Raw genomic sequence first — 72,089 nt, forward strand, 5'->3', positions numbered from 1 at the left:
TCAATTTGATGCTGCAGAGGTTCATCTTTTTCTTTATATTTGAAGAGGCATTTATATAGTGTATTTATTAATCAATTTTTGTTATATTCACTTTAGGACATACTTGACAAACTGAAATTTTCAGTGTTTATAAAATATCTATCCTTCATCTTATCTTGATTATATTTGAGACATCCAGAGCAAATCCTCATCTACTAAAACATCATCAGCGTAATCAGCTATATTTTCTTGCATTAATTTTTCTTAATCCATTTTTGGCATATAGACACACAGTTTACAAGCACTTTCTGAAAATAATTTTTTTAATAATTCAACATGGCTTTATAAAAGAAACATTTGAAGTAAATTTTAGTGTATTTAAATTCATACTGCCTCTAAAATTTTAAATGTCAAAATTTGAAAGCAATCTCTAATGTAATTCCAAAATGTTGGATATATCTAAATACATAGCAAAAGAACAATATATTATTCATGCTCTTCGTAATGTAAATGTATTTTATGTATAAATTTCAACAAGTAACAGTACTTTAAGTCTGTTATATGTCAAAATATAAAATACAAAAGGAAAAGAACATACAAACAATGCAAAGCAAAAATAATTAAATATCTAGTTTATACAATACCAAATATTTACATATATTCTATCAATGTGGTAACATTTTCCGCATGATACATTTTCATAAAGGCAAAACAAAAGCAATAAAGCCTCTGATATAATCTATTATTTGCCCTTTGTTTGCTTTATTTCATTTCATTCATTAATCACACATTTATTAGTATATTAATCATTTGCTTATTTGTAAACTACTGGGGTAACTGAATCTACAAAGAATATACAAGTCTATCCATCAACCAGTTCACAACATATTATTATACTTTGAGTTAAACTCTTTATCATGCATTTATCCCTCTTTGTGATTTTTTTTTTCCACTCCAAGAAACCAAGTTGCCTTATACTCCCTCCTTCAACTCAGAGGAACTTTGCTATGCAAAACTAAAATCAGACTCTGATTGCAGACAATCAATCTTGATTTTTCAAATTAATATTGAGCCATTTGACTAGATTATGGTGCAGGGAGGGAAGGGAGGCTCATTTCTTTAAAGCTGGCAGTGAAGAAATTTTCCAGTGTCTAGAAAGGAAATAGAGGGTGCATGGAGAGAGCTTGAATTCTGAGTCGGACTGCTTCCAGCCCTGGCAAAGTATTCTCTAGAACAGAGGCAACAGAATCCCCCACTGTAAAGTGACTTACAGCTTTGGACAAAGGATATTTCAGGAAACCCAGTGTACTCAGATGATTAGATACCATGGTGTTATACAAGGTCTTTATGACCATTGCATGACTTTTCCAGGTGTGGGGTAGGGAGTCTAAATAATGATTGTGATTGAATTTCCTGCTGACTCTCTAAGATAGGATCATGGATTCACATTCACATTCACAATCAATTTTTTGATTTCAAAAAAACAATAGCCTGGTATTTTTATGTAACCAAGTTAGTGAAAGAATAATCTCAATCACCAAGGTAGGTTCTGAATATCAATGACAGGTGAGTTTAGAACCAGGACATAGTTCTAAATAGACTGTGAATGGCATGGGCATTCACAAAAAGGGAAATCATGCTAGACTATTTTCATGTCCTAGAGAATCTGAAATATGCATATATTTATAAAGTGAAAGTGAAGTTGCTCAGTCCTGTCCAATTCTTTGTGTCCCCATGGACTGTAGCCTACCAGACTCCTCCGTCCATGGAATTTTCCAGGCAAGAGTACTGGAGTGGGTTGCCATTTCCTTCTCCAGGGGATCTTCCTGATCCAGGGATCAAACCCAGGTCTTCCACATTGCAGCCAGATGCTTTACCATCTGAACCACCAGGGAAGCTCCCATATGTTTATAAATTCTCTCATAAGAGTCTTGAAAACCAGATAGAAAAACATGCTAGAATCTAGCAGCTCAATTATACCTAATAACTGATTAAATCACCAGACCAAAAGATAATGGTTAGGGTTAGAATTCATCTGTCATAACATCCATAAAGATTCTCTGTGGTTTCAATGACATTGATGAACATGCCAGTTATACTTTATTCATTCACTTAGTCATTCATTCAATAATATTGCTTTAGTTCTTTCAATATGTCAAGCATTCTATGTAGGTCAGGTCAAATCTCTGTTCTTATTATCATCAAGGCCTCAAAATACTAATGGAAATAGATAACCATATAAGTAACACTGAACAGTGAGGTCAGTAATCTATGCTAAAGTGAGGTATGTCAGTTGGAATCATAGTAGGAAACAAATAGCATACTCAAAAAAGTTAATTACAATGATTTAATAAAGGTGCCACTTAAGGTGACGTGAGCATATTTAACAGACCATTAAGGGATGGTGACATTCACAGGAATTAGTGACAGCAGACAACTCTTAGGGACACTCAGCTTGAAATATCATGAAGAGCTCCCTGTGAACTTGAGCTATCAGAGAAGAACCACTCAACTAAAACTATAATCAGAAAGGAAAGAAGACATAATTCAAAACAGTGTGAGTCAAACTGCAATCTAAAGAGCAGTATAGTTAATCAAGTTAAATCAGATCAGCCTCATAGCACAAGCATCATGACAACAAATAAGAAAAAAAAAGGGGGAGGGGGGTCAGGAGACAAAGAAAAAACAATCAAAACAGCTTGTCGATTGTGTCAGTACTTGTGCTATTTGATTTCATCTGTTCTTTTTTTTTTTTTTTTTTTTTTTTTTTTTTTACTTTACAATACTGTATTGGTTTTGCCATACATTGACTTGAATCCACCACGGGTTTGTCCTTAATTGATTTCAGCTAAAAGAAGTTGTGTACTGAATATAGAAGAGAAAAAAAAATTTTCATCATATAATGAGAAAGTGATATCAATTTAGTCTTTCTCACACTATCAAACTTTTTCTTATTAAAAAAAAAGTAAGTCAGAGAGAGATTAAGAGTGGGTCTGAACTGTGAAAGGAGAGTAATCAGCACAAATTATAGAAATACCAAGGAAGACACTATCAGGTTAGATGTCCAGAGGGCTGGAGAGGTGATGGGGATGGAGTTCAGAAAGTGTTCACAGAACAGAAGATCCTTGACCAAAACCAGGACAATGAGTTGCAGTTCACAAAGCAAATGAAGACAGATGATGCAGAATCAATAAGGTTTGAAATGGCTTGGTGTTTAGGACTGTCATAGCATAGGAGGGATTGGGAATATGTTATAAAAGAGCAAAAGTTAGCTCAGATGAAGGAAGTAAAGATCTGCTTACTCTATCACCAGATAGGAATACTTAACAAAGATAAAGCCAGTAGCAAAGCTGACAGGAAACATATTGTTTCTAAATACATACTACATGTATTAATATAAAGTACCATGATAATCTCTTTGTTGACTAATCATTGCTTTCTCATCATATAACTTAGTTCTCTGAAGTCATGGTCCATCAGAAACGTTGGCATGGCTAGAAGATCTAAGTCTATTTGACACATAAAAGTGATTTTATCTTCAACCCAGATGCTTCAGATAATGAGGCCTCTGCACACACACTTCCATACCTATTTTAACTTTGTAGTTTCCAGGGAAACAGGAAACTAACTTCACTTTGCAGTCCAGATCTGGGGCTGATGTCCTTACAAAGCCTTAACTTTATTCTGAGTCTATCAAACAAATGTTTTATTTTTTAGAAAAATCTGATTTATTTAAACAACCTAAAATCCTAGAAAACTTCTATCTTGATTTTTTGCTTAGTGAGATGCCCCTTGTTTCCTCTGGAGTGCTTGCAAAGGATCAGTTAACCAGATTTTGCTGGCCTATGATTCTCCCCATTGGTGGTCATGGGCTTATTGGAAGCTGGAAGAAGACCAAAGACAAACCAAATTTTATACTTCAGCTAAATATTATATATTTCTAAGCTATTGTGTGTATAGTCTCTTTGAACTTGAAATCTTTTCAAAATTCCTCCTCATTGTCTTCATACTGCGGACTGCTCTTTCCATGTGTCCTCAATGGAATCTGCTTGGAAATTTACTAGAGTATTTATCACATGGGTTCTCCTTTTTGCATATTTGTATACCACATGAAATTGTATTCCTTGATTTTAATGTAAATCTTTGTCAATCTGGAATTTTTTCTCATATAATTTGCCTATTTCAATGATAAGAATAAAGTGCTGTTCCTAAATATTCATTGAATGAGTAAATTCTGGCAAGAAAGATGTGGTTAAATCAATAAGATACATTTATATATTTTAGTAGATCCATAACTCCACTAATACAAATATACAGTTATACAAATAACAGCAAATGATTCCATTTTCTTTGTCTGAAAAGGCAAAAATGAGTAAATTACTGTGATATAGCCACTATGAAAATAGAAGTGAACTGTAACAATAATTTCAAAAGAGAGCAAATATATTTTTAAATATCTGTCTTAGATTGTCTTAACTGAGATATAAATTCCAGGTTAAATGATATAATAAACACAGTTTTCTTTTTTCTGATAAAATGTTTTCAGTAAGACATGCTTTGAGAGGCATATGAAAAACTGAAGTTCATCTCATGTGATCAAGTATATGCAGATCTTAAGGTTATAACATGCAGAGTGAAAAAGATACTCATGTGTATTTAAAGAAGCAAAAATCAAGAGGGAAAAATTTCTAATGATACATATAAAAGCCATTATATAAAATAAACACTGCGTTTGTTTTGTGTTCTTTGGATTTTAAAACTTGTTTCAATATGTAGAAGCTAAAGAGAGAAAAACTGAACTCAACACAACGAATATCTAGGCAATGATTAGAGCCACCTGCAAAGGGACCTTCATGGTTGAAAAGATTTCATGAGAAGGCAGATTGAAAGCATTCAGAGAGGAAGGTCAAACACCAGAATGAAAAAAGAGCTGGATGACCACCTCAATTCTTTGCAGCATTTAAGGGTGTTCAGGAAGGATTTTTGTTGGCTTTCAAATTGTTATTGTTAATTCTCCAGACATCTTTATTTGGATCAGGGGACAACCCCAAAGGATGTGAAATAGTCCACATCTTTGCTTTTGAGAAAAATGTTGAAATATAGGTACTCACACAATTATTAGGGTAAGTTTGAGAATATTTCTGCAGTAAATATTGACCAATACAGGGCACTTCCCTGCTGGGCCAGTGGTTAAGACTTTGCCTTCCAGTGCAGCGGGCGCAGGTTCAATCCCTGGTTAGGGAGCTAAGATCTCACATAACTTAGGGCCAAAAACAAAAACAAAGCAAAAGCAATAACGTAACAAAATTCAATACAGGCTTTAAAAAATGGTCCACATTAAAAAAAAGAAAAACTTAAGAAAACTGAGCTATATAATCAACTCACTTCTCAAAGAAAAATGCCCAGTCCTCCAAAGTATTACAATACTAATATAAAAATAATCTTAATACTACTCTGAGGGCCAAATAATCAAATCCTTACACAAGTGAAACACTGTATTAAATTAGATGAATGCCACTGATTAGTAAAACCTACCAGGTAGGAATTTTATTAAATTGAATATATTTTCATAGATCCTTCAAGTTCATAAAGCTTTAACACTTAGATTCTATCTGTAAGTACAGTCGCTCCAATTCACTATTCAGAAAATCAGCTTGGAAGTTTGTTAAAATTCCCATCCAAGTTTTAGCCCCAGGAATTCTAATATTGTAGGATAGGATGCCTGAGATAGGGTCCAGGAATCTGTACAGTCAACAAGCATCTCAGATCATGGTCTGTGGCGTTCCTTAAGAAAGTGAAGTCGCTCAGTCGTGTCCGACTCTCTGCGACCCGTGGACTGTAGCCCACCAAGCTCCTCCGTCCATGGGATTCTCCAGGCAAGAATACTGGAGTGGGTTGCCATTTCCTTCCCATCCACAAATGCAACAGCAAAGAACATGGAGAAGGAAACAAAGCCAGAAAACTTAAGCTAGGTATAAGCTGCAAGTTGAAATATTTGCTAAAGGTAAATTTCTGAGTTTCCCCAATGTATTAATGAAAGAACATCATATTGCTACTAAGACAACACTGATTATTTATCTATTTCATATAAGAAATCTAGACTCGAAAGCATATAGTGATAAAAAGAGCTATTTATAAGTAGAATATCATTAGTTAAAAAAGCACATTCTTATTCATGTCTCTTTCTCTTAAAAGTATTAGTTGTTAAAACCAACTCTCTACAGAATCTATTTCAAATATCTTTTAGTGTTAAGAAAAAAAAATAGATTCTTTCCCAGCTTATATTCCAAAAAGAGTTGTCATTTTAGTTCAAATCTGAACAAAAAATTTAACTTCCTGAAAATATCATCTCTCTGATGTCTTATTTCACTTGAAAATGTTTGTCTTCATTTAAGTAATTCCTGGTGTTGCTAAAAAGAAAATTGGATTTGTGCATTAAAAGAAAACTATGATGGGATGTATTACAAAAGGAATTAACTGAAAGATATAACAGCCGTGTATTGGGAGCTGGCATTATCAACTAGAATTGAAAACCAATCTTTTGCACATTGCTAAAAAGTCACTTCTTGATAATACTTCAAACTTACTTCTTAAGAGTCAGAAAGAAACAAAGTAATGAGGATGTAATAAAAAGAAGGTCATGGGCTTTTCAGCATCTATTCATTTGCTTTACAAATTTAGAACAAAATAGTCCATTTTTAATTAAAGGATTATCTTGATTCTGGAATCAACACTTCTCTTATTGTTCCAGATGATGTCTTAAATGTCAGAGTTTGTGTGCGTGCACATAAGTATAACATATCTATTGCCTTTCTCTCCATGAAACTTAATTTAAATTTGCTAATTGAATTAATTAAATTATATATTTACATTCATTTATTAGCCGTCAACTTCAGCCAAGTGAAAAGGTAAAGTTAAGTCAAGAAAGATGTTTTGAGATCATCCTTACATTAATATCAGACTTTTCTGAAAAATTATATTTTTGAATCAATCTGGTTTTTCCTTGATGAATGAGCTGGATGCACTCATATGTAATTCTCCTTCCAGGTAAAAGGAGGACTTCTTGTTTGAGGGTGGAAGATTGGCATATATACCCAAATATCCATTATGTAGGACATCTCCTTTATTGTTTTCAGAACACTTTGTCCTTTTCTGTAGATTGTGTCATCACTTTCTGGAATCCTGTCTCCTACCCACTTCTCAGGGTTTCAGTAGAAGTAATCATACCATATATCATGAACCTACTAACTGGACACAAGTGATGGATCCCAGGATAGGCCCCTGAATCACAGACTCTCCAACTTTGAGATGAGACTGTAATAAACTAGACTTGGTTTTTCTGCTCCCTTCAACAGAGCTGTTAACATCAGAGCTGTGCGATAAAGCCACTTTCTACCACATGGACTGAGAAAGACAGAAATAAAGTTTGTGCTTCCTAGCTTTAAGTAGCTTTACTACTTAAACACTTTTAATTTTATCTTTTAGTTGTCTTCTAGCCAAGTAATGTCCATTTAGAAATGTACAATGTATAAATATTAGTATAAGCATCATTCTTTACTGAGCAAGCAGTTGAGCATTGCCCTATTGGATATTGTAGAATAAACTAAAGTTATAGTCTAATATTGACCACTTGGCATAGCTCAGACATTGATAGGTCCCAAAGGACACTGACTTTAAAGATCCAGTGCCCTCACACTTATCCATGCTAGTTCAACATCAGCCCCCATGAGCTGTATATTTTTCTTCCCTTATTGAAAAGGGAACAAAAGAATGAGCAGCATTAGTCCGGCTCAGTGATAAGCTGTGCTTAGAAGATTTGCAAGTTATTCAGTGTGAGGTGGTGGGTTTTGTTTCTTCATTTTTAGTTTCACTCCTGCTTTTAAAAGGTTGGTTATGTGTGGAATTCAGTGTGTAAAAGAGTGATCAAGCTACTGAAGAAATAAGAAAAATATGAGACAGAAATTTTATTATCCTCAAGGAATTTACACCTTAATGAGGGAAATCAACAAGTAATTCAACCATAAATCAGAGCAGAATAAAGGCTAAGGCTGTACAAGGAAACTTCACATATTTGGTACTGGTGATTTGATTCTAGTAAATAATTTAAATTAATTATGCCATGTTCTATTGCACCAATGAAATTAACCAGCCTTGTTTGATTTGTTGAACTGTGTAAGAGATAAAATGTAGAATAAATATTTGATAAGGAAGACTATATAGCTTTCTGATTTCTGCCTTTGTGAGTCATGCATACTTTATGAAGGTAAACCTTCTGGGTAGTCAAAATACAGTGTTGAAAGATTTCAATAAGACAGAGTATACTAGACTACTCAAAATTTAGTCTGTTTTGTTAGAAAACTCTGCAAAGAATCAGCCACCTAAGAAGCCTCCTGCAATGAAATTTAGGTCTGTGCAGGAAGCCTAATTAGAGTTAATGAGGCTTGATTTCATTATGTGCTGACATTCTTCAAGAATCTACAATTTTAAACTTTCTAGTTCTGCAAGCTTGGCATATTTTGTCCCTGCTTTGCTTTGTTTTTTAACACATAATCCATTTTACAATTTGAGAGTAATAGGGCCATTTTTTAATAGTTAATGTCATTGTCCCAAAGTTATGTAGAAAACTGAATTTGTCTACAAATTCACACTTGTTCTTATAATTGATGTATTATTTTTTAATTGGTGGAAGATGTGCTATTCAGTTTTTCCCCAAATAGTAGCAGTTGCTATTCACTTACAAGGACATAAGAGTGAATTTATCCTATTTCCTATTCACAGGGAATCTGGAGAATGATAAATTCTGGGAAAATGTTCGAGAATAACGAAAACTCTACAAAATTCTGAAATGTAAGTTTCTGAACAGAGGTACCACTTTTCATTCCTCTTTTGAAGGCCAGTCCTGGTTTTGTTTTTCTGGCCTGGTACGTTAGAAATAGTTTTGGCTAGAAATGACTGACATTTTCAAATCGTGTGTCTCATGTAAGATATAAACATAGTTATCGCTCTTACAAAAGTCTGGTTGGACAAAACAGAGCTGGTTTAGCTATTGGTGATTTCAAAGGCATAGGGTATTTTTGTTTTGCTTTTAGTTATCATAAGTTTAATTATGGTGTGCCTTAGTAGGATTTCTTTGAGTTAATCTTTTCTGATTGAAGATAACTTAACTTTTTGGATGTGTAGGTTTGTATCTTTCATAAAGATGAACATCTTTCAGTTATTAATTCCTCAAATATTTTTATTTTATTTTCTTTCTTCTCTCCTTCTGGAATGCTAGTGTTAACAATATTGGATATTTTATTACTGTTCAAGAGATGCCTGAAGCTCTATTTATTTTTTCAGGGTTTCTTTTTTCCTATTTTTGATTTTTTGAACTTTTGCACACCTTATTTTTAACTTGTTCTGATAATTTGAGGGATTTGAAGAACCTGACATTTAAATTCCTAGTAATCTCTGAAAAATGCTGTCAGTAAATTAGGTTTTCTTCCTAGTAATTGTTAATAGTCCTATGAAATAATATTATAACTCAATAGCCACAAATTTTAAAATTCTAAATCACAGTTAAGAGGTAATTCATTAACCAAAGCAATGATTCCAAGGTCACTGTCTTTTTCTAATGTTATTATGTTTGGACAGAGCATGAAATATAGCTTCTAATATTTAAAACACCACATATCTTGTTTAACTTATACTTTTGAAGATTAAATCAGATTTCACACATTTCAATTTGCGAGAAATGCTCATTCTCAAAGCAGTAGTGTCATTTCCTCTGAGGTTTGTTTCAGAACTGCAATGTCTTCCGTAAAATCATTTGAAATCAGTCTTGTTTATTGGGAAATAATTAAATTAACTACCAAGAGATGGGTGATTTTGTACCTTATCATAAGAAAATATGTTATATCAATAATTCAACAACTACTGGCAGCTATTTTTTCCTGAATCACTTAATATATGTATATATTTTGATCCACTTAATTTGTAACAAACATTTTATTTTGAAATAATTTTAGCTTTACAGAAAAGTACCAGAGATAGTACAGCTAGATCTCACTCAGTTCTGATCATCCAGGTAGTTTCCCTTAATGTTTATACCTTATATGTCCTTGTTACATTTGTCAAACTAAGAACTTGATATTGGTACTTTAGCTAAACTACAGACTTTATTTGGATTTCATTAATTTTTATAATGCCTTTTTTTCTATTCTAGACCCAAGAAGGATACCATATTGCTTTTAATTGCTACGGCTTCTGTGGTCCATGACAGTTTCTCAGTCTTTCCTCATTTTTCATGACCTTAAAAGTACCAGTCAGGTGTTTTGCAGAAATTCATTTAATCTGACTTTTTCTAATACTTTCTCATGATTAGATTGAGTTTTGAGAAAAATTAAGAGAGAGGCTAGATATCTCATTATCATATCACATCCAGGGTGTGTAATGTCATCATGACATCTTTCTAATGTTGATTTTGATACTTCATTAAGGCAGTGCTTGTCAAATTTCTCCACATTAAAATTGCTGTTTCCTTCCCTTTCTATATTCTATTGTTTAGAAGTAAGCCACTAAATACAGCATACACTTGAAGGGTGCAAGAGAGTGGATTAAGCTCTCCATCTCAGACAAGGGTATCTGTATATATTAACTGGAATTCTAATTTAAGGAAAATTTGTTTGTTTTCTCTCTTTCATTTATTTCTTTAATTATTTGTTTCAGTATGGACTTATGTATATTTTATGGTTTGAGTTATAACATTTTGTTACCCAAATTGCCTAGGTTTGATTATTGGAACCTCTTTTAATTTGTCTGTGGCCTTTCCAAGATTCCTTTTGTTGCACAATGGTATTTAAAATCAAGACCTAGATGCCACTTGTGCTTATTATTGAGGTGTAATTTCTTCTAAACACTCTCAGTGTAAATTTCTGACATTATTTCTCTAAATATTTCCTCTGTCCTACTCTCATTTTTCTCATTCTGAGAGTCCAATTATATTCCTGTTAGAATGTTTAATATCACTCACAGGTCTTGAATGCTCTAGACTCTTTCCTTACGCTTCCCCCCCCACCCACTATTTCTCTCTTTGTAATTTCTTTCAGCTTATATTCAAATTAATTCATTCTTTCCTTGGCAATGTCTACTGATGTGCTTGTCAAAAACATTCTTCATTTCTGAAGAATGTTGTTCAGTTGCTCAGTTGAGTCCAACTCTCTGCAACTCCATGGACTGCAACATGCCAGGCTTCCTTGTTCTTCACTATCTCCCGGAGCTTGCTCAAACTCATATCCATTGAATCAGTGATGCCATCCCACCATCTTGTGCTCTGTCGTCCACTTCTCCCCCGCCTTCAATCTTTCCCAGCATCAGGGTCTTTTCTAATGAGTCAGCTCTTCACATCTGGTGGCCAGAGTACTGAAGCTTCAGCTTCAGTATCAGTCCTTCTGATGAATATTCAGGGTTGATTTTCATTAGGCTTGACTGGGTTGATCTCCTTGCTGTCCAAGGGACTATCAAGAGTCTTCTCCAACACTGCAGTGTGAAGCATCAATTCCTCAGCATTCAGCCTTCTTTGTGGCCCAATTCTCACAACTGTACAAACTATTGGAAAAACCACAGCTTTGACTATATGGACTTTTGATGACAAAGTAATCTCTCTGCTTTTTAATATGCTGTCTAGATTGGTCATAGCTTTTCTTGCAAGAAGCAAGTGTCTTTGAATTTCATGGCTGCAGTCACCATCTGCAGTGATTTTGGAGGCCCCCCAAAATAAAGTCTCTCACTGTTTCAATTGTTTCCCTATCTGTTTGCCATGAAGTGATGGGACCGGATGCCATGATCTTAGTTTTTTGAATGTTGAGTTTTATGCCAGCTTTTTAACTCTCCTCTTTCACCTTCATCAAGAGGCTCTTTAGTTCCTCTTCATTTTCTGTCATAAGGGTGGTGTCATCTGCATATCTGAGGTTGTTGATATTTCTCCCAGCAACCTTGATTCCAGCTTGTGCTTCATCCAGCCCAGAATTTCACCCAATGTACTCTGCATATAAGTTAAATAACCAGTTACTGTGTTTTAGTTTCAGTATTTCTGTTTGACTCTTTGTTATAATTTCTAACTTTCAATCAAATTTATCTATCTAATATTGCATGCTATCTACCTATGCCACTAAAGCCTTTAGCATATTCATCATAATTATAAATTGCATATTTAGAATAGTCAAGTCATTATTGTGTTGTATTTGAGAGTAGCTCCAGTGATTGTTTATTTCTTTTAGCTACATTGTATGTTGTTTTTTGTTATGCTATACTTGGATTTTTCTTGTTGAAACTTTTATATAATATTTATGACCATGAATACTAAGGAAAGTGTATTTTAGATTTGGAGATGAGTACACTTCCTTCTACTAGGGCTTTTGTATGCTATGTTAATCTGGCCAGGATTTTGGATGTATTTGACTTCTGTTGTGCTGTGGTTACCAGAGATAGCGCTTGTTGCTAAGAGCACCAGAGACTTCAGATCCTTACAGCGATACTTCATGTTTGTTTCCTTGCTTGATTTGGGTCTTTCCTTTGTTTTAATCCTCAGAGTCTTTTTTTGCCTCTCTTCATCTGTATTCCTTTGCCATTTGAGGGGAGGCTTGTTAGCATGATGTTGAAGGCGAGAGAGGATAAGTATTCCCTGATATTCTGATTAACTTCAGTCATAGACACACACTGTGGACATGTGTCTCAGGGTGTGACCTTCAAAGTTGTCCCTGTCCATCCCCCAGGGCTGGAGCTTCTATATTTTTCCCCTTGTTCCTCTCCCTTGACTGCAGTAGGTAGCCACCATTATCCTTAGGCTACAGCTTTGATGTCCTTCTTCCTGCAGATTAAGCTGCTTTTTATTTGTGTGTTTGTTTTTAGGAAAAGAGGAGATAAGTCTAGATGAAATTTTGGTTATGACCTCTGCTCCCCTCCCCTACATGCAATGGAATTATACCAGTGTCAACCCCTGAAGGTTAAGTCTACTTTCTCTAGTGGAGATGAATGAAGGGTGAGGGCAGGAGAGGACAGTTTGACTATATTATGACAGTGGCTGCTCTTTTCCTGCACTATGTGATAAACTTCCTCCAGATACTCTCCAAACATCCCCTTGAAAATCTAGTGGGTTTCCTGGAGGAAAGCACTGCACAGGGATGGGACAACATCTATGTCTGCATTTCCCAAGGGCTTCATACTCTCACAAAAACCCCTATTCTACCTGTAGCAGTTTAGTCTTTCCAGTTTAATCTTTCAACTGACTTATAGCATTTAAGGCACCTCTCCTGCCTGTTTCTCCTCGCTGATGCCTACTCTCTTAAGATGTCTAACTAATGGTCTGCCTTGTAACCTCAGATCTTCTATGGGTTTACTAAAAGTCCTTCACTCAAAGTTTGTGCACATTTACTCCTAAGATAGTTGGACCAAAGCTCTTTCCAGCTCTCTACATCTCAGTGCTGACACTAGGTGTCTTAAAAACTTCACAGTTTAGTAAAACTGGTAAACGAGTAACTAGCAAAAATATTAATATACATATATATATATCATTAAAATACTAATATTATTATTAATGATAAAGTTTCACGTAAATGTTCTGAGAGTTCTGAATGAACCAGGACTGCTTGTAAATGGGCCCAATTAGGTCACAGCTTCATATGAAATTTACATACTTAATAAAGGCTGGAGATAAAAAGTTTTGTGGAAATAAGTATTTATGATAATTTTGCTTATTTTCTCTCAGCACATTGCAGCTCTTTATGCTCTTTTCTTCTAGTTACACTTATCTTAATGTCTATTTTTGCATTGTCCTAAAAGCATTACTTAATAAGCCAATATAAAAAATGATGGGAGGAATGAAATAGACTGTGTGTTATCTAATCATAATTCAATTAATAAAGGCTCATTTTTAAACTGACGTATAGTTGATTCTGGGGTTCCCAGGTAGCACTAGTGGTAAAGAATCCACCTGCCTGTGCAGGAGACATAAGCAACACAGGTTCAGTCCTTGGGTCAGGAAGGTTTCGTGGAAGAGAGCATGGTAATCCACTTCAGTATTCTTGCTTGGAGAATCCCCATAGACAGAGGAGCCTGGTAAGCTACATTCCATAGGGTCACAGAATGAGGCACATCTGAAGCAATTTGACATTCACACACACATAGTTGATTTGCAATGTTGTGTCAATTTCTGCTGTAAATCAGTGATTTAGTCACCCATGTACACATTAATGTATTCTTTTTCATGTCCTTTTCCATCACAGTTTATCACAGGACATTGGGCATAGCTCCCTGTGTTATACAGTAGGACCTGATTGTTTATCCTTTCTATATAATAGTTTGCATCTGCTAATCCCAAACTCCCAATCCATTCCTCCCTTTAGCAACCACACGTGTGTTTTTTGTGTTTGTGAGTCTGTTTCTGTTTCATAGATAAGTTCATTTGTGTTATATTTTAGATTTCACATATAAATGATATCATAGGGTATTTGCCTTTCTTTTTTTTTTACCTTACTTCACTTAGTATGGGCTTCCCTGGTGACTCAGAAGGTAAACAGACTGCCTGCAGTGCAGGAGATTCAGGTTCAGTCCTTGGGTTGGGAAGATCCCCTGGAGAAGGCAATGGCAACCCACTCCAATATTCTTGCCTGGAGAATTCCATGCACAGAGGAGTCAGTCAAGCTACAGTCCATGGTGTCGCAAAGAGTCGGACATGAGTGAGCAACTAACATTTTCATTTCCAACACTTTCTCACTTAGTATGATAATGTCTAGGGTCCATCCATGTTGTTGCAAAAGGCAGTATTCCATTCTTCTTATGGATGAGTAGTATTCACTTGTATATATGTAGTGGTGCATGTTATTTATACATTCATCTGTTGATGGACATTTAGACTGCTTCCAAGTCTAGGCTATTGTGAATAGTGCTGCTATGAACATAGAGATGCATGTATCCTTTTGAATTAGAGTTTTTTTGTACCTGCCCCACTCCTCTGGATATATGCCCAGGAGCAGGATTATTGAATCATATGGCAACTCTAGTTTTAGTTTCCTGAGGAACCACCATGCTGTTTTGCATACTGGCTGTGACAGTTTACATTCCCACCAACAGTGTAGGAAGGTTCCCTTTTCTCCACATCCTCTCCAGCATAGGTTCTTTGTAGACTTTTTAGTAATGGCCATTCTGACTGATGTGAGGTGGTATGGTTTTGATTTGCATCTCTCTAATAATTAGTGACTCATTGGAAAAGATCCTGATGCTGGGAGGGATTGGGGGCAGGAGGAGAAGGGGACAACAGAGGATGAGATGGCTGGATGGCATCAGCGACTCGATGGACATGAGTTTGGGTGAACTTGGGGAGTTGGTGATGGACAGGAAGGTCTGACGTGCTGCAATTCACAGGGTCACAAAGAGTCGGACACGACTGAGCAACTGGACTAAACTGAATAATTAGTGATGCGGAGCATCTTTTCATGTACCTGTTGGCCATATGTATGTAAAAACTCATTCTTAAAATTAATTTATATCTGATTCAAGCATTGATGAAAACTTCAGTGAAAGATAATGGTGAAATTGAATTTTGGTTTAAATCAAAGTTTTCTCTAACATACATATACTCACACAGACATATACACACTCTCACAGTCATGCTATGACTTGCAAAATGAAAATAAATCCATAGAAATTGTCCTTTCATTTGAAAAAACATTTTAGTTTTAAGGTTTCAATTTTCTACAGTAATAGCTTCAGAAAGGCCAGCTCACTCACATTCCATTGGACTAACCATTTATTTTCAGTGCTTAATGTGCCCAATTTCTTTTGATGCTTAATTTTTCCAGAGAAAACAATGTATGCATAATTTTATTAAAATATTTTATTATAGAATACATACTTTAACTTTAAAATTTTGTTAGATCACAGCCATTCTGACTGGTGTGAAATGGTACCTCATTGTGGTCTTGATTTGCATTTCTCTGATAATGAGTGATGTTGAGCATCTTTTCATGTGTTTGTTAGACATCCGTATGTCTTCTTTGGAGAAATATCTATTTAGTTCTTTGGCCCATTTTTTGATTGGGTCATTTATTTTTCTGGAATTAAGCTGCATAAGTTGCTTGTATATTTTTGAGATAAGTTGTTTGTCAGTTGCTTCATTTGCTATTGTTTTCTCCCATTCAGAAGGCTGTCTTTTCACCTTGCTTATAGTTTTCTTTGTTGTGCAGAAGCTTTTAATTTTAATTAGATCCTATTTGTTTATTTTTGCTTTTATTACTCAGCCATTAAAAAGAATACATTTGAATCAGTTCTAATGAGATGGATGAAACTAGAGCCAATTATACAGAGTGAAGTAAGCCAGAAAGAAAAACACCAATACAGTATACTAACTACAGTATACTAATACAGTATACTAAGTATATGGAATTTAGAAGGTAATGATACCCTGTATGCGAGACAGCAAAAGAGACACAGATGTATAGAACGGACTTTTGGACTCTGTGGGAGAGGGAGAGGGTGGGATGATTTGGGAGACTGGCATTGAAACATGTATACTATCATGTAAGAAACAAATCGCCAGTCTATGTTCAATACAGGATACAGGATGCTTGGGGCTGGTGCACTGGGATGATCCAGAGAGATGATACAGGGTGGGAGGTGGGAGGGGGGTTCAGGATCAGGAACTCATGTACACCTGTGGTGGATTCATGTCAATGTATGAAAAAAAAAAAAAAAGAAAGAAAGAAAACTCCCATCAGAGACATAGTGGCATAAACTGGTTGTTAAGTGAGTTTCCTTAATCAGCTCTTTCATATAAGAGCACATTACTAGGAGATAATCTGAGTAGACTTGGATCAATAAAGTTTTAGACAGTTAAAAAAATTAAAATAAAATTTTTTAGGAAATTAGAAAATGTCAATCAGATATCAAAAATTACCTATAATCTTATAACTCACTAACATACATGTGGAGAACTATCAGATTTCCTGCTCCTTTGAGTTTACATTGACACACTTGCTCCATGTTTTTAAGGACTAACCCACTCTTATTAAATGTCTTCTTTAAATCAGAAATTCTGAAAACAGAATATCCTGACTGAAATGGCTAAAATCATAGAGCAAAAGAACTTTGCAGTACCTCTCTGGTCTGTCAACCAAGTTTACTGTTGATAATCTATACTTTTATTCCTTTCTCCTATAAATCTGCTTTAATTCCTCATTCTGTATTTGAATGTTGACCCTATTACAGCTACCTGGAAAAAATATCTAATCTCTTTCAGTTTTAATCTTAGAAGAAAGTTCAGCACAACAATAATACATATAATACATATGTTGTTTTCTATCTATGTATATATGTTAACAGATATGAAGATATACACTATATAATTATTTGTGTATATTTATATATGTATATGTCATATACATATGCTATATTTTTTAACAACAGTGTAATATAAATAGATTTTTGTAAACTGTTCTTTACTGGGCTTCCCTGGTGGCTCAGTTGGTAAAGAATCCACCTGCAAAGCAGGAGACCTGTATTCATTCCCTGGGTCAAAAAAATAGCCTAGAGAAGGAAATGGCAACCCACTGGAGTATTCTTATCTGAGAAGTCCTATGGACTGAGGAGCCTGGTGGACTACAGTCCATGAGGTTGCCATGAGTTGGTCATGACTTAGCTACTAAAGCACCACCATCAACTCTACAGATCGAACATCCTTCTACATATGTGCATGTGTGTATTTACATATCCATATCACAAATTTTAAAGCAAATAATTTGCATATTATTTGCATGCACCATAACTTTTAAAGTTAAAATTTATTTTATATTCATAAACATTTGGATTGCTTTCTTCATGATGGAGGAGGTAGAGGTGGAAGGAACTAATTATAAACCACTTACTAATGAATATGCTGAAATTTGCTTGATCATTTTCTTAGAACATATTTTAAGAAATCAGATTATTAATATAATACATATGTTCTCTTCTGAAATATTTGTTATATATTACCATATCTGCTCAAAATGTACTATGCTTATTAATAATCAAATTACAGAGATGAAGGGGGAATAAAGAGATAGCAGAAAAACAATAAACATTTTCTAATATTAGTTAATTTCTAGTAATTTACTAGATGAGTAACTGGAAACATAGGTACTAAGAGTAAATATGAATGAATCAAGGAAAGCAAGGTTCTTCAAACCATTTTTAAAGTAAAAGGCAAAATGAAAGAAAGATTATAGCAGTATTTGTTGAACCATTTTATCTGCTGCTATTCCACCACAGTTTTAGATTCTTTCATGAAAAACATTTTTTACTTTGACAGTTTCATTTTTGTGAGCAGCAATTTACTAAACTGTGAATCAGGAAACACTCACTGTGAAGCCAAGAAGTATAAGTGGCAAAGGAAAGCAGCAAGTGAAAAGACAGAGATGTAAGATATTTCAATCCACAGGAGGACAACTTTTCCAGTAAAAATCAACAAGAAACTATTGCATCGCAGCAAAATTAGTATTAATTCCAGAAAAATGTGAAAGGCACAAATGTTATGATTACTACAACGGAATTTGAAAGATGGATAGTAATATTATAAAAAAACAAGTGTGCCCTTATACAAAAATAGACATATAAGAAACATTTGTGAAAATGTGAATATATTATTTTGAGATAGAATTATGTACAGACAAAATATATTTCTCAAGAAATCCCAAAGCAAATGCTAGGCTTCTTTGGCCCACATATGTGTGTGCGGTCACTTCAGTCCTGTCCAACTCTGTGTGACCCTATGGAATCTAGCCACCAGGCTTTTCTGTCCACAAAATTCTCCAAGCAAGAATGCTGCAGTGGGTTGTCATTTCTTTCTCCAAGGGATCATCTCCATGGGTTCAAACTGAATCTCTTATGTCTCCAGTATTGGTGTGAATGTTCTTTTCCACTGGCTCCACAAGGGAAGCCTTCTATACCCACAGAACTAGTCAATTCATTTCCTTAGATCACCATTATTACTCATTTTGTTTTCTTTATCTAAATAGCTATGATGAAGTTTTATGAATGTTGACATAACATGATTAAACAGTAAATTCTTGATAAGTGCTGTTCAGTAATGTTTATGGGACTCTATAGAATTCAGTAGGAGAGCTAAATTTGAGTTACAAACCAAGAACTGCTTCCTCCTTCCCAATATTAGAGTAAGGAATAATTTTATTTCACTTGGAGCACAGAGAATGCTTGAGAAAAAGAGTACTGCATAACCGTCTTGCAGAAATATAAAGATGTTCATCCTGTACACAGAAATAATTGCAAATAACATCAGAGAAAAGCAACCTTTTTCCAAGCAGAATTGATGGTATTGCAATAAAAGTGTGATAGTTGAAAACTTAAAAAAGGAAAATTGTGACTTATTTGCATATACTCACTAAATTATTCTGAAAAGGACTACTGTGGGTTCTGTAATACAGACAAGGTTGTTAAGTGTAGTACAATGAGAAAATGAGAAAAAAGACATGGCACAATCTTGAATACAAATATTTTCCTTACACCATTTTGAAATGCTAATGAGAAGTATTTATAAGGTTTTATTAATTTTACTGGGCTTCCCAGGTGGCTCAGAAGTGAAGAATTTGCCTGCCAATGCATGAGATACAGTTCAATCTCTGAGTTGGGAAGATACCTTAGAGAAGGAAATGGCAACCCACACCAGTATTCTTGCTTGGAAAATCCCATGGACAGAGGATACTAGTGGGTTACATCCATGGGGCTGCAAAAAAAGGTTAGACATGACTTAGCAACTAAACAACAGCACTAATTTTACTAATTTGCTAGATTATTATATAATTGTATGATAATCATATAAATCTTTTAGTTACATTAATTAGCATGTAAACTTTTTTTACTATTTCCGTTTTATTTTTTAAATCCAACCACAAATATCTCATAATATTATAAGTAGAAGTAGCACTGTGTTCACCCAGAGGTTTGTCAGCTATAGATCTGTCAGACTTCATAGCTGCAACTTCAATCCTTCAGTTGAAACTGCTAGGTTGCCTTTCAGGGGGCTCTGAGGAGCTCTGGTCCTTTGTGTCTCAGTGCAGAAAGAATTCAACAAAAGGCAAATTGATAGATAAGAAGTGATTTATTAGAATATGATTCTTGTGAAGCTAAGTGAGTGGGCGGAGGGCACTGTGCCCTGAGAACTTAGTGGGCTACAGTTTTAATATCAAAGGAAAAGTGGAGAGGGGGGAAGACCACCTTCTCCCTCATTCTTATGTAGACATCAAGCTTCCATCATCAGTGCCTCTTTTACATTGAGTAGGGAAGTTTTTTGGCCTCATATGGTCAAGCCAGGATAGTCATGGCACGATGGAAATGAGCAAAAATGTGATAACATATACTAAGGATGGTAAATCATCTCATATTTCAGTATAATATGACATTTTCCTTATGTTATTGTATTTGGTGTGCTCAGAGTGTTGCAGAAACCAATACTTGAGAAACGAAGCACCACACTCAGAGAGTTGGGGAACTCAGCTTTATTATGCCGGTGTGCCCAGAGGAATTAACACTCCAAGCTCTGAGCCCTGAACAAAGGAATTACAGCATTTTTATAGACAGAAGGTAGTGGGCAACACTAGCTATTAATAGGGTGGTTTAAATTAAGGGGTTTCGAGAGTGCAGTAATAGCAGTCAAGATGGGGAGGGGGATGTCTGGCCTGAACAGGCATGATTAAGCAGGTTTACAGGGGCTGGGTGATTGCAAAGAGCAGGACAAGTGTGAGTGAGATAAACTCCAATTCCTAGTATTGCAAGAGCCCAATTTCTGAGATTAGGTGACTTACATGATCTAGGCTTTGCAAAGAGCAAGCTGAGTTACAGAGGCAGAAAGAGAAGGAGGTTATGTAAAATTTAACAACAAATAACACACAAGGGGATTCCCATAAGGATAACAGCTGATCTTTCAATAGAAACTCTTCAGGCCAGAAAGGAATCGCAGGACATACTTAAAGTGATGAAAGAGAAAAACTTACAACCAGATTATTGTACCCAGAAAGGATCTCATTCAAATATGAAAGAAAAATCAAAAGCTTTACAGACAAGCAAAAGCTGAGAGAATTCAGCACCACCAAACCAGCTCTTCAACAAATGCTAAAGGATCTTCTCTAGACAGGAAACACAGAAAAAGTTTATAAACTTGAACCCAAAACAACATAGTAAATGGCAATGGGATCATACTTATCAATAATTACCTTTAAATGTAAATGGGTTAATGCCCCAACCAAAAGACAGGACTGGCTGAACTGATATGAAAACAAGATCCCTATATATGCTGTCAATAAAAAGAAATGCAAAAATGCAAAATGGTTGTCTGAGGAGGCCTTACAAATAGCTGAGAAAAGAGAAGTGACGGGAAAGGAGAAAAGGAATGCAGAGTTCCAAAGAATAGCAAGAAAAGATAAGAAAGCCTTCCTAGGGGATAACTGCAAATAAATAGATGAAAACAATAGAACAGGAAAGAATAGAGATGTCTTCAAGAAAACTAGAGATGCCAAGGGAACATTTCATGTGAAGATGGGCACAATAAAGGACAGAAGTGGTATGGACCTAACAGAACCAAAAGATATCAAGAAAATACACAGAAAAACTGTACGAAAAAGATCTTCATGACCCAGATAACCATGATGGTGTGATTGTTCACCTGGAGCCAGACATTCCAGAATGTGAAGTCAGATGGGTCTTAGGAAGCATCACAACAAAGCTAGTGGACGTGATGGAATTCCAGCTGAGTTCTTTCAAATCCTAAAAGCTGATGCAGTGAAAGTGCTCAATATGCCAGTAAACTTGGAAAACTCAGCAGGGGCCATAGGACTGGAAAAGGTAAGTTTTCATTCCAACCCCAAAGAAAAGCAATGCTAAAGAATGTTCAAACTACAGCACAAATGCACTCACTTCATATGCAAGCAAAGTAATGCTCAAAATTCTAAACCAGGCTTCAGCAATATGTGAACTGTGAACTTCCAGATGTTCAAGCTGGTTTTAGACAAGGCAGAGGAACCAGAGATCAAGTTGCCAACATCCACTGGATCATAGAAAAAGCAAGAGAATTTCATAAAAACGTCTGCTTCATTGACTACACTAAAGCCTTTAACTCTGTGGATCACAATAAACTATGGAAAATTCTCAAAGAGATGGAAATACAAGACCATCTTACCTGCCTCCTTAGAAATTCATATGAAGATCTAGAAGCAACAGTTAGAACCAGACATGGAATAATAGTTCATAATTGGGAAAGGAGTAGGTCAAGGCTGTATATTGTCACCCTGCTTATTTAACTTATATGCAAACTACATCATGGGAAATGCCCAGATGGATAAATCACAAGTTGGAATCAAGATTACCAGGAGAAATATCAACCACCTTAGTTGTACAGATGACCCCACCCTTATAGCAGAACAAAAAGAGGAAGAGCCTTTTGATGAAAATAAAGAGGAGAGTGAAAAGCTGGCATAAAACTCAACATTCAAAAAAGTAAGATCATGGCATCTGGTCCTGTCACTTCATGGCAAATAGATGGGAAAACAATGGAAACAGTGGGAAACTTTATTTTCTTGAGCTCCAAAATCACTGCAGACAGTGACTGCAGCCATGAAAAGACACTTGCTTCTTGGAAGAAAAGCTGTGACCAACCTAGGCAGCATATTAAAAAGCAGAAACAATACTTTGCCTACAAAGGTCTATATACTCAAGGCTATTGTTTTTCTGGTAGTTATGTGTGGATGTGAAACTCAGACCATAAAGCTGAGTGCTGAAGAATTGATGCTTTTGAACTGTGGTGTTGGAGAAGACTCTTGAGAGCCTCTTGGGCTGCAAGGAGATCAAACCAGTCAACCCTAAAGGAAATCAATCTTGAATATTTACTATAAGGACTGATGCTGAAGCTGAAGCTCCAATCATTTGGCCATCTGATGGTAAGAGCTGATTCATTGGCAAAGACCCCGAGGCTGGGAAAGATTGAAGGCAGGAGGAAAAGGGTCTGACATAGGATGAGATAGCTGGATGGCATAACCGACTCAATGGACATGAGTTTGAGCAAGCTCCAGGATATGGTGAAGGACAGGGAAGCCTGGCTTGCTGTAGTCCATGGGGTGGCAAAGAGTCAGACATAACTGTGTGACTGAACAGAAGTCCAGTTTAATGACAACAAACCTATAAAACATTAATGGTGATTCACATCATTCCTAAGTACAGTTTACATGAAGTAAAAAATTATATTTCACCTCACATGCATTTCTTAGTGAGTGAATTTGAAAGTTACTCAGTCATGTCAAGTCTTGTGACCTCTGCCAGCCTCCTCTGTCCATGCAATTCTCACAGAATAATAGAGTGGGTAATTATTCCCTTCTCCAGAGGATCTTCCCAACCCAGGGATTGAATCCAGGTCTCCAACATTGCAGGTGGATTATTTACCCTCGGAGCCACCAGGTAAGCCTATATGGGACATATTAATTCCCCTGCTGAGACGTCGCCACCCAGATAGTACCCTCTTTCCCAATTTAATGCAAAAGTCCATTTCAAAACAAATCAGTATATTAATAGAAAAACTGTTTGTTTGAAAATTCCTCTTAAATGATAATCCCTGAAGAATTTGAGAAAAAAATATATTTATCTAACAATGCGGCATATAAATACATTTTTAAATGGATTGACACAAATTTTCTCCATGTTAATAAGAGAATACGAAATAAGGCCAACTGATTCATAAAGTTTTTTGGCAAGTGTCAGTTGAGATCTTGAAGTAAATATATGAAACAAATATTATACCACAGTGGGAAGATACTGGTTAATATTAAAAAAAAAAAAAAAAAAGACTGTCAATTCTTCTTTCCACCAGCAGACTTGCTTTGTTACTTGGAGATTTCATATACAATGCACATATTTTGGTTATACCAAGAATAAGAGAAAATGTATCCAAATTTTGCACCTTATGCTGAAGTTATGTCCTATTAAAAGAAAAGATTAATAGGCAAAACTATGGAGACAGCAAAAAGATCAGTAGTTGCAAGGAGTTAAGAGGGAGAGAGAATGAATAAGAAGAGCACATAGAATTTTTAGGGCAATGGAAATACTCCAAATGATACTATAATGGTGAATACATGTCAGTATAAATTTGTTTCAACCCAGAGAATATTCAAAACCAAGGGGAGACCCTAATTTAAAGTATGATTTTGAGTGATCACAGTATATCGACATAGGCTCATAAATTGTAGGAAATGTAACACTCTGGAGGGGGATCTTGAAATTGAAAGAACTATGCATATGTATACTTTGCCAACAAAGGTCTGTCTAGTCAAGGCTATGGTTTTTCCAGTAATCATGTTTGGATGTGAGAGCTGGACAGTAAAGAAAGCTGGGCGCCAAAGAATTGATGCTTTGTTGGAGAAGACTCTTGAGAGTCCCTTGGACAGCAAGGAGATCCAACCAGTACATCCTAAAGGAAATCAGTCCTGAATATGCATTGGAAGGACAGCTGCTGAAACTGAAATGCCAATACTTTGGTCACTTGATGTGAAAAACTGACTCATTTGAAAAGACCATGATGTTAGGAGAGATTGAAGGTGGGAGGAGAAGAGGATGACAAAGGATAAGATGATTGGATGGCGTTGCTGACTCAATGGACATGAGTTTGAGTAAACTCGGGCAGTTGGAGATGGACAGGGAGTCCTGTCCAATAGTGCAGGCCTGTCCAATAGTACATAAGGTCACAAAGAGTCAGACACGACTGAGTGAACTGAACTGATGCACATGTATAGGCAAGGGGTGTATGGAAAAACTTACCTCCTTCTCATTTTGCTTGAATCCAAAGTTGTCCTAAAAAAAGTCTAAAAACTAGTTTTAATATATTTTTAATTTAGTTAATTTAACATTTCTATATATATTTATATTATACAATAGATGCTATTTTTGAAGTGATGCTTAAGACAAAAATATGACTTTTAGAAATTTAAATGGAAATATACCCATTTCAACAAAGTCTTTATATATAAAAATGAAATTTGTATAAGTACAAAATATAATCACAGGATTCACTATTATCAAAGTAAAAGTTAATGTCATATCTGTTTAAGTAGCAGTTTTACATTTAATTAAGAAGTTTAAATGGTTCTCAGTATTGCCAGTGTATTATATTTCTTCATCATAGTTATAACATAAGTAAATCTCATTGATCTATATTCTCCAACTTCCAGTATCTGGTATTGATACTTTCCTTTCTGGTGGAGAGAAACATTAAAATACCTTTTAATCATCCATCCTGTTCTCCCAGGTGTATTATGCCTGGTGGAGGAAGAAAACAGAGTTAGGAAAAGTGGAGGTAGAGTTTTTAAAGATTGTGAAGGCTTAGGTGCTGCTGATAACCTCCAAGTAAGCACACACAAACCTAAACTTGGGTGCCACTCCACAGAGTCAGGTACCATCTGTGGACAGTGTTGCATCTTTTCATTGACTTGGCACTGACCAGTGGCCAGTGCTGCGATGGGAACAGAGCTGCTCAGGAAACCCAAGCCACCGGAGCAGGGCAGTCACATTTGCAACAAAGCACTGAATTGGATGCCTGTGGTTATTTTGTGCCTGTGAATGTGTTTATTTCAAGTGCGCTTTCAGATGATCGTATATCTGACTGGAACACTAAAACTTAATGAGGAAAGATTCAGGACCTGGAAAATATTTGCTTCGATTATTCCATCAGTAGTAGTTTTCTTAGAACACAGAAGAATTTTAAGTAAGATTCTTTTCTCTTTTGTTGCAGTATATATAAATTCCCCTTAAGTATAGTACTCTGCATGATATTAGGTTAAACTTATTAATACTATTTGCATATCTTCAATTACTTTTATTATAATGTAATGAGTAGATAATTTATAGGAAGAAAATAGTTTGAGATCATAGATTGTCAAATATGAAATCCATCAGTATGAAAAATATTTTAAAACATTTTGGTAAGTATGTCTATATGGCAAATACTTAATAATAATGTCAAATAATGGCAAAAAGGTAAGTATTAACTCTCAACTGCTGTCTGGTAAATATCAGTAACTTGGTTTTTTTTTTTTCCATCTCACATTATCAGACAGTGGTTAAAAATCAATGGCAAAAGCACGAAGTGGTGGGCACCTGACTCTTTTGCATCTTTTTAGAGGAAAATTATCTGAAATTATTCTATTAAAGCACACAGCTGCTTTCTGTTTTAGCATGTAAAAATTTGACCCATCTGCAAAACTTGGCATTCATCCCAATCTTTTTTGAGGACAGTGAAGCTTCTTGAAACTCAAAAATATCAGTTCTTTACCCAGGGAAATCAGCAAACTAAGACCACTTTCATTCTGAACCATGACAGACAGACTCAGTAATAGGTGCCCCTTGCTTCATTTTATTTTATTTTTTTTAAACTGCCAACTGTCATTGATTGTCATTTCACTGTGAAAATTTGACTAAGGTCTTGTGACAATACAAAACAAAACAAAACAAAAACCTCGTAAATGTCAGGACTGGGAATGATTTTGTAAGATTTTGCAAAGTGCCAATCATTCACTTAAGTAATTTTGAAGTTATAGTCTCTTATACAAAGAAAACCTCTTAGATATTAGGCCAGTAAGAGAACAAGACCCTGGGGTACAGTACTTGCCCAAGGTTGCTTACTTGAGATAAAGCAGAGTCTCCACTCAGTCTAGTGCTTGTTTCAAAAGGCCTCATCAGTGTTGCTGGCCCAAAACTTGGCTTTCTTTGCCCATCAAAGTCAAATAAAAATTTCAGAGACAAAATTTGGAGAAAACAGGAAGCTAGCTTTAATTCTCAGCCTGCGAAGAGAGGGACACAATAGGCATATGCCACAAGAACTGTGCCTCGCCTTGATGAGGAGTCTAGGGACTTTTATCAGATGAGGGCTCACAGTCAGGAGTTGGTGATGAGGAACAAAGGCGTTATGATCTTGATTTCTTACTCTTGCATTGTCATAGGATGGCATCAGTAACTCAGTAATTGAGTCTGGCAGTTTGGTGGTTCTGTGCCCTTCTTTCTGATCTGTAAAAAGAAGAACTATGAGGGGAAAAGTGCTGTACAGGTAAACACTAGATACAGGATGTATTTAGCAGAGTCAAAGGAAAACAGGTGCCAGGTGTAGCACATGCAGAGTTAGGGGGCAGAAAGGCAAACTTAGCTACAGACATTCACAGTTATGATGATGTTCAGCTGGTTTTAGAAAAGGCAGAGGAGCCAGAGATCAAGTTTCCAACATCCGCTGGACCATCGAAAAAGCAAGAGAGTTCCAGAAAAACATCTATTTCTGCTTTATTGACTATGCCAAAGCCTTTGACTGTGTGGATCACAATAAACTGTGGAAAATTCTGAAAGAGATGGGAATACCAGACCACCTAACCTGACTCTTGAGAAATCTGTATGCAGGTCAGGAAGCAATAGTTAGAACTGGACTTGGAACAACAGACTGGTTCCAAATAGGAAAAGGAGTACATCAAGGCTGTATATTGTCACTCTGCTTATTTAACTTCTATGCAGAGTACATCATGAGAAACGCTGGACTGGAAGAAGCACAAGCTGGAATCAAGATTGCCGGGAGAAAGATCAATACCCTCAGATATGCAGATGACACCACCCTTATGGCAGAAAGTGAAGAGGAACTTAAAAGCCTCTTGATGAAAGTGAAAGAGGAGAGTGAAAAACTTGGCCTAAAGCTCAACATTCAGAAAATTGAGATCATGGCATCTGGTCCCATCACTTCATTGGAAATAGATGGGGAAACAGGGGAAACAGTGTCAGACTTTATTTTTGGGGGGCTCCAAAATCACTACAGATGGTGATTGCAGCCATGAAATTAAAAGACGTTTACTCCGTGAAAGAAAAGTTATGACCAACTTATATGGCATATTCAAAAGCAGAGACATTACTTTGCTGACTAGGGTCCATCTAGTCAAGGCTATGGTTTTTCCAGTGGTCATGTATGGATGTGAGAGTTGGACTGTGAAGAAGGCTGAGCGCCGAAGAATTGATGCTTTTGAACTGTGGTGTTGGAGAAGACTCTTGAGAGTCCCTTGGACTGCAAGGAGATCCAACCAGTCCATTCTGAAGATCAGCCCTGGGATTTCTTTGGAAGGAATGATGCTGAAGCTGAAACTCCAGTACTTTGGCCACCTCATGGGAAGAGTTGACTCACTGGAAAAGACTCTGATGTTGGGAGGGATTGGGGGTAGGAGGAGAAGGGGACGACAGAGGACGAGATGGCTGGATGGCATCACGGACTGGATGGACTTGAGTCTGAGTGAACTCCGGGAGTTGGTGATGGACAGGGAGGCTTGGCATGCTGCGATTCATGGGGTCGCAATGAGTCGAACACGACTAAGTGACTGAACTGAAAGTAAAAAAAAAAGAAAGAAAGAAAGAAAGAAAGGAAGAAAACCTAGGAATGTTCAGACCTATTCACTGTTCTCTTTATCTTCTTTGTTCTCAGGGAGGGGAACAAAATAACTCATTGCTTTTTTTTTTTTTTTCTTTTTCACTGCAACATCATCCATCATATCTTGGAAATCCAACAATGCAGGTGATTATCTCAATATCTCTAAAAACATTTAACTAACAGCGCATATTGACTAAAGAATTAAATAAAATTTTATTTGGGTCGCAAGGAAATATGCATCTTGGTTGTGTTTTGACAAAGTTTAATGGATGTTCAATTTACTTGGACTGTTTTTCCAGTATACACTTATGAAGGGAACAGTAAAAATATAGTTGTAAAAAGTTTAACCATACCACATGGATATTTTCTGCTTCTTTGTATGCTTATTTGCTTTTCAAATTAAATAATGTATATAATACTTAGAGCTTAGAAAAGTGTCAGGCACATTAAAAACACCCAATATTTCAGTTGCATCTGCTTCTTCTTCTTTTCAAGCTATGCTTATCTGTGAAACCATTATTATAATGATTGTGCTTACCATTATTGTCTGCCATTTATATATTTTTATTATTATTATTTTTTTAAAGTCCAGTTTGTTTACAATGGGATGTTAGTTTCAGGTATAGAACCAAACGCCTATTTACATATATGTATATGTGTGTATATATATACACATATATTGGAGAAGGAAATGGCATACATACATATACATATGTATGTGCATGTATGAGGCAATGGCACCCCACTCCAGTACTCTTGCCTGGAAAATCCCATGGACTGAGGAGCCTGGTAGGCTGCAGTCCATGGGGTTTCGAAGACTCGGACACGACTGAGCGGCTTCACTTTCACTTTTCAAATTCACACATTGAAGAAGGAAATGGCAACCCACTCTGGTGTTCTTGCCTGGAGAATCCCAGGGACGGGGGAGCCTTGGTGGGCTGCCGTCTATGGGGTCGCACAGAGTTAGACACAACTGAAGCGACTTAGCAGCAGCAGTATACATATATATATACACACAAACACACATATATATATTGGAGAAGAAAATGGCAAAAAGGACAGAGGAGCCTGGTGGGCTACAGTCCGTGGGTTCACAGAGTCGGACAAGACTTAGAGACTACAACATATATAAAATAACATACATAACAACAACATATATAACAACAATAATATATAAAATAGCTGGCCAAGAAAGACCTACTGTATAGCACAGAAGAAAATTGCTTCTATCACCAGTCACATCCACAGCTGGGTGTTGTGTTTGCTTTGGCTCCATCCCTTCATTCTTTCTGGAGTTATTTCTCCACTGATCTCCAGTAGCATACTGGGCACTTACCGACCTGGGAGTTCCCCTTTCAGTATCCTGTCATTTTGCCTTTTCATACTGTTCATGGGGTTCTCAAGGCAAGAATACTAAAGTGCTTTGCCATTCCCTTCTCCAGTGGACCATATTCTGTCAGACCACTCCACCATGACCCGTCCATCTTGGGTGGCCCCGTACAGCATGGCTTAGTTTCATTGAATTAGACAAGGTTGTGGTCGATGTGACCAGATTGGCTAGTTTTCTGTGATTATGGTTTCAGTGGGTCTGTCCTCTGATGCCCTCTCACAACACCTACCATCTTACTTGGGTTTCTCTTACCTTGGTCATGGGGTATCTGTTCATGGCTGCTCCGGCAAAGTGCAGCTGCTGCTCCTTACCTTGGACAAGGGGTATCTCCTCAGGGCACCCCTCCTGACCTTGAATGTGGAGTAGCTCCTCTCGGCCCTCTTGTGCCTGTGCAGCCACTGCTCCTTGGCCAGAATCAAGGCAAATTGGAAGTGATCAAACAGGAAATGGCATGAGTGAACATCAACATGATAGGAATAAACAAACTAAAATGGACTGGAATGGGTAAATTTAACTCAGAAGACCATTATATCTACTACTGTGGGCAGGAATCCCTTAGAACAAATGGAGTAGCCATCATGGTCAACAAAAGAGTCCAAAATGCAGTACTTGGATGCAATCTCAAAAATCATTCAGTATCACAGTAATCCAAGCCTATGCCCCAACCAGTAATGCTGAAGAAGCTGAAGTTGAATGGTTCTATGAAGACCTGCAAGACCTTTTAGAACTGAAAGGCCAAAAAGATGTCTTTTTCATTATAGGGACTGGAATGCAAAAATAGGAAGAAACACATAGAGTAACAGGCAAATTTGGCCTTGGAGTACGGAATGAAGCAGGGCAAAGGCTAATAGAGCTTTGCGAAGAGAACACACTGGTCATAGCAAACACCCTCTCCCAACAACACAAGAGAAGACTCTACACATGGACATCATCACCAGATGGTCAACACCAAAGTCAGATTGATTATAATCTTTGCAGCCAAAGATAGAGGAGCTCTATACAGTCAGCAAAAACAAGGCTGGGAACTGACTGTGGCTCAGATCATGAACTCTTTATTGCCAAATTCAGATTTAAATTGAAGAAAGTAAGGAAAACTACTAAACCATTTAGTTATGACCTAAATCAAATCATTTATGATTATACAGTGAAAGTGAGAAATAGATTTAAGGGACTAGATCTGATAGACAGAGTGTCTGATGAACTATGGAATGAGGTTTGTGACATTGTACAGGAGACAGGGAGCAAGACCATCCCCATGGAAAAGAAATGCAGAAAAGCAAAATGGCTGTCTGAGGAGACCTTACAAATAGCTGTGAAAAGAAGAGAAATGAAAAGCAAAGGAGAAAAGGAAAGATATAAGCATCTGAATGCAAAGTTCCAAAGAATAGCAAGGAGAATGAAGAAAGTCTTCCTTAGCAATCAATGCAAGGAAATAGAGGAAAACAACAGAAAGGGAAAGACTAGAGATCTCTTCAAGAAAATTAGAGATAGCAAGGGAATATTTCATGCAAAGATGGGCTCGATAAAGGACAGAAATGGTATGGACCCAACAGAAGCAGAAGATATTCAAGAAGAGGTAGCAAGAATACACAGAAAAACTGTACAAAAAAGATCTTCAGGACCAAGATAATCATGATGGTGTGATCACTCACCTAGAGCCAGGCATCCTGGAATGTGAAGTCAAGTGGGCCTTAAAAAGCATCACTATGAACAAAGCTAGTGGAGGTGATGGAATTCCACTGGAGCTACTTCAAATCCTGAAAGATGATGCTGTGAAAGTGCTGCACTCAATAAGCCAGCAAATTTGGAAAACTCAGCAATAGCCACAGGACAGGAAAAGGTCAGTTTTCATTTCAATCCCAAAGAAAGGCAATGCCAAAGAATGCTCAAACTACCACACAATTGCACTCATCTCACATGCTAGTAAAGTAATGCTCAAAATTCTCCAAGCCAGGCTTCAGCAATACATGAACTTCCAGATGTTCAAGCTGGTTTTAGAAAAGGCAGAGGAACCAGAGATCAAATAGCCAACATCCTCTGGATCATGGAAAAAGCAAGAGAGTTCCAGAAAAATATCTATTTCTGCTTTATTGACTATGCAAAGTCTTTGACTGTGTGGATCACAATAAACTGTGAAAAATTCTGAAAGAGATGGGAATACCAGACCACCTAACCTGACTCTTGAGAAACCTATATGCAGGTCAGGAAGCAACAGTTAGAACTGGACATGGAACAACAGACTGGTTCCAAATAGGAAAAGGAGTACTTCAAGGCTGTATATTGTCACCCTGCTTATTTAACTTCTATGCAGAGTACATCATGAAAAGCGCTGGGCTGGAAGAAGCACAAGCTGGAATCAAGATTTCTGGGAGAAATATCAATAACCTCAGATATGCTGATGACACCACCTTTATGGCAGAAAGTAAAGAGGAACTAAAAAGCCTCTTGATGAAAGTGAAAGGGGAGAGTGAAAAACTTGGCATGAAGTTCAACATTCAGAAAATTGAGATCATGGCATCTGGTCCCATCACTTCATGGGAAATAGATGGGGAAACAGTGGAAACAGTGTCAGACTTTATTTTTTGGGCTCCAAAATCACTACAGATGGTGATTGCAGCCATGAAATTAAAAGACGCTTACTCCTTGGAAGGAAAGTTATGACCAACCTAGATAGCATATTCGGAAGCAGAGACATTACTTTCGAACAAAGGTCCATCTAATCAAGGCTATGATTTTTCCATTGGTCACGTATGGATGTGAGAGTTGGACTGTGAAGAAAACTGAGCGCTGAAGAATTGATGCTTTTGAACTGTGGTGTTGGAGAAGACTCTTGAGACTCCCTTGGACTGCAAGGCAATCCAACCAGTCCATTCTGAAGGAGATCAGTCCTGGGTGTTCATTGGCAGGACTGATGTTGAAGCTGAAACTCCAATACTTTGGCCACCTGATGCAAAGATTTGAGTCATTGGAAAAGACCCTGATGCTGGGAGGGATTGGAGGCAGGACAAGAAGGGGATGACAGAGGATGAGATGGCTAGATGGCATCATCGACTCGATGGACATGAAATGAGTAAACTCCAGGAGTTGGTGATGGACAGGGAGGCCTGGCATACTGTGCTTCATGGGGTCTCAAAGAGTTGGACATGACTGAGCAACTGAACTGAACTTCACTTAGTATGATAATCTCTAGATCCATAAATGCTGCTGCAAATTGAATTATTTCATTGTTTTATGGCTGAGTAATATTCCATTCCAGAGTGCATATATATGTGTATATATATATATATACACACTCACACACACAATCCTCTTTATACATTCTTCTATCTATAAACATTTAGGTTGCTTCCATATCTTGACTGTTTAAATAGGGCTTCTATTAACATAGGGTGCATGTATTTTTTTTTTGAATTATAGTTTTTCCAGATATATGCCCAGGAGTAGGACTGAGGAATCATATAATAACCCTATTTTTGGTTTTCTAAGGAACCTCCATATTGTTCTAGCTAGTGTCTGTACAAATTTACATTCCCACCAACAGCGTAAGAAGGTTCCCTTTTCTTTCCACACTTTCCACCATTTTTAATTTGTAGACTTGCTTTCTTCCCAGTAGTCCACACATTATACTACTGTTGCTCAACATTCTCACATGTTTCAGAAACATTTAAAAATATAGTTTATGTTTGACTACTTCCCTGCTGCTGCTGCTGCTGCTAAGTCTCTTCAGTCATGTCTGACTCTGTGTGACCCCATAGACAGCAGCCCACCAGGCTCCCCCAGCCCTGGGATTATCCAGGCAAGAACACTGGAGTGGGTTGCCATTTCCTTCTCCAATGCATGAAAGTGAAAGTGAAGTCACTCAGTCATGTCACTCAGTCATGTCCAACTGGTAGTGACCCCATGGACTGCAGCCTACCAGGGGATCCTCCATCCAGGGGATTTTCCAGGCAAGAGTACTGGAGTGGGGTGCCATTGCCTTTTTCACTTCCCTGTCAAAGACAAATTTGCATACTATAAATTCAAAATTATTGACCTAAAATGTAATGAGTGTGTCAAAAATCATTAGACTTTTCCCACAATTTTAAGTACAAGTTTTCTATGACTCGCATTTGTATGCCTTATCTGTTTATGAAAGCCACAGTTTTCCTTCTCAGGAATAGTCTGTTATTTTGAAAGCAATTTATCAACTATGTAAAATCATTTCCTAATTCAGATTTTTAAATTATTTCAGGCTGACTTAACTGCTCAAGAGAACAGCAAAAATTAGTACATTATTAAAGTTACATGTTTATCTCATGATAGATGCATAATATGTAAAAGAAAGCATTTAAGTAGCACCATATTACCTATGAATTTTGAATGTGAAATGAATTTGTTACTGAGGCTCTGGAATGCCTCTTTTTTTTTCAGTAAGTTGTTCTCACTCAGATTTTATCTTAATTTGAATTTAGAATAGGTCCATTTAGAGAATATAATTACTATTATTTCCATAAAAACTTGCCATTATCAGCTAATTTAAAAATTTAAATAAATTGGATCAGTCTCCAGGAGTTATTGTTACAAAAACAGAATACCCATGCAAACTATTAATATGCATGAAATAATACATTTTAGAAAAGGGTAATATGATATTGTGATTTATAATAAGAAATATACATTCAGTCTTCATCCCCTTCTGGCACAGAACTCTAAAATTCTTGAAATTTCCTAAGTGATAAGAACCATAAAATTTTATTTTGTTATTCGTAATAAGCCCCTTCAACTGCACTTGAATTTATGTGAATAAGGTGACTTTTAGATATTCCCTAAAAATGGAGGTTGGTTGCCAGGGGAACCACTTGTATTAGAAGATGGGAACATCCCATCTCCTGACCCCCTGACCTCTAAGGAGGAGAAAGGCACTACAAATTGAGCCAACCACCAAGGCCAATGATTAAATCAAGTTGCCTATGTAATGAAGACTCCAAAAAGCCCCACAAGAATGGGGTTCAGAGAACTTCTAAGTTCATGGACACTTGGAGGAGCTGGGAGAGTGGAACTCAGAAAGAGTATAGAAGCTCTGTTCCCCTTTCCACATATCTTTCCCTCTACATCTCTTCCGTCAGCAGTTTTATGAGCTACTTTAACAGATAGTCCATGATCAGAAGCAAGTGTGGGAACCTCCAATTTATAACTGGTGAATCAGAGATATAGGTAAAAAATTGGACTTGGCTGCTGGCCACTGGCAAAAATAATAAGTGCAGTTCATTACTTCATGGTTTTATTGTACTTTGTACTTGTATTCGCTTAAACAAAATGACTGGCTTATGAGATACATTGAATGAACTTTATTACCCATGGGATATGTGGTGTACATCCTTCAGAAAAATTAAAAAGAAACAAAGGGACTGGTTTGGGGAGAGGGATTAGATGACGATTGGTGGGTAGTAGTCTGTGGGACTAAACCTTTCACCTATGGGATCTGATATCATCTCTAGGTAGACTGAATCAGAACCAAATTGACTTGACATTCAGCTAGTGTTGCAGAATTGCTTTGTACTGGAAAAATCCTCACAAACTTTGGTAATCAGAAGTGAATTAGTTGATTGGAAATAGAGGAATTGCACAGAGGAGAGTCTTTCCTTTACAGACGCTAAAAGATAAACTAAGGTATATTAAATTTTTGAAGAGTATATTTGAGCAAACATCAATGTGATTTGGACACAGCCAATTAAAAAGTGATTGAGGTAGGTATAGCTCCATGAGTAGGGGATACATGAAAAGCTTTTTAAAATAAAGCAAACTGGGAAGCAAAGCAAGGGAATTATTTGGTTAGCTCTAGCTTCACCAATTGCCTTACTTGGGAAAATCTAGTTGGCTGTTTATGATTAGTTCTAGTATTTCTTCTTAAGTTTTGACTTCTTATCCTTAAGACATTTAGAAAAATTGACTCTAGCTTAGGTTGCATTTAGCTTAAGTAGCCTGAGACTCACAGCCTTGTTCAACTATTTTTTAACTCAGGCAAATAAATGTATGTAATATTGCTGAGACTTTACCCATGTTTCAGAAATATTTAAAAACAGAAAATGCTTTTATGTCTTATTTTCTCAACATCATATACCATTATAAAGATGATACATGAAGCTATTCACATGGAGATGTATGGATTCATGCCTTGATTTGTGTACTAATGTTTAATAACATGCTTTTATGAAATTACAAAAAGATTCATCACGCCTTTGGCATTATAGCTTCTTCTGAAATCTGTCCAAACTTTGTATACGTTGAATACATACACAAATTCACAAATCATATGCTTGAATTTGGACATTAGGAATTGAAATTTATGTAGCTAAATATGGTAGAGACAAGTAGCCTGGGCCATTTGGATGGTTTTTTCCAAAGCAGTAGGTCCTAGGAGATTTAATTTCCCCTCTAATGTAAAAGCATATCATCTACTCTTCCTAATACACTATGGATGATCTCTTGTTGGGAAGATGCCCAATTATGCTGCAGCAGAATTAACTTAAGCTGTGATCTAGAGAAATAAATAAAAAGGCATTCCTGAGCTCATTTCCAGTTTGGCATCAGATATTCAAGAGCCTCTGCTTGCTGATGCTCATGAGAGCGTCCATGAAGTTCCCTTAGAGCAGTCAACCTCCCAACTTTCCCAGGGCACCCAAAAGACTATGTACATGGGTGATGTGTAGGGACCTGCAGCCGGGTCATTGATGTCTAAGATTTTATCTACAGTTGATCACTATGGATCTGATCTGAGCCCTGGTGAGAGATCTTACACTGTCTTAACTTGTAAACTGGAGCTGGGAGAAAGGGATCAGTGTCAAGTATACCCTACAGTCTTGCACAGGCAAGCTATACACAGACAACTGCGACATCATCAACAACAACAACTACAACTTTTCCAATGAAAATTGTTCTTTTGTTCTTATAGAAATTTAAATATTGCTTTTGCAGTAGACACTTATCAGTCAAATCAAGAAAGATATTTAGCTACTACCATACATACCAGTATATGGTATGCAAGTGTGCTGGCACTTAAGTCCCCTACTTTGCTTAACTGTAGTGGCTCACATTTCTCCTGATAAGTTTTTCTGTATGGTAACATTCTGACAGCACAAGCATCTAGAGGGGGAAATTTCCTTTGGTGAGTGAAATTATACGAGAAGAAGGTAGGAATAGAGATGGAGAAGGAGTTTGTACCCAGTACAATCACCTGAGAATTGAGTGCATGTCACACTATATTACACAGTACATTTATCTCACCCACTAGGGAAATACTTAACAAAATTTAAGATTCCATCCCCTAGTGAGCAATTCATGTAAACTTATTTCTTTTAGTGGGATTTTATGTTTGAGCACTACAAAATGCAAGTGCTGTCTCATTCATTGGTCTTATTCATTGTCCACATCCTATTCAGCATGAAATTCTATTATCCTGCCTTTGAATATTTATTATCCAGTCTCCTACTAGCCATCTTCACTGCCACTGCCTTAACTGAGACAGTTGTTTCTAATCTGCATTTCTACAGTGTCCCAGGCATTGTACAAAGCCCTGGAGATAAAAACAAATGGTTAAAGCTGTTTTTCCTGCCCTCAAGAAGATCACCACAGAATTCATATTTTAAGGCCTCCACCTTGCAAAAGAGCCTATACTCTTAAAATCAGTCTCTCATGTCAAGAAGAATGAGTCTATAATTATGGTGGTACTATGTTTAACCCTGCTGCTCTGGGCAAGGAAGAAGGGCTCAGGCCTGGAGTCTTAACCTCACTGGAAACAAAACCCTCAGTCCCAGGAACCCAGATGTAGGACAGAGTGATTTCTTGTAAGGTCTGTGGGAACATGGACCAATACAACTGTTTCCTACCATGTATGAACAAAGGCTATCTGATACATCAGTTTGCAGAAGATATCATAGTAAAGCATAGGCAAGCAAAGAGAAGCAAGCCTATGGACCTACAAGTAGATTTGTCTTGGTTCGTGGAGTCCCATCCCTGGTCCCAGTCCTCAAAAGATCCAGAGGACTCTCAGTCTCTATTTTCAATTTTGAAAAATTTTCCCTTTTATTCCCTTTCCCACTAAATTTTCCCTTTTATTACACAAGTTTGAGTTTGTTTGTTTGTTTGTTTTTAAGAACTTGCTAGATCTTATAACCAAGACATAACGGTCTTTTGGAGAAGAAAAGAAGAATATGTTTCAAGTTGAAGGAAAGACAAGTATGTAAAACAATGTCATAGTTTATGTGGTAACTGCCATAGGATAAATATAAATAAGGTGTAACAAAGACTATTTTACACATAAAAGTAAAATATACAAAAAGATGATTCCAGAGCAAAAAATACTATGTCTTCAGTTAATAAATAACAAGCAACTACTGTAAGTTTAGGGATTGTAACCAAAGGGAGAATTTCATTTAAATGTAATTCATCGCAAGTCTAGAAATCTTATCTAAGGGGTTGTTTGTGTAGATGACATACATATGTTGATACTTTGTAGCTGCATTGCCTGAGTGGATTCTCATACTATATACTAGGTTCTTAAGGCAAGTGGAAATAGAGAGGGTAGGTTTACCTATTGGAGTTTCCCAGTTGGTACAATGGTAAAGTGGAGAGGGCAATGGCAACCCACTCCAGTGCTCTTGCCTGGAAAATCCCATGGATGGAGAAGCCTGGTAGGCTGCAGTCCATGGGGTCACAAAGAGTCAGACATGACTGAGCGACTTCACTTTCACTTTTCACTTTTCTTCATTGGAGAAGGTAATGGCAACCCACTCCAGTGTTCTTGCCTGGAGAATCTCAGGGATGGAGGAGCCTATAGGCTGCTGTCTATGGGGTCGCACAGAGTCAGACACAACTGAAGCGACTCAGCAGCAGCAGCAGCAATGGTAAAGAATCTGACTGCCAATGTAGGAGATGCAAGAGATGCAGGTTTGATCCCTGAGTCCGGAACATCTCCTAGAGTAGCAAAGGACAATCTGATCTTGCCTGGGAAATTCCACAGGCAGAGGAGGCAGGTGGGTTACATTCCATGGGGGTCTCAAAGCATCAGACACGACTAAGCAGCTGACCACATACGCAGAGATTCATCTATTAACTCATCACAGGGCTTGAAAATATTTTTTTTCCCTCGCCTCATCTTCTGACCAGTTGATTTCATCATACAGAAGATGGCTAGAAGCTGTTTCTTCCCTGTGCAAGTCTGTATCCTGGACTTTATCACTCTCATTTTTCAGTTCAGTTCAGTCACTCAGTCGTGTCTGACTCTTTGCGACCCCATGAATCGCAGCATGCCAGGCCTCCCTGTCCATCACCATCTCCCGGAGTTCACTCAGACTCACGTCCATCGAGTCCGTGATGCCATCCTGCCATCTCATCCTCGGTCGTCACCTTCTCCTGCCCCGAATCCTTCCCAGCATCAGAGTCATTTCCAATGAGTCAACTCTTCGCATGAGGTGGCCAAAGTACTGGAGCTTCAGCTTTAGCATCATTCCTTCCAAAGAAATCCTAGGGTTGATCTCCTTCAGAATGGACTGGTTGGATCTCCTTGCAGTCCAAGGGACTCTCAAGAGTCTTCTTCAATACCACAGTTCAAAAGCATCAATTCTTTGGTGCTCAGCCTTCTTCACAGTCCAACTCTCACATCCATACATGACCACAGGAAAAACCATAGCCTTGACTAGGCGGACCTTAGTCGGCAAAGTAATGTCTCTGCTTTTGAATATACTATCTAGGTTGGTCATAACTTTTCTTCCCAGGAGTAAGCGTCTTTTAATTTCATGGCTGCAATCACCATCTGCAGTGATTTTGGAGCCCCCCAAAATAAAGTCTGACACTGTTTCCACTGTTTCCCCATCTATTTCCCATGAAATGATGGGACCGGATGCCATGATCTTCATTTTCTGAATGTTGAGCTTTAAGCCAACTTTTTCACTCTCCACTTTCACTTTCATCAAGAAGCTTTTCAGTTCCTCTTCACTTTCTGCCATAAGGGTGGTGTCATTTGCATATCTGAGGTTATTGATATTTCTCCTGGCAATTTTGAATCCAGCTTGTGCTTCCTCCAGTCCAGCGTTTCTCATGATGTACTCTGCGCAGAAGTAAAATAAGCAGGGTGACAATATACAGGCTTGATGTACTCCTTTTCCTATTTGGAAGCAGCCTGTTATTCATGTCCAGTTCTAACTGTTGCTTCCTGACCTGCATACAGATTTCTCAAGAGTCAGGTTAGGTGGTCTGGTATTCCCATCTCTTTCAGAATTTTCCACAGTTTATTGTGATCCACACAGTCAAAGGCTTTGCATAGTCAATAAAGCAGAAATAGATGTTTTTCTGGAACTCTCTTGCTTTTTCGATGATCCAGCGGATGTTGGCAATTTGATCTCTGGTTCCTCTGCCTTTTCTAAAACCAGCTTGGACATCAGGGAGTTCACGGTTCACGTATTGCTGAAGCCTGGCTTGGAGAATTTTGAGCATTACTTTACTAGCATGTGAGATGAGTGCAACTGTGTGGTAGTTTAAGCATTCTTTGGCATTGCCTTTCTTTGGAATTGGAATGAAAACTGACCTTTTCCTGTCCTGTGGTGACTGCTGAGTTTTCCAAATGTGCTGGCTTATTGAGTGCAGCCCTTTCACAGCATCATCTTTCAGGATTTGAAATAGCTCCACTGGAATTCCATCACCTCCACTAGCTTTGTTCGTAGTGATGCTTTCTAAAGCCCACTTGACTTCACATTTCAAGAAGTCTGGCTCTTGGAATGTGATTAGTGATCACATCTTCACGATTATCTGGGTCGTGAAGATCTTTTTGTACAGTTCTTCCGTGTATTCTTGCCACCTCTTTTAATATCTTGTGTTTCTGTTAGGTCCATACCATTTCTGTCCTTTATCGAGCCCATCTTTGCATGAAATGTTCCCCTGCTATCTCTAATTTTCTTAAAGAGATCTCTAGTCTTTCCCATTCTGTTTTCCTCTATTTCTTGGCATTGATCGCTGAAGAAGGCTTTCTTAACTCTTTTTGCTCTTCTTTGGAACTCTGCATTCAGATGATTATATCTTTCTTTTGCTCCTTTGCTTTTCTCCTCTCTTCTTTTCACAGCTATTTGTAAGGCCTCCTCAGACAGCCATTTTGCTTTTTTGCATTTCTTTTCCATGGGGATGGTCTTGATCCCTGTCTCCTGTATAATGTCATGAACCTCATTCCATAGTTCATCAGGCACTCTATCTATCAGATCTAGGCCCTTAAATCTATTTCTCACTTCCACTGTATAATCATAAGGGATTTGATTTAGGTCATACCTGAATGGTTTAGCGGTTTTCCCTATTTTCTTCAATTTGAGTCTGAATTAGGTAATAAGGAATTCATGATCTGAGCCACAGTCAGCTCCTGGTCTTGTTTTTGTTGACTGTGTACAGCTTCTCCATTTTTGGCTGCAAAGATTATAATCAGTCTGATTTCAGTGTTGATCATCTGGTGATGTCCATGTGTTGAGTCTTCTCTTGTGCTGTTGGAAGGGGGTGTTTGCTATGACCAGTGCATTTTCTTAGAAAAACTCTATTAGTCTTTGCCTGCTTCATTCTGCATTCCAAGGCCAAATCTGCCTGTTACTCCAGGTGTTTCTTGACTTCCTACTTTTGCATTCCAGTCCCCTAAAATGAAAAGGACATCTTTTTTGGGTGTTAGTTCTAAAAGGTCTTGTAGATCTTCATAAAACCGTTCAATTTCAGTTTCTTCAGCGTTACTGGTTGGGCCATAGACTTGGATAACTGTGATATTGAATGGTTTACCTTGGAGATGAACAGAGATCATTCTGTCGTTTTTGAGATTGCATCCAAGTACTGCATTTCAGACACTTTTGTTGACCATGATGGCTACTCCATTTCTTCTGAGGGATTCCTGCCCACAGTAGGAGACATAATGGTCATCTCAGTTAATTTCACCCATTCCAGTCCATTTTAGTTCGTTGATTCCTAGAATGTTGACGTTCACTCTTGCCTTCTCTTGTTTGACCACTTCCAATTTGCCTTGATTCATGGACCTGACATTCCAGGTTCCTATGCAATATTGCTCTCTACAGCATCGGACCTTGCTTCTATCACCAGTCACATCCACGACTGGGTATTGTTTTTGCTTTGGCTCCCTTCATTCTTTCTGGAGTTATTTCTCCACTGATCTCCAGTAGTAATTGGGAACCTAATGACCTGGGGAGCTCCTCTTTTGGTATCCTATCATTTTGACTTTTCATACTGTTCATGGGGTTCTCAAGGCAAGAATACTGAAGTGGCTTGCAATTCCCTTCTCCAGTGGACCACATTCTGTCAGACCTCTCCACCATGACCCACTTGTCTTGGGTTGCCCCGCAGGCATGGCTTGGTTTCATTGAGTTAGACAAGGCTGTGGTCCTAGTGTGATTAGACTGACTAGTTTTTTGTGAGTATGGTTTCAGTGTGTCTGCCCTCTGATGCCCTCTTGCAATACCTACCATCTCTCTTGGGTTTCTTTTACCTTGGGCATGGGGTATCTCTTCATGGCTGCTCCAGCAAAGCACAGCTGCTGCTCCTTACCTTGGACAAGGGGTATCTCCTTGCTCCCACTGTTCTTGACCTTCAACGTGGGATAGCTCCTCTAGGCCCTCCTTTGCCTGCTCAGCCACCGCTCCTCAGGTTGCTCCTCCTGGCCGCTGGCCTTGGCCTCAGGCATGGATGGCTCCTCCCAGCTGCCACCCCTGGCCTCGGGTTCAGGGTGGCTCCTCAGGGTCACTGCCCCTGGCCTCAGGCGCGAGGTGTCTCCTCCCAGCCGCCACTGACCTCGGATGCGGGGTAGCTCCTCTCAGCCGCCACCCCTGACCTCGGACGTTGGGTGGCTCCTCCCGGCCGTTCCTGCACCATTGCAGCCTGGCACTCTGGGCCACTGTCCCTGACTTCGGACGTGGGGTAGCTCTCGGCCGCACTTAGTGCGCCGGCCTGCCGCCGCCGCCTGTGGTTGGCCCAGTCGTGTCCAACTCTTGGTGACCCCATGGACTATAGCCCACCAGGCTCCTCCATCCATGGAATTTTGTAGGCAAGAGTACTGGAGTGGGTTGTTATTTTCTTCTCCAGGAGATCTTCCCGACCCAGGGATCAAACCCCGGTCTCTGGCATTGCAGGTAACACTTTATCCTCTGAGCCACCAGGGAATCCTTAAGCACAGGTATTTAACCTTAGCTGTGTATTTTATACCAAAATGTAATAAATTTAAAATTTGAAATGTTTCACATATTTTCATCATTTTCATCTTCTTAGGATCTAATTCCTATTCTGGCATATAATAGGTGTTCACTAGAGGTTTGTTGAATGAATATGTGCAAAATGAATAAATACTTTACATGAGAGATCAGCAAAACATGGTGTTTGGGTCAAATTCTACCTACCATCTGCTTGTGTAATAAAGTTTTGCTGTTACATAATTCAGGTCACTGATATGTGTATTGTCTATGGTTCCTTTATTGCTACTACAGCAGAGTTGAGTAACTGAGACAGAGACCATATATTTTGCAATACCTGGAAATTTTGACTATTTGGTCTTTTACAGAAAAAGTGTGCTAACTTCTAAGTTTTTGTTTTTATATAAATATTCCAGCACTTTTTGGTAGTTGAAAGCTTTCCTAGGTTGATATGGAGTCTATAAACTAAGATGATATCCTTGTCATTTGCATTGGTGCATGGGTTAGCTTGCATAAACATTAAGTGACAATTGCAGAATTAGGTTGGAAATTATAAAAATAGTAAAGAATAAAATGCAATTGGAATATTACTATTTCTTAAGAACTATGTTATTTAAACAATGTTAATAATTATAATAATTAATGTATTTACACTGCTGACCAACTTGATATCTCAAATATACTTTGCATAAAAAATTTTTGAAGTAATTTATTTATTAGTCATTCAATGATTGCCAATTCAGCTTCAAAAATAGTATTCAAATTTCAAAATTATGGCTACATTAACTTAGCTTAGTGTATATCAATATCTTTAACTCTAGATCTTTACTTGATTTTATCCAGGAACATTGAAAATGCTTAGGAAACGTCTTCCCATATTTGGCTATTCAAAAAGTATTTATCTGTTACAGTAAGAATACAATACTACTGTTTTTAACGAGCACTCTATATGTTTCCTTGGGCAGTCTTGTCTCTTGTGGTCTTGTTAGTAAGGTTGAGAACACCTGCAAAGAAGTTCAAAGGGAAAAGATTAGACTCTCATTCTTTATATAAGTTTTGACCTCATAAAAAATAAAAGCAATACAAGTGTAAGATATTTTGCAATGTTCGGTAAAAGAATTCTAGAATTAAAATATTTCTGGTTCATTTTTTAATGTTTGTATATTTTCCAAAAAAATTATTTTCATTTTAATCATCTTGGATGGTCTACAGCAAAGGCTTTCAAACAGAGCCCTTTGGAGCCCAAGGATTCCTCAGGGAAGCCTCAGGGTGTGACGTTACGTTAGAAATGAGAAGACCGTCTGGCAGGGTTTCCACCACTTTCTCCAACTTAAACCAGAGAACTCTGCATTAAAGTCCCAGATATTGAGATGCTGTATATAATTTTCTTTGGAAAAATATTTTACATGCTAAGACAAAATATTGTCATTTAAACTTCTGGGATTTGTTAACTATCCCTCAGCGTTGAAAGATTTGGGTTGTGATAAGCTAGTTGAGCTAGTTGGCCAGACAGCTATAAACTCTGACAAATGTCAACATGCTCCTTTTAGAACCACATACATAAAAACATTCCTCACACAATGTTTTCAACTTGTCTCCATGTAAGCATCCCAATTATTGTTGCTATCCTTCAGTCACTAAGTCATGTCAGACTCTTTTGCTACCCCAAGGACTGCAGCGTGCCAGGCTTCTCCGTCCGTTGGATTTCCCAGGCAAGAATAATGGAGTGGATTTTCATTTCTTTCTCCAGGAGATCTCTTGACCCAGTGATTGAACCTAGGTCTCTTGCATTGGCAGACAGATTCTTCACCACTGAGCTACCAGAGAAGCCTGTCCTAATTATGCTTTTTAATTAAAAGTAGATTTTCTAGGTATAGTCTGTAAACCAAATTTATATTGTCTCTCATCCCACAACAAATAATAATAAATTAAACATATACACACTAAACACACACAACAATCCTAAATAATATAATAATTTAAAAAAAAAAACCCTCCTAAACATGCTGGGTAATAAGAACAGAAGTATCAGGAATGAGAAATTTTGAGATATACCCAGAAAATTGACATTAGAAGAGATTAAGGAATGAAGCCTTGAAATAGTTTCCCATTGGAAACTATTGGTGGTAAACAGGGAATGGCAGTGAGAGTACTTATATATGTGCTTCATGTACCCAGAAGTACCAGAGAGAAAGGAAAAAGGGAAGAATTGAAACAGAGGGCAGATGATTAGCTGAAGGGCAAGAGAAGATACAAATAAGTGATCACCCTGTCTCCAGAACTCATACCGTACACTTGAATCCAACTTGTCCAACTAGCTAGCAGGACATTCTACCTTCAGGCAGGTACAGGGGATGTGTATACGAGCTTAAGTCAGAGAGATAGGGCAGTTCTCCGTATACTTGGTAACACCCAGGAGAGAGAGATTGAGCTCTAGCAACCAAGGTACCAAGCCAGATCCTAAGCAAACACTCTCAGATATGTGCTCATTCTCATTAAAATAGGATGGAATAGAAGATTCCATCTCATTCTCATCAAATAGGATGGAATACAGAGAATGCATGTATATGGCACCTTCTCTAAATGGATGTATAATTCCCCAAATTACTTTCTAAGAAGAATAAGGACATAATCAAAAAAAGACACCCCAGTAAACAAGCAGGTGACATGACATCCTATGAAAATATTAACAGGAGCAGGAAAAGAGTTTAAAATAAGTCTTAGATTCATCAAACAGCATTACTATGATTTCACTAAAGATAAAATTATGGTTGTTGGATTTAAAAGATTTCAACATATGGACTGATTTACCAAATGTACAAAAAGAAATACAAATTAACATTAGGAAGACTGGGTGGAGGAATTCTTCCTAAACAGAAAACAATAAAATGTAAATAAGAATAGCAAATATAAATTTTAAAAGTTTGGAGGTAAGATACCAAAACTTGGGCAGATTTCTTTTAGGTACTCTGGGACAAATGAGTTAATGGAGGAAAGATACACATTCATGCAAACTCAGTAAATTAGATTATCTACCATGTAATAGGGCTTCCCTCATAGCTCAGTTGATAAAGAATCTGCCTGCATTGCAGGTGACCAGGGTTCAATTCCTGGGTCGGAAAGATTCCCTGGAGAAGGAAATGGCAGTCCACTCCAGTATTCTTGCCTGGAGAATCCCATGGACAGAGGAGACTGGCAGGCTACAGCCCATGGGGTTGAAAGAGTCTAACACGACTTAGCAACTAAACTACCACCACTACCATGCAATTAGCAAGATTGTTTTTAATAAAAATTATATGTGTGTTTAGATGAATTATAGTGATATTTAGGGACATTAAGGATAACAAGTCATTCTGAGAGCTCCTAAGAATAAAAGAACAGACTCAATAAAACAGTGATTTAAAAAAACAAATGAGTACCGATTTGAAAGTGAAAGTCACTCACTCTTTGTGACATCATGGACTGTACCTACTGGGCTCATCTGTCCATGGGCTTCTTCAGGCCAGAATGTTGGAGTGGGTAGCTGTTCTCTTCTCCAGAGGATCTTTCCAACCCAGGGATCGAATCTAGGTCTCCTGCACCACAGGCAGATTCTTTACCAGCTGAGCCACCAGGGATATATCTTAAATGACTAGAGAAGAAATCTAGTAGATGATGCTGCTAAAAACTTTTATTTTCTAAAGAGATTACACTTTTATTATTGCTTTGGGCTGAATTGTGACCCTCCAAATTCTTGCTCAGTTGGTAAAGAATTCACCTGTAATGCAGGAGACCCAGCTTGGATTCCTGGGTTGGGAAGATCCCGTGGGGAAGGGAAAGGCTAGCCATTCCAGTGTTCCAGCCTGGATAATTCCATGGACTGTATAATCCATGGGATCACAAAGAGTCAGACATGACTGAATGACTTTCACTCCTCACTCACTCAAATTCATATGTTGAAGTCCTAACTCCCAGTAACTCACAATGTGACTTGTATTGGGAAATAGGGTTTTTAAAGAGATAATTAAGGCTAAATGAAGCCATTAGGGCAGATCCTTGGAGAAGGCAATGGCACCCCACTTCAGTACTCTTGCCTGGAAAATCCCATGGACGTAGGAGCCTGGTAGGCTGCAGTCCATGGGGTCGCGAAGAGTTGGAAATGACTGAGTGACTTCACTTTCACTTTTCACTTTCATGCATTGGAGAAGGAAATGGCAACTCACTCCAGTGTTCTTGCCTGGAGAATCCCAGGGACAGCGGAGTCTGGTGGGCTGTCTATGGGGTCACACAGAGTCGGACACAACTGAAGCGACTTAGCAGCCACAGCAGCAGGGCAGATCCTAATCCAATATGACAGATGTCTACATAAAACATGAAGAGAGAAGACAATTGTGTGGGAAAATAGAGAAGGTGGCCATTTGCAAGGAAGAAGAGAAGCCTCAGAAAACAGTAAACCTATCCATATCTTGATCTTAATTTCCTAGTCTCCAGACTAGGAGCAAATATATTTCTCTTGTTTATCTCACCCAATCTGTGGTATTTTGCTATGGCAGCCTAGCATAACAATATTATAACTAATTTAAAAATTAAATTATAATAATTTCAAATAAAAATACATATTTGCTTAAAAAGGCAACTTTAATAAGATCTGAAGGAATACAGAGCTAAATTACATAAAAATTATCAATTATGTGTCATGAAATAATGAATAAATGAATGTTGATGAATGAATATAAATGAATGTTGGAATGTTAGAATAAATCACTGAATTTTATACTACATTTAAGCAAAAAAGTATTAGCACTCTATGCAAAACTAAGAATTTTCTTTTTTCTACAACTAGAATGCCAAATCAACATTTAAAACTTTTCTTCTTTACCAGATCATGTATGCCAATGGTAATTAATAATGAAAAATGGTGATCTATTTAAATGATATTTTATAATGAGAAATGATATTTAGTTTTATATATTAATTACTAGAAGTAACCTTGCATGCAAGTTATTTTCTTTATAAATTAGCCCTATTCATTTATTTATATTTTATTTAATTAACAATGAATTTAACACTAACCAGAGAAAATAAATTCACAATTCTTTGCAGATATATAGTTTATTTTGGAATATTTTCAAGTCTCAAATTGGGAAAATCAAATACATCAAAATTCCAGATTCCAAATTCTTAACCAGATGTAAGGTTAAAACAAATAATAAAAAAAAACACCAACCACATGAGCAAAATGAAAGCACATAAACAAAGACATAGTCAAGTTATTTATCTGAGTAAGAAGAGACTCCAACTCATCCCTAGAAAGCACTTACCTTTTTAATATAAATTTATTGATTTTTTAAATTGAAGGCGAAAAGGTCTTCTCTCTTCATGTTTTATATAGACATCTGTCATATTGGATTAAGATCTGCCCTAATGGCCTCATTTAGCCTTCACAGAATTTTGTTGTTTTCTGTCAAACCTCAACATGAATCAACCATAGGTATACATATATCCCCTCCCTTTTGAACTTCCCTCCCATCTCCATCCCCATACCACCCCTCTATGTTGATACAGAGCCCACTGTTGGAGTTTCCTGAGCCACAGAGAAAATTCTCATTGGCTATCTATTTTAAATATGGCAATGTAAGTTTCCATGTTACTCGTTCCATACATCTCAACCTCTCCTCCCCTGTCCCCAAGTCCATAAGTATATTTTCTATGCCTGTTTCTCCTCTGTTGCCCTGTAAATGAATTTTTCAATACCATTTTTCTAGATTCCTTATATATGTGTTAGAATACAATATTTAGGGGCGGTCCTAAGATGGCAGAAGAATAGGATGGGGAGACCACTTTCTCCCTCACCCATCCATCAAAAGAACTTTTCAACACTGAGTAAACTTCACAAAACAACTTCTGAATGCTGGCAGAGGACATCAGGAACCCAGAAAAGCAGATCATTGTCTTCAAAAACAGGTAGGAAAAAATGTAAAAGACAGAAAAAAGAGACAAAAGAGGTAGGGAGGGAGCTCCGTCCCAGGAAGGGAGTCTTAAAAAGAGAGAAGTTTCCAAGCACCAGGAAACACTCTCTCTGCCGAGTCTGTGGCGAGCCTTGGAAGCACAGAGGACAACATAACAGGGAGGAAAAATAAATAAATAATTAAAAGCAAGAGATTACAAGCCCAATGGTAACTCCCCCAGCGGAGAAGCAGCACAGATGCCTGCATATGCCACTAGCAAGTGGAGCTGGGCAGGGAGGCGCAGGCTACAGTGCTTTTTTAAGAATCCGGCCAGAATGCCCTGAGCGTAACCAGAGTGAACTAACTTGGGCTAGCAAACCAGACTGTGGGATAGCTACCACGTGAAAAGCTCTAACATAAGACACCACCAGGACCGCGCACAGAACAAAGGACAGAACACAAATAGCCGGCTGCAGACCATCCCCTCCGGTGACAGGCAGCCAGAGCCGGAAGGGCCAGAGGGGGCAATCGTAGCCCCAGAGAAACATTACTTCCAAACTGCAAGCAAGCTTCTTTGCTAACTAAGACTTCTTGGGGTTCTGGACGTCACCACCTGCCTAAGAAGGGGCGCCAGTTGTACACCCAGAAAACTGCGCAGCAGGGACGGGAAAGGTGATAAGTCACAGCAACCGCGCTCACCAAACATCCAAGCTTCTCGGACCTGGGAAGAGCACAAAACGCAGGCCCAACCGAGTCTGCACCTCTGAGGATACCTGAGTGCCTGAGCCTGAGTGGCTTAGACCGGGGAGGTGCATGCAGCCCAGGGCCGGCCTCAGAGGGATCCCGGCAGAGCACCTAGAGCCTGAGCGGTGTGCGTCATGAGTGGGGGCAGGCCCAGTGTGGCTGAGACACTATGAGCACATGCCAGTGTTATTTGTTTGCAGCATCCCTCCCTCCCCACAGTGCGACTGACCAATTGAGCCTAAAAAAAAAAGTGTCCACCACTGTCCCCCTTGTGTCAGGGCGGAAAACAGACACTGAAGAGACCAGCAAACAGAAGCTATAACAGGGAACCGCCTTGGAAGTATAGATCTTAAGAAATATAAGCCAGACCAAGGAACTATCTGAAAATGAACTGACCCCACACTGCCCACAACAACACCAGAGAAAGTCCCAGATATACCTTTACTATTTTTACAATCATTCTTCTTTTTTGTTTTGGTTTTTTCTTCTTTTCTTTTTCTTCTTTTTTTTTAAATTTTAACATGCTTTAATTTTTAAGTTCTTAAAGCAAACACCATATATATATTTTTTGTGTGGTTGTTTTTTTTTTTTTAATAATTCTTGTGACTTTTTTTCCTTCTTTTTCTTCTTCTTTTCTTTAATATTGTATTTTTGAAAATCCAACCCCTACTTTAGATTTTTAATCTTTGCCTTTTGGTATTTGTTATCAATTTTGTACCTTTAAAAACCCAATCTTCAGTACCCATTTTTACTTGAGAGTGAGATTACTGGCTTGACCTCTCTCTCCTCCTTTGGATTCTCCTTTTTCTCCACCAGGTTGCCTCTGTCTCCTCCCTCCCCCTTCTCTTCTCTACCCAACTCTGTGAATCTCTGTGTGTTCCAGACGGTGGAGAACACTTAGGGAACTGTTTACTGGCTGGATCTGTCTCTCTCCTTTTCATTTCCCTCTTTTACCCTCCTGGCCACCTCTGTCTCCTTCTTCCCTCTCCTCTTCTCTGTATAACTCTGTGAACATCTCTGAGCAGTCCAGACAGTGGAGCACACATAAAGAAGTGATTACTGGACAGCTTGCTCTCTCCTCTTCTGATCCCACCTCATCTCATTCCAATCACCTCTAACTCCCCCCTCCCACTTCTCTTCTCCATGTAACTCAGTGAACCTCTCTGGGTGTCCCTCAATGGGGAGAAACTTTTCATCTCTAAACTAGATGTTTTATCATTGGTGCTGTATAGATGGAGAAGTCTTGAGGCTACTATAAAAATAAAACTGAAAACCAGAAGCAAGAGGCTTAAGTCCAAATTCTGAGAACACCAGAGAACTCCTGACTCCAGGGAACATAAATTGATAGGAGCTCATCAAACACCTCCATACCTACACTGAAACCAAGCACCACCCAAGGGCCAACAAGTTCCAGAGCAAGACATACCATGCAAATTCTCCAGCAACACAGGAACACATCCCTGAGCTTCAATATACAGGCAGCTCAAGTTACTCCAAAACCATTGACATCTCATAACTCATTACTGGACACTTCATTGCACTCCAGAGAGAAGAAGTCCAGCTCCAGCCACCAGAACTCCGACACAAGCTTTCCTAACCAAGAAACCTTGACAAGCCACTGATACAACCTCATCTACAGTGAGGAAATTCCGTAATAAAGAGAACTCCACAAACTGCCAGAATACAGAAAGGCCACCCCAAACGCAATAATATAACCAAGATGAAAAGACAGAGGAATACCCAGCAGGTAAAGGAACAGGAAAAATGCCCACCAAATCAAACAAAAGAGGAAGAGATAGGGAATCTACCTGTGAAAGAATTCCAAATAATGATAGTGAAAATGATCCAAAATCTTGAAATCAAAATGGAATCACAGATAAATAGTCTGGAGACAAGGATTGAGGAGATGTAAGAAAGGTTTAACAAGGACCTAGAAGAAATAAAAAAGAGTCAATATATAATGAATAATGCAATAAATGAGATCAGGAACACTCTGGAGGCAATAAATAGTAGAATAACAGAAGCAGAAGATAGGATTAGTGAAGTAGAAGATAGACTGGTAGAAATAAATGAATCAGAGAGGAAAAAAGGAAAATGAATTAAAAGAAATGAGGACAATCTCAAAGACCTCCAGGACAATATGAAACACTCCAACATTCGAATTATAGGAGTCCCAGAAGAAGAAGACAAAAAGAAAGACCATGAGAAAATAGTTGAGGAGATAATAGATTAAAATTTCCCTAAAATGGGGAAGGAAATAATCACCCAAGTCCAAGAAACCCAGGGAGTCCCAAACAGGATAAACCCAAGGTGAAACAACCCCAAGACACATATTAATCAAATTAACAAAGATCAAACAGAAAGAACAAATATTAAAAGCAGCAAGGGAAAAACAACAAATAACACACAAGGGGATTCCCATAAGGATAACAGCTGATCTTTCAATAGAAACGCTTCAGGCCAGGAGGGAATGGCAAGACATACTTAAAGTGATGAAAGAAAATAACCTACAGCCCAGATTACTGTACCCAGCAAGGACCTCATTCAAATATGAAGGAGAAATCAAAAGCTTTACATACAAGCAAAAGCTGACAGAATTCAGCACCACCAAACCAGCTCTCCAACAATTGCTAAAGGATATTCTCTAGACAGGAAACACAAAAAAGGCATATAAACCCAAACCCAAAACAATAAAGTGAATGGCAACAGGATCATACTTATCAATAATTACCTTAAATGTAAATGGGTTGAATGACCCAACCAAAAGACAAAGACTGGCTAAATGGATACAAAAAGAAGACCCCTATATATGTTGTCTACAAGAGACCCACCTCAAAACAAGGGACACATACAGACTGAAAGTGAAGGGCTGGAAAAAGATATTCCATGCAAATAGAGACCAAAAGAAAGCAGGAGTAGCTATACTCATATCAGATAAAATAGACTTTAAAACAAAGGCTGTGAAAAAAGACAATGAAGGCCACTACATAATGATCAAAGGACCAATCCAAGAAGAAGATATAACAATTATAAATATATATGCACCCAACATAGGAGCACCACAATATGTAAGACAAATGCTAACAAGTATGAAAGGGGAAATTAACAATAACACAATAATAGTGGGAGACTTTAATACCCCACTCACACCTATGGACAGATCAACTAAACAGAAAATTAACAAAGAAACACAAACTTTAAATGATACAATAGACCAGTTGGACCTAATTGATATCTATAGAACATTTCACCCTAAAACAATGAATTTCACCTTTTTCTCAAGTGCTCACAGAACCTTCTCCAGGATAGATCACATCCTGGGCCATAAATCTAGCCTTGATAAATTCAAAAAAATCAAAATCATTCCAAGCATCTTTTCTGACCATAACACATTAAGATTAGATATCAAATACAGGAAAAAAACTATTAAAAATTCCAACATATGGAGGCTGAACAACACGCTTCTGAATAACCAACAAATCACAGAAGAAATCAAAAAAGAAATCAAAATATGCATAGAAATGAATGAAAATGAAAACACAACAACCCAAAACCTGTGGGACACTATAAAAGCAGTGCTAAGGGGAAAGTTCATAGCAATACAGGCATACCTCAAGAAACAAGAAAAAAGTCAAATAAACAACCTAACTCTACACCTAAAGCAACTAGAAAAGGAAGAAATGGAGAACCCCAGGGTTAGTAGAAGGAAAGAAATCTTTAAAAATAGGGCAGAAATAAATACAAAAGAAACAAAAGAAACCATAGCAAAAATCAACAAAGCCAAAAGCTGGTTCTTTGAAAGGATAAATAAAATTGACCAACCATTAGCCAGACTCATCAAAAAACAAAGGGAGAAAACTCAAATCAATAAAATTAGAAATGAAAATGGAGCAATCACAATAGACAACACAGAAATACAAAGGATCATAAGAGACTACTATCAGCAATTATATGCCAATAAAATAGACAACGTGGAAGAAATGGACAAATTTTTAGAAAAGTACAACTTTCCAAAACTGAATCAGGAAGAAATAGAAAATCTGAACAGACCCATCACAAGCACGGAAATTGAAACTGTAATCAGAAATCTTCCAGCAAACAAAAGCCCAGGTCAAGAGGGCTTCACAGCTGAATTCTACCAAAAATTTTGAGAAGAGCTAACACCTAACCTACTCAAACTCTTCCAGAAAATTTCAGAGGAAGGTAAATTTCCAAACTCATTCTATCAGGCCACCATCACCCTAATACCAACACCTGACAAAGATGCCACAAGAAAAGAAAACTACAGGCCAATATCACTGATGAACATAGAAGCAAAAATCCTTAACAGAATTCTAGCAATCAGAATCCAGCAACACATTAAAAAGATCATACACTATGACCAAGTGGGCTTTATCCCGGGGATGCAAGTATTCTTCAATATCCGCAACTCAATCAATGCAATTCACCACATTAACAAACTGAAAAAAAATAAAAACCATATGATTATCTCAATAGATGTAGAGAAAGCCTTTGACAAAATTCAATATCCTTTTATGATAAAAAATCTCCAGAAAGCAGGAATAGAAGGAACATACCTCAACATCATAAAAGCTATATATGACAAACCCACAGCAAACATTATCCTCAATGGTGAAAAACTGAAAGCATTTCCCCTAAAGTCAGGAACAAGACAAGGGTGCCACTTTCACCACTACTATTCAACATAGTTCTGGAAGTTTTGGCCACAGCAATCAGAGCAGAAAAAGAAATAAAAGGAATCCAAATTGGAAAAGAAGAAGTAAAACTCTCACTGTTTGCAGATGACATGATCCTCTACATAGAAAACCCTAAAGACTCCACCAGAAAATTATTAGAGCTAATCAATGAATATAGTAAAGTTCCAGGATATAAAATCAACACACAGAAATCCCTTGCATTCTTATACACGAATAATGAGAAAGTAGACAAAGAAATTAAGGAAACAATTCCATTCACCATTGCAACGAAAAGAATAAAACACTTGGGAATATATCTACCTAAAGAAACTAAAGACCTATATATAGAAAACTATAAAACACTGGTGAAAGAAATCAAAGAGGACACCAATAGATGGAGAAATATACCATGTTCATGTATTGGAAGAATCAATATAGTGAAAATGAGTATACTACCCAAAGCAATCTACAGATTCAATGCAATCCCTATCAAGCTACCAGCGGTATTTTTCACAGAGCTAGAACAAATAATTTCACAATTTGTATGGAAATACAAAAAAGCCTCGAATAGCCAAAGCAATCTTGAGAAAGAAGAATAGAACTGGAGGAATCAACTTGCCTGACTTCAGGCTCTACTACAAAGGAACAGTCATAAAGACGGTATGGTAGTGGCACAAACACAGAAATATAGATCAATGGAACAAAGTAGAAAGCCCAGAGATAAATCCACACACCTATGGACACCTTATCTTCGACAAAGGAGGCAAGTATAAACAATAGATTAAAGACAATCTCTTTAGCAAGTGGTGCTGGGAAAACTGGTCAACCACTTGTAAAAGAATGAAACTAGAACACTTTCTAACACCATTCACAAAACTAAACTCAAAATGGATTAAAGATCTAAATGTAAGACCAGAAACTATAAAACTCCTAGAGGAGAACATAAGCAAAATACTCTCCGACATAAATCACAGCAGGATCCTCTATGATCCATCTCCCAGAATACTGGAAATAAAAGCAAAAATAAACAAATGGGACCTAATTAAAATTAAAAGCTTCTGCACAACAAAGGAAAATATAAGCAAGGTGAAAAGACAGCCTTCTGAATGGGAGAAAATAATAGCAAATGAAGCAACTGACAAACAACTAATCTCAAAAATAAACAAGCAACTCCTGCAGCTCAATTCCAGAAAAATAAATGACTCAATCAAAAAATGGGCCAAAGAACTAAATAGATATTGCTCCAAAGAAGACATACAGATGGCTAACAAACACATGAAAAGATGCTCAACATCATTCATTATCAGAGAAATGCAAATCAAAACCACAATGAGGTACCATTTCACACTGGTCAGAATGGCTGTGATCCAAAAGTCTACAAGCAATAAATGCTGGAGAGGGTGTGGAGAAAAGGAAACCCTCTTGCACTGTTGGTGGGAATGCAAACTAGTACAGCGACTAGGGAGAACAGTGTGGAGATTCCTTAAAAAACTACAAATAGAACTGCCTGATGACCCAGCAATCCCACTGCTGGGCATACACACCGAGGAAACCAGAGTTGAAAGGGACACGTGCAACCCAATGTTCATCACAGCACTGTTTATAATAGCCAGGACATGGAAGCAACCTAGATGTCCATCAGCAGATGAATGGATAAGAAAGCTGTGGTACATATACACGATGGAGTATTCCTCAGCCATTAAAAAGAATACATTTGAATCCATCCTAATGAGGTGGATGAAACTGGAGCCTATCATACAGAGTGAAGTAAGCCAGAAAGAAAAATAGCAATACAGTATACTAAGGCATATATATGGAATTTAGAAAGATGGTAATGATAACCGTGTATGTGAGACAGCAAAAGAGACACAGATGTAAAGAACAGAATTTTGGGACTCTGTGGGACAGGGAGAGGGTGGGATGATTTGGGAGAATGGCATTGAAACATGTATACTATCATGTAAGAAATGAATCGCTAGTCTAGGTTCGATACAGGATCCAGGATGCTTGGGGCTGGTGCACTGGGATGACCCAGAGAGATCATATGGGGAGGGAGGTGGGAGGAGGGGTTCAGGGCTGGAACTCATGTACACCTGTGATGGATTCATGTCAATGTATGGCAAAACCAATACAGCATTGTAAAGTAAAAAATAATAATAATAATAATAATTGAACCCAAATTGAGAAAAAAGGAATACAATATTTACCTTTCACTTTCTTACTTACTTCACTCTGTATAACAGGCTCTAGCTTCGTTCATCTCATTAGAACTGACTCAAATGTGTTCCTTTTTATGTCTGACTAATTTCAAATCCTGAAAAATGATGCTGTGAAAGTGCTTCACTCAATAAGCCAGCGAATTTGGAAAACTCAGCAGTGGCCACAGAACTGGAAAAGGTCAGTTTTCATTCCAATCCCAAAGAAAGGCAATGCCAAAGAATGCTCAATCTACCAAACAATTGTACTTATCTCACATGCTAGTAAAGTAATGCTCAAAATTCTCCAAGCCAGGCTTCAGCAATATGTGAACCATGAACTTCCAGATGTTTAAGCTGGTTTTAGACAAGGCAGACGAACCAGAGATCAAATTGCCAACATCCGCTGGATCATCAAAAAAACAAGAGTTCCAAAAAAACATATATTTCTGCTTTATTGACTATGCCAAAGCCTTTGACTGTGTGGATCACAATAAGCTGTGGAAAATTCTTCAAGAAATGGGAATACCAGACCACCTGATCTGCCTCTTGAGACACCTATATGCAGGTCAGGAAGCAACAGTTAGAACTGGACATGGAACAGCAGACTGGTTCCAAATAGGAAAAGGAGTACGTCAAGGCTGTATATTGTCACCCTGCTTATTTAACTTCTATGCAGAGTACATCATGAGAAACACTGGCCTGGAAGAAGCACAAGCTGGAATCAAGGTTGCTGGGAGAAATATCAATAACCTCAGATATGCAGATGACACCACCTTTATGGCAGAAAGTGAAGAGGAACTAAAAAGCCTCTTGATGAAAGTGGAAGAGGAGAGTGAAAAAGTTGGCTTAAAGCTCAACATTCAGAAAACTGAAATCATGGCATCTGGTCCCATCACTTCATGGCAAATAGACGGGGAAAGAGTGGAAACGGTATCAGACTTTATTTTGGGGGGCTCCAAAATCACTACAGATGGTGACTAAAGCCATGAAATTAAATGACACTTACTCCTTGGAAGGAAAGTTATGACCAACCCAGACAGCATATTTAAAAGCAGAGACATTACTTTGCCAACAAAGTTCCATCTATTCCAGGCTATGCTTTTACCAGTGGTCATGTATGGATGTGAGAGTTGGACTGTGAAGAAAGCTGAGCACTAAAGAATTGATGCTTTTTAACTGTGATGTTGGAGAAGACTCTTGAGAGTCCCTTGGACTGCAAGGAGGTCCAACCAGTCCATTCTGAAGGAGATCAGTCCTGGGTGTTCATTGGAAGGATTAATGCTGAAGCTGAACCTCCAATACTTTGGCCACTTCATGTGAAGTGTTGACTCATCAGAAAAGACCCTGATGCTGGGAGGGATTGGGGGCAGGAGGAGAAGGGGATGACAGAGGATGAGATGGCTGGATGACATCACCAACTCGATGGACATGAGTTTGAGTGGACTCTGGGAGTTGGTAATGGACAGAAAGGACTGGCGTGCTGCATTTCATGGGGTCGGACACGACTGAGTGACTGAACTGAACTGAACTGAACTGAATGTTCCATTGTGTATATGCGCAACAATCTCTTCATCCATTCATCTATAGATGGACATCTATGTTGCTTCCATGTTCTAGCCATTGCAAACAGTGCTTCAATGAATAATGGGATACATGTGTCTTTTTCAGTTGTGGCTTCCTCAGGATATATGCAGAAGTGGGATTGATGGGTCATATTGTGGTTTTATTCCTTGTATTTTAAATGAATCTCCATACCATCCTCCAGAGTTCTGTATCAATTTACATTCCCACCAAGAGTGCAAGACCGTACCATTTTCTCCACACACTCACCTGCACGTATTCTTTGTAGAAGATTTGAGGATGCCCATCCTGATCAGTGTGAGGTGATAACTCATTGTAGTTTTGATTTGCGTTTCCCTAATAATGAGTGATGTTGAGCATCTTTTCATGTGTCTGTTAGCAATCTGTATGTCTTCCTTGGAGAAATGTCTGTTTAGATCATTTTTGCACTTTTTGATTGGATTGTCTGTCTTTCTGGTATTGAGTTGTATAAGCTGTTTGTATATTTTGGAAATTAATCCTCCGTCAGGTGTTTCATTTGCTCTTATTTTCTCCCATAATGAGGGTTTTCTTTTCACTTTGCTTCTAATTTTCTTTGCCTTGCAAAAGCTTTTAAGTTTAATCAGGTCCCATTTGTTTACTTCTGTTTTTATGTCCATTACTCTAGGTGGTGGATCATAGACGCTCTTGCTTTAATATAATTGAGTATTCTCTCTGTTTTTTTTTTTTTTCTAAGAGTTTTATAGTTTCTGGGTACATTTAGGTCTTTAATTCACTTTGAGTTCATCTTTTTGTATGGTGTTAGGAAGTGTTCTAATCTCATTCTTTCACATGTAGCTGTCCAGTTTTCATAGCACCATTTATTGAAAAGGCTGCCTTTGCCCCATTGTATATTCTTGTTTCCTTAGTCAAAAGCAAGGTACCCATAGTGCATGGGTTAATTTCTGGGCTCTGTATCTTGTTCCATAGGTCTATATTTCTCTTTTTGTGCCAGTGCCATACTGTCTTGATGACTGTAGTTTTATAGTATAATCTGAAGTTGGGAAGGTTGATTACTCCAGTTCCAATCTTCTTTCTCAAGACTGCTCTTGCTATTCGGGGTCTTTTGTGTTTCCATAAGAATGGTGAAACATTTTGTTCTAGTTCAGTGAAAAATGCTGTTGGTAATTTGATAGGGATCACATTGAATCTGTAGATTGCATTTTGTAGTATAGTCATTTTCAAAATACCCATTCTTCCCACCCAGGAACATGGAATACCTCTCCATCTGTTTATGTAATCTTTTATTTCTTTCATCAGTGTCTTATAATTTTATGTGTACAGTTCTTTTATCTCCTTAGGTGAGTTTATTCCTAGATATTTTATTCTTTTTGCTGCAGTGGTGAGTGCAATTGATTCTTTAATTTCCCTTTCTGATTTTTCATTGTTAGTATGTAGAAATGCAAGTGATTTCTGTGTATATGATTGTGTATCCTGCAACTTTGCTAAATTCAATGATGAGCTCTAGTAATTTTCTGATATTGCCTTTAGGGTTTTCTACGTACAGTATCATGTCACTTGCAAACAGTGACAGCTTTACTTCTTTTCTGATCTGGATTCCTTTTGTTTCTCTTTTTCTTTGATTGCTGTAGCTAGGACTTCCTGTACTATGCTGAATAATAGTGGTGAAAGTGGACACCCTTGTCTTGTTCCTGACCATAGGGGGAATGCTTTCAGTTTTTCACCATTGAAAATAATGTTTGCTGTAGGCTTATCATATGTGGCTTTTACTATGCTGAAGTAGGTTCCTTCTATGCCCATTTTTTGAAGAGTTTTAATCATAAATGGGTGCTGAATTTTGTCAAAGGCTTTTTCTGCATCTATTGAGATAATCATATGGTTCTTATCTTTCAATTTTTTAATATGCTGTATCACACTGATTTCTTTGCATATATTGAAGAATCCTTGCATTCCTGGAATGAACACAACTTGATCATGGTGTATGAGCTTTTTGAGGTGTTGCTGAATTCTGTTTGCTAAAATTTTGTTGAGGATTTTTGCATCTATGTTCATCAGTGATGTTGCCTATAGTTTTCTATTTTTGTGTTGTCTTTTTCTGGTTTTGATATCAGGGTGATGGTGGCCTCATAGAATGAGTTTGGGAGTGTTGCTTCCTCTGCAATTTTTTGAAAGCGTTTTAGAAGAATAGGCATTAGTTCTTCTCTAAATTTTTGATAGAATTCTCCTGTGAATCCATCTGGTCTTGGGCTTTTGTTTTTTGGGAGATTTTTTGATCACAACTTCAATTTCAGTGCTTGTAATTTCAGTGCTTGGGTGGTTCATAATTTCTATTTCCTTCTGGTTCAGTCTTGGAAGATTGAACTTTTCTAGGAATCTGTCCACTTCTTCCAGGTTACCCATTTTATTGCCATATAGTTGTTCACAGTAGTCTCCCATAATCCTCTGCATTTCTGCAGTGTCTTTTGCAACCTCTCTTCCCTCATTTCCAACCCTGTTGATTTGATTTCTCTCTCCCTTCTTCCCAATGAGTCTGACCAGGGGCCCGTCAATTCTGTCCATCCTCTCAAAGAACCAGCCTCTAGCTGCATTAAGCCTTAGTATTGTTTCTTTCATCTTTCATTTAACTCTGCTCTGGTCCTCAAGATCTACTTCTCTCTACTAATTTTGGTTTTGTTGTTGTTGCTGGTGTCCTTTTTCCATTTGTCTCAGTTGCAAAGTCAGGCTGTCCATTCAATATTTATGTTGTTTCCTGAGGTAGGATTGCACTGCTATGACTCCCTCCAAGAACTGTCCCCATCACATCCTATAGGTACTGAGTTATCATATTTTCATTGTCATTTGTTTCTAGAAATTTCTTGTTTTCCCTTTTGATTTCTTCAGCAACCTGTTGGTTATTTCAAAAGATAATGTTTAATCTCCACTTGTTTGTGCTTTTTTACACTTCCCCTCTTGTAATTGATATCCAGTCCCAGAGTGTTGTGTTCAAAAAAGATGTCTGATACAATTTCAACTCTCTCAAATTTACTGAGGCTTGATTTGTGACCCAAGATGTGGTCTATCCTGGAGAATGTTCCATGTGCACTTGAGAAGAAGGTGTATTCTTCTGCATTTGGATGGAATGTCCTGAGGATATCAATGAGATCCATCTCATCTAATGTATCATTTAAGACTTATGTTCCTTTATTAACCCTGTGTCTTGATGGTCTGTCCATTGGTATGAGAGGGAGGGGTGCTAAACTCTCCTACTATTATTTTGTTACCATCAATATCTCCTTTTATGTCTGCTAATGTTTGTCTTATGTACTGAGGTGCTCCTATGTTGGGTTAATAGACATTTACAATTGTTAGGTCTTCCTCTTGGATTGTTCCCTTGATCATTATGTAGTGTCCTTCCTTATCTCTTGTAATCTTTATTTTAAGGTCTATCTTGTCTGATATGAGGATTGCTACTTCAGCTATGTTTTGCTTCCCATTTGCACGGAATATATTTTTCCATCCTTTCACTTTCAGTATGTATGTGTCTTTAGGTCTGAAGTGGGTTTCTTCTAGACAGCATATATATGGGTCTGATTTTTGGATCCATTCAGCCAGTCTGTGTCTTTTGGTTGGAGCATTTAATCCATTTACATTTAAAGTAATTATTGATATATGTGTTCCCATTGCCATTTTCTTAATTGTTTGGGGTTGATTGTAGATCTTTTTCTTCTCTTGTATTTCTTGACTGTATAAGCCCCTTTAACATTCGTTGGGAAGCTGGTTTGGTGGTATTGAATTCTCTTAACTTTACTTGTCTGAAAAGCTTTTTATTCCTCCATCAATTTTGAATGAGATCCTTGCTGGCTACAGTGATCTTGGTTGTAAATTTTCCCCTTTCAGTACTCTAAATATGCCCTACCATTCCCTTCTGGCCTGCAGAGTTTCTGCTGAAAGATCAGCTGTTAAACATATGAGGTTTCCCTTGTATGTTACCTGTTGCTTTTCCCTTGCTGCTTTTAATATTCTTTCTTGGTGTTTAGTCTTTGTTAGTTTGATTAGTATGTGTCTTGGGATGTTTCTCCTTTGGCTTATCCTGTACGGGACTCTGGTCCTCGTGGACTTGATTGACTATCTCCTTTTCCACGCTGGGGACATTTTGAACTATAATGTCTTCAAAAATTTTCTCATACCCTTTCCTTTTCCCTTCTTCTTCTTGGACCCCTATAATCCAAAAGTTGGTGTGTTTGATATTGTCCCAGAGGTCTCTGAGACTGTCCTCAGTTCTTTTCATTCTGTTTACTTTATTCTGCTCTTCCGAAGTTATTTCCAGCATTTTATCTTCCAGCTCACTGATTCATTCCTCTGCTTCAGATATTCTGCTATTGATTCCTTCCAGAGTATTTTTAATTTCAGTAATTGTGTTGTTTGTCTCTGTATGTTTATTCTTTGATTCTTCTTTGTTAATTGTTAATTGATTCTTGCATTTTCTCCATTGTGTTTTCAAGGTTTTCGATCATCTTTACTATCATTATTCTGAATTCTTTTCCAGGTAGTTTGCCTTTTTGTTCTTCATTTTTTCAGACTTCTGTGTTTCTAACTTGTTCTTTCATTTGTGTAGTATTTCTCTGCCTTTTCATCACATTCTTTTCTAGCTTATTGGATTTGAGGTCTCCTTTTCCCAGGCATCGAAGCTGAATTCTTTCTTCCGTTTGGTTTCTTCCCTCCTAAGTTTGGTCCAGTGATTTGTGTAAGCTTCATATAGGATGAGATTTGTAATGAGGGCTTCTTTTTTTTTTTTTTCTGTTTGCTTGTTTTTCCTCTGATGGGGAAGGCTGAGAGAGGTGTTAATCCTGTCTGCTGATGGTTGGGTTTGTATTTTTGTTTTGTTTGTTGTTTAGACGAGGCGTCCTGCACAGTGTGCTACTGGTGGGTTAGTGATGCCAGGTCTTGTGTTCAAGTGGTTTCCTTTGTGTTAGTGCTCACTATTTGATACTCCCTTGGGTTAGTTCTCTGGCAGCCTAGGGTCTTGGAGTCAGTACTCCCACTCCAAAATCTGAGCCTGATCTCAATTTTTGTGCGGTTCTATATATTGTTTTCTGCTGGCCAAGTATTTCTGTCTGCTGTCAGCTGGTGTTCTGCATGCACTTCTGTGTCTGATGGCGTATTCCAGATGTATCTATGGAGAGAGATGTACTCCACATCCACCTACTAGTCTGCCATCTTCCTTACTACCAATAAAGCATTTACCTTTATAAATTTAAGTCAAAACAGTAATTTCAACTTGCCCCAAATATGTCATTGTTTCACTGTTAATTGAATTATCTTTTGTATTAGTTGTTCAGATTAAATAGATCATTTGATTCATTATATTATTAAGAAACAAATTGTTTTTTTATAAATATATGTTATGTATATAAAATTGATTTTTTTCTTAATACTGTTTTCTCTCAGTTCCTCTCACTATTTATACAAAGACAATCTTTATTATCATTTTCTATGACATATGATAATGTTGTAATGTGTTTGTGTTTTTCCATGTGTATAGAAAAAAATGAGCATTAGCTAGATACCTTTGTATATATAGCAGTTTATAATAGTGAACATGTTAAAGCATATTTATTTTCAAGTTATTTTTCCTTCTTTCCTTTTCTGTTTCATATACTAATACAACTAATATCTATATAAAAAAATCTCTTATATATAATATTAAATAGACATTTATATATATCATATTGTACATATTTTATGTACAATTTGATAAAACATGATATGGTAAAATGATATGCAGTTTATATATCATAAAATATCAATGTAAATGAAAATATTTGATACTTGGAGATATTATTAAGACTAAATAGACCTTTAGTTGGTTAATTGTTCTGAGAAGGCTCTTGGAGAATTTACGATAAAAAATTTTAAATGACTCCTGTGTCTTCAGATTTTACAATTATTTACTTATGCCATTGCAAGATCATAAATAGAACAGATATAGATTTGAGAGAAGATGGCCATACTGCTGCCACACTCAAAATTGGGTAGTATTTGACTCCCTGATATTGGGAAAGATTGAGATCAGGAGGAGAAGTGGGTGACAGAGGATGAGACAGTTGGACAGCATCACCAACTCAGTGGACATGAGTTTAAGTAAACTATGGGAGATAGTAAAGGACAGGGAAGCCTGGTGTGCTGCTGTCTACAGGACTGCAAAGAGATGGACAGGACTTAATGACTGAACAACAACGGCAGCAACCCTAGAAATATGCCATAATTTAAAAAAAAATCTTCAAGAGATTCTCCAGAACATACAGCTCCCTGCTATACATGCATGCACACATGCACACACAATAGTCACTCACACTTCAATTAACAAAACAAAAAGAAATCATTCTGTAGTGGGGAAAAAAACAAGAATTAAAAGCAGAGCAACAAGATTGAGTGTGTCATTAGGAAGATTAAATTTATTTCTTTTCCCAAAGGGATAAGTATTTTCTATCTTGTTTTGGTTGAGAGTCTCAGAAAGAAGATAATAATTAAAATGATAATTTTATGGGTTTTTTTTACCTCCCCTTTATATCCTGGCATTGGATATTTTTAAATTCTTCTTTAAATCTATTTGTATTTATGATTTTCCATTAAAATATAATATATTATGTCAACTATATGACAATATATGAATATGTATATATATGCAGTATAAAATTTTATCTGCTAGATCCTAAGATTTAAAGTGACTCTATGGTGTATATATCATGTCCCACAGTAGTTAACAAAAATGTTTATTCTCCTCTCACAAGAAGAATGGAGACACCTTCCCAGTAAAAACTTTAAATAGAGTAAATGGGTTTACTTCCCCAAAAAGTCATTTAAAGTTTGGCAAAAGAATGCTTTCTAATTATCATTTCAATGGTTTTTGTTTGAAACAAAGCAGTTCATAACAGCTTTCATATTGAAAGCTTTAGGAATTCCTAATTTATATACAGACAGCTGAGACAAGTTTGTAATACCAGAACAGTCTCAGTGGAGTTTGTGACTCACAGGGCTGTCACTTCTGCTTTACTAAATTTCAAAGTGCTATACCAGGTTACAGAAAAACTGTCATGTGAAAGAGATGCACTCTCTGAGTCAGGGGAAAGAATAAAATAATCCCTCTACTCTCACTCCAAAACACTTGTTTATCTCTAGCTCATCTTTAAATAGCCAGCACCCAGTACTGGAAACCAATAAGAGATCAATAAATGGACTGAACTGTATGTGATTGGACTGAGATAACTTATCTGAAAGCCATAAAAAACCGTAGTTCACTGCACACAGAGACTGTAAAACTTTTTGCTGCACGTGGTTTAAGTTGCTAAGGGAAAGTTACATTTAGTACTGCCTTCAAAAAAAAAAGAGAGTTCCAGAAAAACATCTATTTCTGCTTTATTGACTATGCCAAAGGCTTTGACTTATTGTGATCCAATGTGGAAAATTCTGAAAGGGATGGGAATACCAGACCACCTGACCTGCCTCTTGAGAAACCTATATGCAGGTAAGGAAGCAACAGTTAGAACTGGACATGGAACAGCATACTGGTTCCAAATAGGAAAAGCAGTACGTCAAGCCTGTATATTGTCACCCTGCTTATTTAACTTCTATGCAGAGTACATCATGAGAAACGCTGGGCTGGAGGAAGCACAAGTTGGATTCAAGATTACCAGGAGAAATATCAATAACCTCAGATACGCAGATGACACCACCCTTATGGCAGAAAGTGAAGAGGAACTCAAAAGCCTCTTGATGAAAGTGAAAGAGGAGAGAGAAAAAGTTGGCTTGAAGCTCAACATTCAAAAAACAAAGATCATGGCATCTGGTCCCATCACTTCATGAGAAATAGATGGGGAAACAGTAGAAACAGTGGCAGACTTTATTTTGGGGGGCTCCAAAATCACTGAAGGTGGTGATTTCAGCCATGAAATTAAAAGACGCTTACTCCTTGGAAGAAAATTTATGACCAGCTTAGATAGTATATTCAAAAGCAGAGACATTACTTTGCCAACAAAGGTCCGTCTGGTCAAGGCTATGGTTTTTCCTGTGGTCATGTATGGATGTGAGAGTTGGATTCTGAAGAAAGCTGAGTGCCAAAGAATTGATGCTTTTGAACTGTGGTGTTGGAGAAGACTCTTGAGAGTCCCTTGGACTGCAAGGAGATCCAACCAGTCCATTCTGAAGGAGATCAGCCCTGGGGTTTCTTTGGAAGGAATGATGCTAAAGCTGAAGCTCCAGTACTTTGGCCACCTCATGCAAAGAGTTGACTCATTGGAAAATACTCTGATGCTGGGAGGAATTGGGGGCAGGAGGAGAAGGGGATGACAGAGGATGAGATGGCTGGATGGCATCAGCAACTCGATGGACATGAGTTTGAGTGAACTCTGGGAGTTGGTGATGGACAGGGAGGCCTGGCGTGCTGCAATTCATGGGGTTGCAAAGAGTCAGATATGACTGAGTGACTGAACTGAATTGAACTCAACTGAACTACTTTAGATAGGCAATATGGATGGCCCTGGAGTAAGAGTGACCTGGTTTTGAATCCCACTTCTGCCATTCTTATGATCATTGGTAAATAATTTAAATTATCTGAGCCTCACTTTTCTCACATCAGTGAGAGGAGTAAAAGATGATTTTCCATTGATATCTGCCAGGGTCCAGCCCCGGTGGATCCAGAGAATTTGAAGGTGGGGACAGTATCGGCGTCCTTGGAAAAATACATATTTAATTACAGATATATAGAGAGATTAGAAACGGATAGTGTAGTAGGAAGATTAGTGGAGAAAAAGAGGCTGAATAACTTGGATTACGTGGAATAGCATCCATCCTCCAGACTGGAATTCAGCCAGAAAAACAAGGAGCAAGAAAGAAACGACATGGGGGAATCAGTCTTTCTGGAAACTGATCCGATTTCTTTATTTTTGGGTTTGCTTATATACCTTTTGTTACACATAGGGATGAATACAGAGTCACACGGGGGTCAGCAGTCCTGACCTTCATCAACATCAGGTGCTTCACATAAAAAGGTCTTAGGGATTTTATGATCCTTTCTTTCTGATAACCAAAAAACTTATTTTTTCCAAGGGTATCTTTTCTTAAACTAGGCACCACCCTCCAAATAAAGTTACATTCTTATAGGGTGAGGGTGTAGTGAGTTACAATCAAGAAAGGAATTTATTTAACCCAAGGTTAACATGATTAACCTTAAAGGTTAATACTTATTTCTTCTATATACTTAAAGGTTAATACTTATTTCTCCTATATGCTAGTTATATTCATTATAAGGGCAGGGAACATGGAGATTTAGTAGCAAACATCAGCCCAACAAATGAAAATCCTTTCACCAATGCTCCCCTTAAGATCTATTTAGTCTTAAGATAGTGATAAAGTTACATTTTTACATAGCAAGGACACAATGATTAATAACAAAGTACAGTGATCTATTACAAAAGAGAAAATTCATTAACTCAAAAAGTCTAGTATTGCTAACCTTAAAAACTACTATATTTCCTTTTCTATAGTCCAAATACAGTGATTAATATATTCCCAGGTGCCTAAGGATATGGAGGCCTGGTGGCAATCATTGACTCAACAAGAAGAAAAAGCCCTATGCTAATTAAGACTCTCAAAATGCTCCAAAACTCTCTGTGCTGTTTATGGTTAAGAGGTAGTAAACAATCATGTGCGTAGTGGCAGGAGTATGGATAATCCTGTCACACAAGCTAGTCTGTCAGCAGAGAGGTTTGACCTGAGACATGCTTGTCCCACCCAGAGCAGGGAATTAGCAGAAATTATTGACACAACAAATGAAGAACCCTTCACCAATATAATTCCTAACCAACCCACTATACTAATAATTTCTAACTCCCCAAAAGAATTTGCCTTTAGTAAATATAAAACATCTCGTGCCTCTCAGGCTGGGAGGCTGTAAATAATCACATGTGGCTGGACGAACCTATACAGGTGGGCTAGATAACCTTCAGAGGAGTCCGTAAGCTGAAACACTCTTGTCACGCCCAGGAATTTTTATTGCCCTGGAGCTGCACGTTTACTCCTTCTCTGACAGAAACAGTTATGGGGGAGAGCCCCCCGTAAAGTCAGAGGTGTAGGTGAGAGCATAAAACAGACTCTGGTTTTGGGGTAGATGCTCGGGAACAAGGGGTTTCCTGAGGCTTGATCACGCCTTTGCATATGCCAAGCCTCCTTCCTCATGACCTTTGCCATGGGCGGAGTTCCTCACGCTGGCCCCTGGCAGATATCATTCAGGGATGAGATCTCATTCCTAGAATCTTTGCTTATAAAAGCCGTTCTTCTTGCCAAATCTTTGGAGAAATGAAGGGACTTGATTGACACTTAGCCTCAAAATTGTTAAAACATAATTACTATAGTAGAGGCTGCAAATCTGTCACTTTGACAATGCAAAAGTTGCTTCTGAATATCATTTTAGGACAGAGTATCACTATCACTGTATTCTTTGTGGAGCAATTATTCCTTAATTCAGAATTCAGGACCCAGAAAATTATAGGAATATGCAAATATTCATCTTAACCTAATAAGGAAAAAAGATTATAAAAATGAAATTTTTAAATGAATATATATTTTTGAGTAAGCTTGAAATTTGGAAAATATACCAATATGAATTTATTGTTCCTATAGATTACCTGGTAGGATTACATTGTAAGAGGTTGTAAGAGATGAAATTTAACACTAGAACAGAAAATGGAGACTGTGAAGGCAATTCATGAAAGTAGGATTATACTCGTAGCAGAATCAGGGTCTTCCTGAGTTGTGCACATGCACATGCATGCACACACACACACACACACACACACACACACACACACACACTGCCCCTATATGGAGGGGTGATTTTCAATTCAGAAGCAGTAAATTATGGCTGAGCATTGTGGGCTCCAAGACCAAATCTTTACCTAGTTCTAAATTTATCTGGATTCGTATGTAATTCAAAGACCATCAGATACTAAAGAGGACTGAGCATCAAAATAAGGGCCTTCAATCATATTGTGCCTTCCATTGTCTGTCTAAAATTTCTAAGAATTCCATACAACAAATTAACATCCAATTATGCTTGCTGACCTTCCTAGATTCTTTCCTTTAATTCCAAGATAACCGTTTTTTCTGCCTATACAAGGTATCTGTATATCTTCCAAAGAAGAATGAGGTTGCTCAGTCAGAGGAGCAGTGTTTTTTCCTTAGCATTCAGCCTCTTAGAATTTTACTCAAAGTAAAACAAACATTGTTTTACATAACTGTTAATTGCCCGTATACCACAAAATAAAAAAAATTAACTAATCAAAAATTAATATAAAATTAATCAAAGTTTTTTTTAAACATAAGTAAGGTTTTCTTCATGTCTGCACTGTAAACTCATGTTCTGTGCCATGCTAAGTTCGCTTCAGTCATGCCCTACATTTTGCCACCCCATGGACCATAGACTTTCAGTCTCTGTTCACGAGATTCTGCAGACAAGAATACTGGAGTGGGTTGCCATGCCCTCCTCCAGGGAATCTTCCTGACCCAGGGATCAAACCCACATCTCCTGCTGCTCCTGCATTGCAGGTGGATTCTTTACCACTGAGTCACCATGAAGCCCATAAACTCATGTAGAACTCATGAAAACTCTTCTGGAATGTAATGCTACTATTTCAAAATTATCCAGCTTCTCATACCTCATATATTATGTAGGAAGATTTTGAACCAAAATTTGTGAAATCATTTCAATCTTATATGTTTTATGCATTCATTCATCAATCATTTTTTAGTGTTTATGGTTCATTTCATTTGACAAAAATTGGGAAAGGATTTGGACACATTAAATGATTTTACTTTTAGCAGAGCAACCACAAGAGAGCTTAAGATAGATGAGTAGTGGATCAATATACTTGTCTTTCCCTGTCTGACTTACTTCACTTAGTTTGACAATCTCTAGGTCCATCCATGTTGTGGGAAATGGCATTATTTCATTCCTTTTTTATGGCTGAGTAATACTCTATTGTATGCACACACACACACACACACACACACACATATGAATGACATCTTTATACATTCATCTGTCAATGAACATTTAGGTTCCATGTCTTGGCTATTATAAATACTGCTTCATTAACCATTGAGATGTATGTATGTTTTCAAATTATGGTTTTCTTCAGACATATGCCCAGAAGTGGGATTGCAGGATCATACAGTAGCTCTATTTTTTGTTCCTTAAGGAACCTTTATAATATTCTCCATAGTGGCTATATCAATTTACATTCTTATAAAAAATGTAAGAGGGTCCTTTTTCTCCAATCCTCTCCAGCATTTATGTTTTTGTAGAATTTTTGATGATGGCTATTCTGACTGGTGTGAGGTAATACATCATTGTAGTTTTGATTTGTATTTCTCTATTAATTAGTGATATTGAAGATCTTTTCATGTGCTTTTTGGCTATCTGTATGTCTTTGGATAAATGTCTGCTTAGATTTTCTCCAGTGGTTTCTTAGGTCACCTGATTCGTGGCCTAAGAAAATAAATTTATATCTCTAACATTCATATGTTACTATAAACAAAGATATTACTTTATTAAATGTTTCAGATATTCAAGGACATTATAGAAGCCACACTACATTTTTTCCATTTTCCAACTCCCATCAAAATGCTTACTGTTCTCTAGTTAGCTCTCCCTCAGTAGAAACAGGACTCAGCTTGGAGTGATGCTCACCTCCTGTGAACTGTGAACTGCCACCTGTTGATCTCATTTTTAGTTGTTTCACTTGTTCCCACTGGAAAAAAAGAATTACAATCAGCCTGGAACTCAAAAGAAAATAATTATATAATAAGTGATTTCAGAAATAAAAACTTAACTTTTAACATAATAGATGTGTAAGATACACACCTATTAGAATGACTAAAATTTAAAAATATAAAATGTGTTATGATGTCTAAAATAAGGATTATAAGAAAAAAATTATGAGAGAGCAAGATGGCAGAGGAATAGGTGGACGTGGTGTACATCTCTTCCCATGGATACATCAGGAATATACCTTCAGACACAGAAGTGCATGCAGAACACCAGCTGAGAGCAGACAGGAGTATCTGACCCGTGGAAAAGAACATATAGAACCATGTAAAACTCGGTAGGATGAAGGAACTAGGGGGAAAAACAGGAATGTTAGTAGGACTGGACCTGCCCTTGCTAGGTAGAGGAACTGAGGCAGGGTCTGATCCCCACATCAGAGCAATTATCTGAATCAGAGGAGAAACATTTAAGACTGAGAGTAAACAACTGATCTGTGGCAGCCTCAATGGAATGAGAATCAGACAGTCCTTGTAGCACTCATATATGGCCTGGACAAGTATGTAGGTCCCCTGGAAGGCACAGCAGTTGGGAGCTGGAGTTTAGGGATTGTGGAGCAATCCCAGGGTGAGGGTTGCTTTTGACTGCAGAGAGACGAATCAAGGGGATGTGAGAGAGGAGATTATGGTGGGATATGCCTGTGGAGGAAAGCTGGGCAGCCATGGAAGCAAGGCGATACTGCTGAGTCATGTGTAGGGGGTGGGGCCAATACCATAGCCTCTCTCTCCCCACACACCAGCATGGACAGCTGAATAATAGAGAGGCTGGCCCATCAAATGCCTGACATAATGAACTACAGAGCAGGACCCCACCAAGGCTGCTCCTTTAAGTGCCTGATGCACCAATCTACAGAGTAGGACCCTAGCCAGGGGTGGGCCCTCTATGTGCCTGACATGCCAAACAACAGAGAAGGACCCTAGGCAAGGAGCCCTCTAAGTGCCTGAATGGGCAGAGCTACAAAGAAAGACTGGCCAAAGAGGCTTTCTGATTGCCAGCTACAAGAGGATTGAAAAAGACTCTGTTAGGATCATAACTCATGGGGAAGAGGCAGTCCGTGTCCCTGCACACTGTGTGCCACCAGGATCC

The sequence above is a fragment of the Capra hircus genome, chromosome 28, assembly GCF_001704415.2.
Source record: "Capra hircus breed San Clemente chromosome 28, ASM170441v1, whole genome shotgun sequence".
In the NCBI taxonomy this organism is placed as follows: domain Eukaryota; kingdom Metazoa; phylum Chordata; class Mammalia; order Artiodactyla; family Bovidae; genus Capra; species Capra hircus.